This window comes from Cricetulus griseus, chromosome 4 (assembly GCF_003668045.3).
Source record: "Cricetulus griseus strain 17A/GY chromosome 4, alternate assembly CriGri-PICRH-1.0, whole genome shotgun sequence".
In the NCBI taxonomy this organism is placed as follows: domain Eukaryota; kingdom Metazoa; phylum Chordata; class Mammalia; order Rodentia; family Cricetidae; genus Cricetulus; species Cricetulus griseus.
In genome coordinates, this window is record NC_048597.1 from 230,383,340 (window position 1) to 230,444,287 (window position 60,948).

Sequence of the window (60,948 nt, forward strand, 5' to 3'; positions counted from 1 at the left end):
AAACACCATGACCAAAAGCAAGTTGGGAAGGAAAGGATTTATTTGGCTTACACTTTCACATCACAGTCTGTCACTGAAGGAAGTCAGAGGAGGAACTCAAACAGGGCAGGAACCTGGAGGCAGGAGCTGATACAGAAGCCATGAAGTGGTGCTGTCTACTGGCTTACCTAGCATGACTGCTCAGCCTGCTTTATTATAGAACCTAGGACCACCAGTCTAAGAATAACACTATCCACAATAGCTGGGCCCTTCCCTATGCCAACTCTGTCTTGAAAAAACAAAATAAAGGAAGGGAGGGAAGGGAGAAAGAAAAAAGAAAGAAAAAATGTACTACATCTGGGTCTAGCAGAGATATTTTCTCAGTTGAGGTTCCCTCTTTTCAGATGACTTTGGCTTGTGTCAAGTTGACTTAAGACTTGCCAAGACAGCCGGGCGTTGGTGGATGCTGGTGGCACACACCTTTAATCCCAGCACTGGGGAGGCAGAGGCAGGCAGATCTCTGTGAGTTCGAGGACAGCCTGGTGTACAGAGTGAGTTCCAGGACAACCTCCAAAGCAATACAGAGAAACCCTGTCTTGAAAAACAACAACAACAACAACAAACAACAACAACAAAAGACTTGCCAAGACACAGGAAGACCTCATTGTAAATCACCCATCATGTCTATGAAGAAGAGACTGCTGATGGATTCCTGAGTCAACCAAGGAGAGAAATACCAACTGCACATGGGGCAATATGAGATTTCTAAAATTATTGTACACTGCAAAATGCCAGAATTACCAGGCATTGGTGGCACATGCCTTTAATCCCAGCACTCGGGAGGCAGGCAGATCTCTGTGAGTTCGAGACCATCCTGGTCTACAAGAGTTAGTTCCAGGACAGCCTCCAAAGCCACAGAGAAACCCTGTCTCAAAAAAACAAAAAAGAGCCTCTCCGGCCTTGGGCTTAGGTTCCGGTGACATGGCCAAACGCACCAAGAAGGTCGGGATCGTCGGGAAATACGGGACCCGCTATTGTGCCTCCCTCCGGAAAATAGTGAAGAAAATTGAAATTAGCCAGCACGCCAAGTATACTTGCTCCTTCTGTGGCAAGACCAAGATGAAGAGACGAGCTGTTGGCATCTGGCACTGTGGTTCCTGCATGAAAACAGTGGCTGGTGGGGCCTGGACCTACAACACTACATCTGCTGTCACAGTGAAGTCTGCCATCAGAAGACTGAAGGAACTGAAAGACCAGTAGAAGTGTGACTGCCTGAGACCTGCCTAGCCGATAGAAATAAATGGGTTAATTTACATAAAAAAACCAAAAAAGAAAAAATGCCAGAAGCAGGGAATGTATAAAACTTTTCTTTTGGTCTTCACATACCTTGGGAATGTATTTGTGCCTGGTTCTGCAGAGGGCACTGTTAACTTGGCTTGGAGTAGAAAGGATATCTTTGCTACTGTGTGCTCATTTGTACCTTTTGAATTTGAAGTCATACTGGCGTATTACTATTTTGTGTGTTCATAAGTGCACGTCATATGGAGGCCAGAGTCCGACTTTATGAGCCATCTACCTAGCTTTTTGAGTCAGTCCCTCATTGAACTGGAGCTCACTGAGTATGCTAGCCTGGCTGGCCATAGCCTCAGGGATCTGCTGCTTCATAGTTGGGACCACAAGTATGCACCACCATGCCTGGCTTTTTAATATGGGTTTGGGGTTGAAAACTCAGGTCCTCATGGCAACTGAGTCAACTCTCCAACCATGGTGGCTGTTATTCTAAAAAAGAAGGAGAAAGCCTGAGACTAGGGCAACTCAGAGCCAGCTCACTGTGTCTTATTTAATACCTGCTGTTGTTCTTCAATAGGGCTGATGGATGTTAGGCATTCTCACCCCTGTGAACATGTGACCAGGTGCATGGCTTCAGCCAGGCTGTCTGTGTGCTGCAGTACTGGGGCAGAAGGACTAGGTAGGAGTAGAGTTTTGCTGGCCTGGCGTGGGCCACACACAGAGAGAGAATAAGGTCACAATCCTAGATTCTGGGTCTGACCTGGCAGTGTTCCAGGGCAGAGAATGATGAAACAAAGGCTCATTACAGGCAGCAGGAAAGGGCCTTCAAGGCAGCTGCTTCTCTCCATTCATGGGGCTGTTCCTCAGGGAGGCTTGGGGCCAGAGAGGCCTGAGGTTCAGGAAGCAGATTTGGAGCAGCCAGCACTTCCTGGCCTACTCTGGGCAGCAGTAGGATGGAAAGAGCTCAAAGGAACCTCACTGGCTAATTCTTTATCCATCTCCTCAGCTGAAATATAAAGATTCCATTCAGAGCTGCCCCTGCAGTGGAACATACTTTGGGACACATACAACATTGTGCACAGGGACATTTTCTATGGCCAAGCAAAAGCCATAGAAAGGCCCTTTCAGTTCACTGCAAAGTAAGCAGGACTCTATTCAAGATCAGAGGATCTTTGCCTCATAAGTCTGGTAGCTCCATGGACACAGTGATCTGCCTAGAGGCTGCAAGACAGGAATTTTCAGATGCCCTTGAGTACATCATTATTTACTCATACCTACATTAAAAACATATGTGTTTGCATGTAAATGTTTTTTTCAAGTGTAGGGCTCAAATCAAGAATTGTACATGCCACTGAACTACATCCTAAGTCTCTACATTTTTGAGACAGTGGCTCACTCCATAGTCCTGACTGACCTGAAACTCACTATGCAGCTCAGGCTAGCTTCAAACTCTTACAGATTGTTCTGCTCGGCCTTATAAGTGCTGAAATTACGTATGTGAACTACTATGATCAGTTTGCAAACAGATATTCCTAAGTAGAGTTTATACATTTAAATGCACACACACATACCTATGTGAAACCACATTATTCTTACCCTTTCTTTTTTGTTGTTGCTTTTGTTTTGTAAGACAGTCTCATGTAGCCTAGGTAGGACTAAAATGCTCTTAGTAGTAGGATCCTTCAACTCCCAATCTTCTTGTTCTGCCTCCCAAGTTCTGGTGCTGCAGGCATAGACCATCACATCTGGCTGAAGTCACACTCCTGACTAAACTATGCATCATTAGTATTCACGAAATATGCTTTGGATCAAATATCTGGTTACAAAATAACCAGTTAAGATTTATAGATGGATTGCAGAAACACACATGGTTATAAGGATAACAATGTGGCTTCCATTTGTTTGTTTGTTTCTAAAGATTGAGTTACCAATTAACTTTTCCTACCTGTAAGTGCTAACGCCTTTGATCCCTTTGCTATTATGAATAGCTATTTTTTTCCGCCTTTCTTGAGTAACTCTGTCATTTGTCAGGTACTATTCTGAGGTCCTGGGTGACAGCAATGATGCAAATAGTCAAAGGCCCATGGTTTGGCAAGGTTTGCACTTTAGTGAGACTGATGGAAAAAAAATCAACAAGGAAGAAGTTCCCTGTGTGTCTTGGAGAAATGGTGTTGGGAAGGGCTTCCCCAGGAATGGGCTTGAGTGGGACCTGGGAATTGTGTATTTTGGGGAGGGATTTCTAGGTAGAGCAAATGCCTACTCTTGGTACCCTGTTTCTAACTGGCCAAAGCTGGCACTGATTAGACCCAGCTCTCTCTCTCTCTCTCTCTCTCTCTCTCTCTCTCTCTCTCTCTTTCTTTCTCTCTCACAGACTTGAACTCGAAAAACATAAGCTACCATAGTGAACTCACTGTCTTAGTTGTAGTTTTTATATTGCTGTGAAGAGACACCATGACCACAGCCACTCTTACAAAGAAAACATTTAATTGGAGTGGCTCGCTTACAATTTCAGAGGTTCAGTCCATTTTTATCATGATGGGAGCATGACAGCATGCAGGCAGACGTATTGCTGGAGGAATATCTGAGAGTTCTACATCTTGCAGGCAACTGAAGTCAATTGGACACTGAGCGATATCCTGAGCATGGAAATCCTCAAAGCCCACCTCCACAATGACACACTTCTTCAACAAAGCCACACCTCCTAATAGTGCCACTCCCAGTGAGCTTATGGGGGCCAATTACATTCAAACTGCCTCACTTACTTTGGTGAACTTTATGCCAGAGACTCCAGGTGGGGCTGGGCAGCTCCTAGGACTTTCCTGTCTCCTGTGTCACCCATACTCTTACTCCACAAAGTGGCCAGTTTCCAACAGGCACTTCACTGATTTCAGCTACCCACTCACTTCCTATTTCATTGAAAAAAATGCAGGCCATTAGAATAGCTTCCATTCTATTAATAAGATCTCAGTATCATTGTCCTTACTGATCCACCGATTACTCAAACCCTTCCTCTTTGTTACCTCGCATACGAGTGCATTGAATGCCAGGTCCCATCTCTGCAGACGTCACTCCACACACCCTTCTTCCTCCTGCATTGACAGTGCTCTCTCCACAGGTCCTACTCATACCCACAATATGTTTTCTGTTTCTAATTTTTGTAGTTCTGAGAAACAAACTCAGGGCCTTTCTTATGCGAGGCAAATGATCTCCCATTAAGATATATCTCCAGCCCTCTTTTTATTTTTAATTTTGAGATAGGGTCTCATTAAGTTGCCCATACTAGCCTTGAACTTATCTTGTAGCCCAGGCAGGCCTTGGACTTATGAATCTCCTGACTTACTCTCTTGAGTATCTGGGGTTATACCACCAGATCTAACAATGTTCTGCTTTTTGAACAACTGATAGGCAAGAATGAACACATCCTTTTTTTTTTCTAACATATCTTTTTAAAAATTTTTCTTTTTTTAACCTTTATTTTATATGCATTGTCGCTTTGACTATGGATGACAGATCCCCTGGAACTGGAATTACATACAGTTGTGAGCTGCCTTGTGGGTGCTGGGAATTGAACCTGGGTCCTCTGGAAAAGCAGCCAGTCCTCTTAACCACTAAGTCATCTCTCTAGCCCCTTGAACACATCTTTTAAGAATATCCACTTATGACCAGGCGTTGGTGGCTCATGCCTTTAATCTCAGCACTTCGGAGGCAGAAGCAAGCAGATCTCTGTGAGTTTGAAGCCAGCCTGGTCTATAGAGCAAGCTCCAGGACAGGCTCCAAAGCAGTACAGAGAAACCCTGTCTAGGAAAGACCAATAAGTAAATAAATAAAAGAATATTCACTTCTCATCATCCATTTATTCATCCCTTCACTTAAACTGTATGTGTTGTAGGAGTTGGATCTACCATACAGTTTCTGGAAATCAAACCCAAGTCATCAGGCTGGGCAGCAAGTGCCTGTACTCACTGAACCACCTCACCAGCCCTGAACACATCCTTTGAGAGACTAGTCAACAGATGTTTTCAAACACATAAAACAGACTAAACTGGCCTCCATTAAGTAACTGTGGCTGGTATTCTAAATGTTGTGGGCAGAACTGGAATAATCTTGGTCTCTTCAGCATTGAACAGCAACAGTAAAACATTCATAGCTTCCTGACCATATGGGGCATTGTTCATGGGTGTTTTGCTTACAGTATGTCTGCGCACGGCATGCATGCAGTGTGTAGAGAGGCCAGAAGAGGGTGTTGGAGACAGTTGTGAGCCACCATGTGGGCAGTGGGAATAAAACCCAGGTCCTCTTAACTACTGACCTACCTCTCCAGCCTGTTTGCTTTAGATTGCTGTGGCTACTGTAATGTAAAAAATGTAAACTATCCCGGGTCATCTGGGAGCTGTGTAGGGAGTGTATCCTGGACCATGGGGGCGGGGAGGGGGTGCAGAAAAGCAAGACCTGGCACCCTGGACCATCTTGAGGTTCAAGTGTCTCCAAATGGACGACAAGCCTCTCTGGACACGTGTAGCATAGAGTGTCTAACACAAGTGTGTTCCAAGGCATCACTTTAACAACAACCACCCCCCCTCTTTCTTTCCACCCCCCCACCGCCTCTGTCTCTCCTCTCTCTGTCTCTCATCGCTCTGTCTCTCTCTGTCTCTGTCTCTGTCTCTCTCCCTCTCCCTCCCCCCCCCCGCCCGTCTCTGAGCCTCCTGTGCTTTGCTGATTATGCAGATCATGGGGGGACACTCTTGTCCTTATCTGCTTCGGCCTCTCCGTCAAAGAGGAAAAGAGGACCGGCCACAGCAACATCCTAGGATTGCAGCCGTGTTCCTGAGACAAGTCTTGTCGGGCTCTCTGGACACCGAGCTCCAGGCACCGGCGACTCCAGCACACTTGTCTCCTCCCTGGATACTCCCCCAGCGCTGCCAGGGGTGGGGAGCCCATGGGGCACACGCGAGAGGACCGAGGGAGGCTGGGCTCGTCCCGACTCTCAGGCGAGCTCTAAACAGTTTGCACGAAAGCACGGTGCGAACGTCCGGTTCCTCCCGGTGCCCAGCGCGGGACGCCAAGGCTCGGCGTACGCTCCGCAGGCCTGCAGGGGGCGCCCGCGCCCCGCGCCCCGCGTCCCCGCGCTCCGCGCCCCGCGCCCCGCGCCGTCCCCTCCGAGCCTCCGCCAGCACCCTTGCGCGTCCCGGGGCGGGCGCAGAGGGCCAGCTAGCTCCGGGGATTGACTCCCCGCGCTCACTTCCGCGTCCCGCCGCCGGCCGCCGCCATCGGACAATGGGCCGCGCGCCGCGGCTGCAGTGAGCTCTGCCGGCCCCGCCCGCCGGCCCCGGGCCAGCCGCTGCCCCGTGGGTTTGCAAGTTCGCTTGCCCGGCCTGGATGTGGGTTTGCTTTTTTCTGTTTACGTTCTCCGTCTTCTTTCGTCTTGTTTTTGGTTTTATGTCTTAGAAAACAGAACTTTTCAAAGCAGGCCTGGCACAGCCCAAGGCTACTCTGCCCCCACGTGGACGCTCCCCAGGGGAAAGAAGTCTGGAAGTAAACTTAGCCCCGCTGGCCTGAAGGCCTCAACTCTGGCTGGACTGTAAGTTTTGGAGTCATGACCTTCTCGCTTGGCAGGTGGGATTCTTTATCTGCTTTGGGCTGGACCTGAACCTCAGCTGGCACCCAAATCTCCCCGCTCCAATCACACCTTGTACCGGAGCTAGGCCCTGGACACTGATCTGCAACATGGATAAATATGACGACCTGGGCCTGGAGGCCAGTAAGTTCATCGAGGACCTGAACATGTACGAGGCCTCCAAGGATGGACTCTTCCGTGTGGACAAGGGTGTCGGCAACAACCCTGAATTTGAGGAAACTCGCAGGGTGTTTGCGACCAAGATGGCTAAAATCCACCTCCAGCAGCAGCAGCAACAGCAGCAGCAGCTCTTACAGGAGGAGGCCCTGTCTAGGGCTGCCAGAAGCCCTGTCAACGGTGGGAGCCGTCCGGGTGTGAGCAGCAAGCTGACAACAGATGGTGCCGCCAAGCCCCCTCTGGCTGCGCCAACAGTGGCACCTGGATTAGCAGCCACCACTGTGGCTGTGCAGCCCTCATACCCATCTCAGGAGCAGAGGGCCAGGCCATCTGCCCATGGTGCAAGGCCTGGCAATCAGAACTGTGGTTCTAGGGAGGCGCCTGTGAGTTCCCAGAGGCCTGCTTTACACGGTCTGGGTCCCTGTGAAGACCCTTCCTGCCTCACTCATGGAGACTATTACGACAATTTCTCTTTGGCAAGCCCACAGTGGGGTGATAAGCCAGAAGTGTCCCCCAGCTTGAATCCGAGTGTAAGGAGTGGGTGGCCAGGTTGCCCAGGGAATGATTCCCCATTGCCCAGATCCTGCGGGGACCATTACTCTTACCAGCCACAAATCCCCGTGTGCTCTGGCAGGCCTTTTGAGAGTGGCATCAGTGGCCAGGATGGTGGCATTAGTGGCCCTAGCAATGTGAAGCCAACAGGCCTTTGGTCTACTGCCTCCTCTCAGCGGGTGAACCTCGGCTTTTCCTCTCCGGGCTTGGAGAATGGGGCCCCAGCTCAACCCAGGAGCACAGCTGTTTCTGCACCTCTGGTCCCTGACAGCACGAGCCAAGGAGCTTGTCTAAGAGATTCAGGTCTGGGATGTGAGGCTCCAGGCAAGGTCCTCAAACCTACTGTGGACGCTCAGCCTTGGCTCCAGGATGGGCCCAAGTCTTACCTCTCTGTTTCTGCTCCATTATCCTCAACAACTGACAAGGACAGTACCCAACCAGGTATGACCCCCGGGCTGGGTCCTAAGCCTGGATGCATGGACTCTGGCATTGGTCCCAAGCCCAGCCCCACCAGCCTTGTCCATCCGGTGATGTCCACTCCATCTGAGTTAACTTGTAAAGAGAGTCCTCCCAGCTGGTCCACTGACAGTAGCCTGGGACCTGTGCTCCCAGAGAGCTCCACCCCCACCAAGGTGAGGTTGCCTTGCCAGACCCTGGCACCAGGTCCTGAGCTTGGACCCTCTACTGCGGAGTTGAAATTAGAAGCCCTTACCCAGCGTCTGGAGCAAGAAATGGACGCTCACCCTAAAGCTGATTACTTTGGTAAGTGAGATACTTGTGGAGTTGCCTGTGGTGGGGTGATGGTCCCCACCAGAATGCTGTAGCTGGTCTTGAATTGGTCTGCTGTTATTTTTTTTCTTCCTCTTTCAACTGCTTCTGCTGCTTTAGAAACTTGAAAGTAGCAGCTCTCATGCGTGGGAGTTACCCATGTGTGCAGGGGGAAGCAGGGTGGATTGCTCACAACTGCTCTCACAAAAAGGAAATGCTGTGACTTTGGGTTTCAGGGGTTTGAGGTGACACTTCAAACCTCTTGCAGTGAAAGGCAAGAGGACTGGACTTGAATGGGAGTGTTTTTCCCAGGGCCAGATATGTGGTTGTTCTACTCACAGTCACGGTATGTGGAATGTGTGGCTTTTGGTACTAGTCTGCTGTTCAGTATGGTGGTTCTGCAGGTAGACCTGGACCAGCATCATCTCTTTGCCTAGATGCTGGTTAGAAGTGGAATTCTGTAGCTCCTCCTTGGACCTGCTGCAGCAGGAACCCAGGGTAGGACTCTGCAGGGTCACTAGAGCCACTGTGCCAGGTGCCTCTTGACTCAGACCACACCCAGGTGCCTGCCAGCAGCAGGTGATCCTGATGGGCAGAGACAGGGGAGCCAAGTTTGTAAGGTGCCAGCAGCCAGGTGATACCCACAGGTGTGGCTTGAACTAGGATGAAGATGATTCTTGAGGCTTTTACTCAAGCTTTGCCGATTTTATTCTCTCTTCTAAAAAAAATAAAACAGACTCTTTTGAGACTGCTGCCTTCAACTGTTTTCTCTGCATGGGGTTTGGAGGCAGCAACAAACTATCTGTATTCCTCTCTTGAAGACAATTGCCCATCTCAAGGGAGAGCGACTTGGGAAGGCAGCCTGTGCTTAGGAGTCTGTGGCTTTTTTCATCTTTTTAATTTTTTCTCTTTCCATTTTTGGCCTCTGAGTAATGGGCTCATGATTTCTCCATAGTCCAAGTCCTGCTAAGTAGCAGCTTTCCCAGATAGAGGAATGCTGGGACAGGGAATGCCCTTGGAGGGAAAGGTGCTGGGTTTCTCCTACTCTCTGAATGAACAGATTTGTCCTGAGGCCCCAGGAGGGTCCCAGGAGCTGGGCCATGGGCATATATGCAGTCTATAGTAGCACTGGAGTTTGCTCATCATAAGCAGCTCTGGAAGCTCGTGCTCAGGACAGTCAGCACTCAGAGGTAATGGTTGCTGTCAACTGTTTCTTCTTAGATTTGTTTTATTATTTGCTGTATTTGGGTGTTTTGTCTGTGCATATGTCTGTGCACCACACGCTGGCTGGCAGAAGTCAGAAGAGGACATCACATTGCCTGGGACTAGAGTTACAAATGGTTTTGAGCCCCCATGGGGGTGCTCCCCCATGGGGAGCCCCCGTGGTGGCTGTCTGCAAGAGCAACAAGTGATCTTAACTGCTGAGCTAACTCTCCAGCTCCTGGTTTATTTTTATTTTTTTAAAGCACACAGTACTGTACTATCCTGCTGTGAACTACCCTATTTTGTTTTGCAAAGCATGGCTATTTATCAGGAGATGCTGTGGGTCTTTTAATTTAAACTTAACTTAGTTCTTAATTTGAAGCCCATGGAACAAAAAGCATCTTATTTTTTAAGGTTGCTAGTTTACTGCTTATCATCAGAGCAATGATATTGACTCATACTGTTTATTCATTCGGCCTCCAACCACTGACCACCTGTCTGGGGTTGTGCCCTGGGCTAGGCCTTGGGAACGAACAGTAGGTCAACAGTCAATACAGTACAAGCAGAAGGAAATGGTCAAGTACTAGGGAGCGGGTGGGGATGAAGCCTCCTTCTGAGGGTGAAATTGCTTGTTTTGAATTGGTCATAAACTGAAAAGTCTCAACTGGCATTTAGGCACAAGCCCGAAAGAGTCAAGGGATTCAGGACCGCTATGTACCTTTGTAGGGAAAGGGCTGCAGCTCTGAGTCTGCCTTGTGCAACTTTGATGATGGAGTGTCTTTCTAATTTCCCTTGGGCTGATCATGTGGCAGAAAAATTCCTGCCTTTAAGGACTCAGCCGGCAAGTCTTAACAGACCATGTGCTCTCCTAGGCAGTTCCTCCCTTGCCTATAAGACCAGTGGAGTAGGCCCTATCCCCTTCCCTACGTCTCATAGCTCTTGCAAGATTTGGTATTTATTAAATCATGGTTAACTTTTACTTCCAGGTAGAATATTATTTCAAGGCACAGCAGTTTTGCCAGAGGGAGCTGAAGTATTCTCTATCAGTCAGGAGGACTCCAGTTAGAAGCAAAAAATACTGATGTCTGGTTTGTTATCCTAGATACCTTCCTGAGACAGACTGAAGGTGTCTCTTGGGTATCTGACTCTGGGCAGAATGTATACCTCTCCTCTTCACTTCCTCTGAATGCTGTTGGATTCTGAACATGCCTGGTTTCTGGTTATCTAATGGTTTTTAAAATTTGTATTAATGGGGGAGGGAGTAGGTGGGTTCCTGAGTGTCGTGTGTGTGTGTGGGGGGGGTTGTTTTTAATTAATTAATTTTTTTTTTTGAGACAAGGTCTCACTCTATAGCTTAGGTTGTAGCTCTCAATTACAGTCCTGAGTGCGGGGATTATGGATATCTGCTCCGCACCTGGCTCCTTTATGTGTCTAGACAGGACATATTTCTCCCCACTCTTCCTATTTTTCATTTTGATTTCACTCCCAAATGATTGTGTGTTTTTATGAGGCAACGAGCATACCATTTCAGCACAAAGTATAGGGAGCAGGTGAGGGCACTTGGAGTTGCTAACCTCAGACCCTTCTCATTTCTTTTTTATTTTATTTTACTATTTTTTATTTGAATTAGAAAGATTGTTTACGTCAATCCCAGTTCCCTCTCCCTCCCCTCCTCCTCTTCCCTCCCAACTAACACCCTACCTATCTCATACCCTTTCTGCTCCCCAGGAAGGGTGAGGCCTTCTGTGGGGGGTCTTCAGAGTCTGTCATATCCTTTGGGATAGGGCCTAGGCCCTCCCCCATGTGTCTAGGCTCAGGGAGTATCCCTCCATGTGGGATGGGCTCTCAAAGTCCATTCCTATGCTAGGGATAAGTACTGATCCACTACAAGAGGCCCCATAGATTTCCTCACTGACACCCACATTCAGGGGGTCTGGATCAATTCCATGCTGGTTTCCCAGCTATCAGTCTGGGGACCAAGAGCTCTCCCTTGTTCAGGTCAGCTGCTTCTGTGGGTTTCACCAGCCTGGTGTGGACCCCTTTGCTCATCAGTCCTCCTTCTCTTCAACTGGATTTCAGGTCAGTTCAAGGTTTAGCTGAGGGTGTCTGCTTCTGCTTCCACCAGCTGCTGGATGAAGGCTCTAGGATGGCTTATAAGTCAGTCTTGTCATTTCTTTGTGTTTCACATTCCTCTGTTATTCAGTCACTTCTCCTCAGCTATCGTCACCATCCCCCTGTGTGGCAGACACGGGACACTGTCCCTCCTGTGCAGCCCTGGCCCCATCCTCCCTCCACCTGCCCAGGCCCTGCTCTGTTCCAATAACACTGGCCTGTTCTCTGCTTCTTTGAGATCAACCCATAAACTTTTGTGCCTGGATGAGGATGTGGTGTTCACTTTTCCCTGCCTGATTTACTTCCTTTCTCATGGTGAAAGAAGCTATCAATGCTGTCAGAGGTGCTTTGGGCTCCCAGCCTCCCTCATGAGAATTCTGTTCTCATGAAGCTGCTCATGGGGCCGGGAGGAGGTGAAGGCGGTGCCGTGGACTTGTGTAGTGGGCCCCAACTTTTCCTCCTCACTCTGGTTCTCTCCTCCCTTACTAAGGGAAAAAGACACAAAGACCCATCTCAGCCTAGCTTTCTTGGAAGCTAACTCTGAAACTTTATCTTGGAGGGTGCTCACTAAGTGGTTCTCTTGGGGTCCTCATCTTGGGGGGAGGTGGCAAAGTCCAATGTCATCAGACCTGACTTTCACACATTTCCCCCAGGCATCAGCTACTGTGTGTGGGCCACTCTGGGAATAGGTGACCTTGGGCGGAGTGTCCTCCAAGGGGATGATGACAGGTGCCAGTCTCACCCTAGCATAAACAGTGAAGCAATTACCACAGCCCTTCTGGTGCTGGAATGAACATGTGACCTTGGGTACCCTGACTCTGATAATAGCTGCTGTTCGTTGAAGGTCAGGCATTGGGTTAAGTGCTTGGGATACATTATCTCCAGCTAATCTTCATAGTCAGTGGTGGTGCAGGCACCATTGTCCTCTGTCATAAACAAGGAACCGGTGGTGAGAAGGTTCAGTGACTTGCGGGCGATCACCCTAGCCACTGTCTTTTCTTCTGGAGTGGGACTAGTTAGTCTCCCAGTTCCGGCTTTGATATCCTCTATTCGTCTACCCAGGAGAATGCATATGCTGCCCCCTCTGCCAGGAACCTGACTGAGGGTCTAAAGGAGAGAAAACAAAGGTCGTAGGGTCTCTTTCTCTATTAGTAGAGAATGGACCACTCCCCACCTACAAAGATCCAGAGAGACTAACTCTGTCTTCAGCTTTTCAGTGCTTGAACCAGAGTCAGTAGGAGTGCGGGCACCTGGACACAGGATGTGATTTCCCCTGGGAATGGCTGTCCCTGCCTGGGCCCAGCAAACCTCACTGGTTTCATTTTAGTGGCTGTGGAGGATGTGAATTGAGCAGCCTAAACAAGAAGCCAGCACAAGCTGTCCTGTCAGTTCCTCTGTGTGCCATTTTTCTGGTCTTTTACTTTTTTGAGACAGGGTCTTATGTAGCCCAGGCTAACCTTGAGCTCTTTATGTAGCTGAGGATGACCTGGGACTGCTGACCCTCCTGTCTCCACCTCCTGAGTGCTGAAGTTACTGGCACCTAGTCCAACCACTGTGTCTTTTAGCAAATCTTATCTGGCTTTGTAGCGGTATGAAGTGAGGGGCTGAATTCCAGCCTGGGTGGAAATAACAGGCAAGGACATGATGTGGACTAGATCTGTAACAGAGGCGCACCTCCAGATGCTTGAACAGGGCAGCTGTTCACTACTAGCACAGCCTATCCTTAGCACCAGATGACTATAGACCATAGCATCACCCCAAAAACCTCTGAAGCCCTTACAGTCATTATTGTCCTCTGGAATTCACAGCAGAAAATGTGATTTGAAGTAGACTATCATGACATGGAAATAAGTGAAAACATACCATGATGTGTTTGGGAGTGAATGGACGTTCCATGGGTTATCTGAGGGAAGTGGTCTGGGAATGGCCAGGGGTTGGTGACATTGGCACAAAGAAAACCCTATTGCAGGCTCTTACAAGAAGAAGTGGCAGAGGTGCCTTCTGTTTGGTCAATGGTCAGGACTCAGACAACATTTTGGTCCTCTGTGTCTTCTGGAAGGATGTGACTTCTCACCCAAGCTTCAGCCCTTTGCCTGCCCAGCAGCTCTTTCATGGCATCTTCCTTCAGAGATGTCAGGGGCACATAACCAGGCAGCTCCAGGCTTCTTTCAGAGCTGCAGGCTCCTTCAGTCAACCCATAGATGCACTGGGCATCTGGGGCCATCCCTCCTGGGCCCTCAGCACTTGGCTGAGTTGATAGGGAAGCACACAGGGACCAAGGTCTGACACCTGCCTAAAATGTGTGCTTTCCCTAAGGCCCTTGAATACTTTGGCTTTGCTCACTCTGCCCTCGCTGGTGTCCCCAAGCTGCCCTGAATGTTCTCAACAGATACCTGCCCACTGATCTCCCCACAGGTGTCCTGATTTTCTGGAGATAGAGCTCTAACTGACCTGAGTCCCCCACCAGCAGTTGCCTGTCCCATCATGCCTTCTCTCTGAGATCCTCCCTTCCTTGGGAGGGTGTGTTCCTACTCTCTTTTCCTTTGTGGCCAGGAAACCCTCCCCACCCCCATCCCACCTTTCAGAGCAAGAAGCTGATATTTTGACATGACCATTCTTGCCAGAGCTCCCAGAAAATTTTGTTCCTTTCTGTTTGCTGCATACTTGCTGCTACCTAGGAGGCAGGACTGTGTAAGAAAGGCCTCATTTGGAAGTCAGGAAGCCAGGTGTTCTGGGCTTAATGCTACCAGAAGCCCCAGGGTTGATGCTGGGCAAGTCCCTGTCTCTGCTGAGCCAACATAGCTTCCATATCTTGTCAGGCTCAGAGGTCTTAAGGTGTGGCACTGGGGATGATTTAACATCTGGATTTTGTCTTGTCAGTCAGTGGTGTGTGAGCAACATCACTGGTCACTGTTGACAGTGGCAGCTACCAGCAGAGACCCGTTGCCTAGACCCATCTCCTTTCCAAATTGCTACAGATTTAGTGAAAGCTTTGTTTTTAGTTCGGTTTTCAATGACAAGTAGTAGCCATTTTTACTGTGATATTCTGGAAAGCATAATCGGGTTTGGTCTTCTTTTGTAACAGGTCTCACTCTGTAGCTCTGACTGTCCTGGAACTCACTCTGTAGACCAGGCTGGCCTCAAATTCACAGAGATCCACCCGCCTCTGCGTCCGGAGTGCTGGGACTAAAGCAGTGATTCTCAGCCTTCCGAATGCTGCATGTTGTGGTGACCCCCAACGTAAAATTATTTTGTTGCTACTTTATAACTGTAATTTTGCTGCTGTTATGAATCATAGTGTAAATATGTGATATGTGACCCCCTGTGGGGGTTGTTACCCACAGGTTGAGAACACTGGATTAAAAGAATTTGAACCACTACACCTGGCTGGAAAACATAATTAAAAAGAGAAAGTGGGGGTGTCACACACCTATAATTACAATATTTTGTAGGAGGATTACTCTAAATTCAAGGCCAGCCTGGGCTACATCAAGAGACATTGTCTCAAAAAAAATTAAACAAAACACAATTAAAAGTGCATTAAAGGGCCAGGGAGATGGCTTAGTGTGAATATAGATGTTTGGTGCCGTGCCTAATGACCTGAGTTCAATTCCTGGGATCTACACAGTGGAAATGGAGAACTGACTTTGATAAATTGTTCTTGAACCTCCAGATGACATGAGCAAATGTGCATGCATGTGTGTCTGTGTATGTATACATATTAATTAAACAATTATAAAAAACAAAAAAATAATTGCTTTAGAAAGGACTCAGGGTTTACCTAAGAATAATCCTTGGTTCGGGAACAGCTGGGGCCACCAGACTGTGGTGCTTGCTGTCCTTGTTTTTACTGTCATGTCCCTGTATGCCCACACACTCTAGACAATGCTGGGCCTTGGCCTGATCATCTGACACAAGATAATGACCTGAGGCCTCAACACTGTTCTCTGGTCTTTCCTTCTGTGTCCCGTGCCTCACATCAAGTAGATTCACTGGATTTGACTGAAAAACATGGAGGGATGCTCTTTAGGGTAAGAAGGGAGAGGACTGGGCTTTTTACCAGAGTTACCACACTTAATAGTTGGGCAAAATTTGTCAGGAAGTTACTTTTCATAGCTCCCCACATGTGTTGCTGTTTAATCCTCTCTAGAACCCCATTACCTCTCCTTTTACAGATGGGGACAGTGGGGTACACAGGTGATCTGTCTAACACGATGACCACACAGCTCTGCTGGGCTTCCATGCTGAGCTTCAGAACTTGACCTCCATCCAGTTCTGAAAGAACAAGGGGTCCCTGACCAAGGAGCTTACTGGAGCCTCCTCCATCTCTGTTACTCACACTGTCTACAGCAGCTTTGTCCTTGTCTTGCACCCCTGCCCAGCATTCTTGTCCTCTCCTGCCCAGGAGCCTGTTCCCCCAGGAGTGCTTCCCTGCAGTGCTGTGATAGGGCCCCCGGCCAGGGAACATGGCTTCCTCATGGTCAGCCTCTGACTGCTCATGTTCTACTAAGCATATGGGTGGTGATGAGCAGGCCACACCACTGGGAGTGCTTACGTGACTTCCCAGTGTGCTGTAGGCGTGGCTGGAGTGTTCTAGCCCACACTTTTCTTGGAAGCATTCTGTGTACTTGTCCCAGGCAGTGTCCAGAGAGACATGAACCAAACTTAGATGAAACTATGCGGAGTATATCTGGCAAGCTGAACAGAAGCTTTACCCTCAAACGAAACAGGTCACCAAAATTTCCAAAGCAGGGAGTGTTGGCCAGAAAGTATTTATATCTACTCCAGAGTTTGTGGGTTTTTTTTTTTTATGCCTCATGGGGAAACCAGCTGGACATGGGATCTGAGAACTATGCTGGGGAGACCTTCTGTTTGACCATTTCAAGTAGATGACTTTAAGATCTACAGCTGGGTTATTTGTAAGTTTTATAAACTGTGAGTGTAGACTTGGTCAAGTTCCTTCCTCATCTTTCCTGCTCTGTGTGACTTATCTCTGTGTCTCAGAAGAGGGAGAACAGGTAACTCTTGGTTACTGGAGGTTTGTAGAAAACACATCAGGAGCCTGTTGCTCTTAGAAAGTCCTGGAAGCCTGACATGATGATGCTTGTCTTTTAAATTTTGGGAGGTATAATGACCAAGGTCCTTGGAGGAGCTAGTGGACAGGTTCCCCACCCCCATCATGCGGGTCCTGAGTCAGTGGTGATTGTTTTACAGCAGCCCTGCACTGGACAACAGGTGGTTGCCATTTTAAATGATGTCAGTGGTAGATTTGCTTCTGTTGCCTTCTGACCTGAGCTGCAGCTCCCACATTCTCTCGAGCCTCCAAGCTCTCCTTTCAGCAGGGTGGGACCACGTTGGCTCATGAGATGGTCAGGCCACACCCTGAGGTTTTTGAATCTGCTGAAGTGTGCCCTGCTCTCCTTCCACCACAGTGAGCAATACTCCCTGATGACTCAGTACAATGGCGATTTTAGAAAGAGCTGGACCTCAGGGGCAGCTGTGGCTGGCTCCAGAAGTTCACTGATAGAGCTGTCCCTGGTATTAACCAACTACTTGGGGAGCAGGACCTAACTAAGTGTGCTGCTTTTGGACTGTGTGAGCTTGAACATTTTGCTACAGCTTTTGCTCTTAGGTTTTTCATCTTATGGGGACTGGATGACGTGGGCGTTTTGATCCGGTTTCTTTTCCTAGGCTGTGAGCTTCATATTCCTGCTGTTGACTAGGAGGACATTTCCATCTCTGAGAATGGCAGTGGTTCAGGAAGAATCTTCAGATGGTGTGTGTGTGTGTGTGTGTGTGTGTGTGTGTGTGTGTGTGTGTACATTACATAGAAAAGAGAAGTGAGTTTGTATGTTGGTGTGCTTCAGAGTTTCTCCCCTTCTGCTTTCAGAGAAGCTCACTGGAGCAGCCTGGTAGGGAAGGTGTGAAACACATGTGTGCCCAGTGCCCTGACAAATTTCCTAACATCCATGAAATTGCACGTGGTGTGGGGTTCCCTTCAAGGTTTGTGCTGTGTTTGTTTTGGCCTGCTGTGGACCAGGTTCAGTTCACTGGATGGCTGAAACTTCTCTGAAGTAATAGAAGCCACCTCTCTAACTTCTAGTTCCTTGGAGTATCCTTAGGATGGTTGACATCTCATAGTGAGGTATTGTGTTCCCAAGAGTCTGACAGTGAAACTAGGAGGCAGAGATCGGGTGAAGTGGAGAGCAATTGAAGCCTCCACCCCATGCTACTCTAAGATTCTCTTCCCATCACCTACAAAGTCTCCCAACAGTCCAGGCCAGGTTCCTGAGACCATGTGTATAGGTTGGCTATCCAGAAATAGATGTGTGACAGAGAGTAATTTCTGAGGACTTGGGGAAAGAGTGGCTCAAGATGTGGGGTAACTGGACAGAGAAGGAAGAAGTCAAGGAAGCTGCAGGCAGCTTAGGCACTCACACAGAGTGGGGGTAAGGTAGTTCTCAATTGCCTGGTCCCTTAGAGAGCTCCGAAGAGCCCCAGAGACAAATCCTATGCAGGTTGGAATGAAGCAGTGCTACGTGCTGGCCAGCACATGTGGTCCTCTCTGAGGAGACATTCCTACTGCACCAAGTCAGGCTTGGAGCTGCTTGTGGGAATGCAGAGTCTCACTAGCATGTGGGCCTTACGTCTGCCTGCTCTGTGCCTCTGATTTCCCATAAGCAAAAGGAGCATCTGGTTGTAGTGAAAACTAAGTTGGCTAGTGTAGGTCTGAGCTCTCTAGTATGGGAGACCGGGGACCTGTGGCTGTTAAGCACATCACAACGTAGCTTGTCTGAGCCAAGATGTGCTTTAAGCATGAAATGTTAGAGATTTGGTGGATTTTGAAGATTTGGTGGGAAGAAAGAAAAGTTGTTAGCATTTCTATATGAGCTGGGTATGGTGGCTCATACTCTGATTCCAGAACTTTGGAGACAGAAGCAGGAAGATACCAGAGTTCAAGGTCAATTTAGGCTGTTGTAAGATTGTTACAATAAATCTTTCCACCAAAAGCTGCCTGAGCCCCACAGCCACGTGTGTGCTTTATGCAAGCCGCCTGCCCGAGTCAGGGCCCAAATGAATACACAGAAACTTGTATTAGGTTCAGTGCTGCTTGGTCAATGACTAGGACTTCTCATCTGCTAGCTCAGTCTCAAATATCATACATCTATATATTTTATAAGACTTGACTTATCGGACGCCTTATGGCGTCCATCCTTGCTGGTGGATCACATTGTGCCACTGGAGCAGGAGCAGAGGGGAAAAGAGAGGCCCTTCCTGTTTCTCCTTCGCTTAAATATGAGTCTCCTTGCTATGTCACTTCCTGCCTGGATCACACTTCTCTACTACATTTCTCAGAATCCTCTTTGACTCCTAGGCCCGACTACTTGCTGTCTCATTGGCCAAACAGTATTTTACTTAACAATCAATAAGATAAACATACACAGTACATTCCCCATCATAAGATCACATATGTTCTGTTAAAATGAGACTCCTGAACATGACAGGCTAAGCAAAATGTTATTCAAAATAGTTTCATTTGGTTTTATTCTTTAACGTAATGTGAGCTCATGTTTGCAAATGTCAGCTCATACCTGGCTTTTCTCACTTTCTTGGAAGCATTCAGGACAGATTATGGCAGATGGGGGGATGGTCTCTTGCTCTTTAAGATGCATTACTGTGTTCTCAAAAGTACCAAACCATCATTAGTTATCCCATCTCAAAGATGGTGCCAACTGATGTGTGGAGACACAGACTCTTAAAGATCTGGGGGTTGCCACCCACCTGAGGCAAGGATGGGAGGAGTTCAGCTGCTTCCTTGTGGTGTGTTCCCTGGGAAAAGGTATAGGGGGTCTGAAGCTGCTGCCTGCACAGAGCAGGATGGAGCAGGTAGTGATTACAGCTGAGATACTGTGCTGGTTCTTTAAATGGTGTCTTCTGTTTCATGAGTGAAGGCCGAGCACCTAAGACTGCTCTTCCCACAGTCAGGTATGTCAAAGCTAGCACTTCCTGTCCAGAAAAGAGGATGATTTGGGAATTGGCTCAATAGAGGCTTGGGGCAAGCAGTCTGCTTGTGTGCCTGTGACCTGTTGTCTGGCTCTGTATCTTTGCCTAGGCTTAAGTCTCCCTAGAAGCTTGTGGGGAAGGAACGTGGCAGGTAGCTAGATTGGGGCACAGGCTGGGAGGTGTTGTTCCACGCAGCTTCCACAGGCCCGACAGAGCTGGGGCTGTACTCTCAGGTGGCAAGGGTTTAACATAGGCCCCTTGTTGGCTAGCCAGAGGTCAGTGTGAGACACTGAATTGGCTGGAGCTGTCAGCAACCCCTCTTCTGCTGTGGCCCATGACTGCAGTTCTCTGTCTGAGCCATTCCTGGAGGTGCGTGTGTGTGTGGTGTGTAAAAGACAGCTCTGCCCAAGTTCATAGCCACAGAGCAAATAAATAAAGGTGGGGAAGGAGAAATGGAGATATGCTTCCGGAGGTCTTTGCCCGCATTGGATGCTCCAGGGCAAGCATATACCTTCAGTTCCCTCACGTTCCTGGCCCACCGTGGGCGTTACTTGGTGTGTCAGCTCACTTCTAATATGCTCTGTCCACCCTTAGCAGTCACAGCCTCCCCCACACCCATCTTCCATGGGACGGGAGTCTACGAATTTGTGACTGGTTTTTAAGTGACTTGTTTCCATGCAGCACAATGTGTAGGTTGGTATGTTTTGATACTTGCACACTCCCAACAAGACAGAGCAATTCTGTTTCTCAGAAAGTTGCCTCTTGCCTCTTCCAAGTTAGTGCCTAGTCACAGGCAATCACTCTTCTGGTTTTTTTTTTTTAATTTTAGCATCATGTAAGGGTTACTATCTTAAAAAATTACTTTTAATTACATGTATGTGTGTGTCTGCATGTGGATATCTGCACATGAGTGCAGGTGCTCAAGGAGGCCAGAGGCCAGAAGTGTTGGCTCCCTTGGACCTGGTGCTACAGGCAGTTGTGAGCCACTTGATGTGGGTGCTGGGAGCTGACCTTAGGTCCTGGAAGAGCAGTACATGCTCCTAACCCTTGAGTCATCTCTCCAGCCCCCACTTAACAGTTTTGTTATTATTTATTTATGTATTTGGAAGTACACGTACTACAGCATGCGCTTCCCTCTTTCTATCATAGGGGGATCAAATTCAGGTTGTCAGGTGTATTAGTCAGGGTTCTCTAGAGGAATAGAACTGATAAAATGAGCCTGTCTGTCTATCTCTAATCTATCTATCTATCTATCTATCTATCTATCTATCTATCTATCATCCATCCATCTCTAATATATCATCTATCATCTTATCTCTAATATATCATCTATCTGTCATCTATCTCTAATATATCATCTATCTATCATCTATCTCTAACATATCATCTATCTATCATCTATCTCTAATACATCATTTATCTATCTGTCATTTATTTATCATCTATCTATCTATCTGTCTGGCTCTGGGGATCAAATTCAGGTTGGAAGGTGTATTAATCAGGGTTCTCTAGAGGAACAGAACTGATAAAATGAGTCTGTCTATTATCTATCTATCTATCTATCTATCATCTATCTCTAATACATCATTTATTTATCTATCTATCTATCATCTATCTGTCTATCATTTATCTCTAATATGTCATCTGTCTATCTCCTATCTGTCTATCATCTATGTATCTAGAAAGGGGATTTATTTGTGACTTACAGGCTGTGGTCCAGCTAGTCCAACAATGGCTGTCTACCAATGGAAGGTTCATGAATCCAGTAGCTGTTCAGACCATGAGGCTGGATGTCTCAGCTGGTCTTGGAACTCCCAGGTCGGTAGGCTATAATGCCAGTGAAGTAATGCACTTGCTAGTAGGCAAAGTGAGCATGCTTTCTTTCCACATATTTTTCCTATCAGCTGCCAAGTAGAAGGTGTGGACCAAATTAAAGGTGTATCTTCCCACCTCAAAGAGCTGGATTACAAGTGGGTCTTTCCACTTTAAATGATTTAATTAAGAAAAACTCCCTCACAGGTGTGCCCAGCCATTTGGGTTTTAGTTAATTCCAGATATAGTCAAGTTGACAGTCAAGAATAACCATCACATCAGGCTTAGGCAGCAAGTACTTTACCTCAATGGGCCATCCTACTGGCTCCCATGTAGTAGTTTTGCTTGTTCTAAACCTTACTGCAAATGAATTCATGTAGTGTTTACATGTGGTTCAATGCTAATGAATCAATACTATATATTAGATCAGGTATCGTTGGACAGAAAGCACAAGTCAGAGTGAAGTAAAGCTAGCAGCTTATTAAAGTTTTAGACTGGAGAGGTGACTCAGCAGTTTTGAGTGTTTCTTGCTCTTACCCAGGACCTAGCTTTGGTTCCTAGCATCCACATTAAGGGGCTTACAACTTCCTGTAAGTCCTTTTCTAACCCAGGAGCACCTACACTCATATATCCATATACCCACACAGGTAATTAAAATAACAAATCTTTAAATCAGTGGTTCTCAACCTGTGGGCTGCAGCCCCTCTGGGGCTGAATGACCCTTGCACAGAGGTCACATATCAGACATCCTGCATATAAGATATTCACATTACCATTCATAACAGTAGCAAAATTACAGTTATGAAGTAGCAATGAAAATAATTTCGTGGTCGGGGAACTGTGTTAAGGGTTCACAGCATTAGGAAGGTTTGAGAACCACTGCCTTAGACAAAGAAACATGTAGATAAAGGAGAGTGCATGCTCTCAAAACATGGGTGTCAGCTGCTTGAAAGAGAATCACACTCAGGTGTCTTTACAATGGCTGTATGTGTGGCCCTGAGGCTTTCTAAGTTAGATTGTTCAACGTATCGAATTACAACACAGTTCAGAGATTAAGCAAAGCTTAACATTTGGGTAAAGTTTAAGAAAATAAATAAAGATATATGAACTGGCTTACTTATTTCTCTTAAAGAATTTCCTTTTATAGGACCAGCAAGATAGCTCAGAGGGTAAAAGTGCTTGCTGTCAAACCCAGAGATGCACAAGTTTGATCCCTGAGACCCGCGTGATAGGAGACCACTGTGTTCTGTGCGTTGTCCTTCGGACTCCACATAAGTAAATGTAAAACAGTAATTTCCTTTACAAATAATTGAAAGGTGGCTTTATGAAGTACATTGAAGATAAGGGAGGAGTGCTAACACAGCTAAACTGAGCGGCAAACATGCCTGCCTTAAGCGAAAATAATTCATGTGCTGTTTTTTAACATCCTTGTCTGAGATGTCTTTAGGAAAACATGCAGCATCTCTGTAAGCATTATGAGCACACCATGCCAGAAACATAGATGCATCTGTCTTTCCACAAAGTATGAATAAGTAATAACAAACCCATAAACTCTGTCAGTTTTGTTTGTTACAGTTGGCCAAATGTCCTACTTTCCCTTTCCCTCCATAGCTGGCACTGGCAAACACAGAGTCTTTCATTCCCTTTTTTTTTTTTTTTTTTTTTTTTTTTTTTTTTTTTTGGTTTTTCCAAACAGGGCTTCTCTGTGCAGTGCCAGTTGTCCTGGAACTCACAGCCTCGAACTCAAAAAGATCCTTCTGCCTCTGCCTTCCGAGTGCTGGGATTAAAGGTGCGCCACGACCCCTGACTTGTTGACTCGTTTTTTAAATTACCAATATCAAGTCCCAGATGACACACTTCACGTAGTGATTCTGCCTCTGTCTCTCCCTTCCTTCACCCTCTTTCCCCTATGTGGGGGCACTCGTGGCCGGTATGTGTGGAGGTCAGAAGACAGTTTGTGGAGTTGGTTCTCTTCTTTCACTTTTATGTGGATTCTGCGGATGGAGCTAAGGTCTTCATTCTTCCATTATTAGATTTCAAGTGCCGCTACCCACTGTGCCATGTTGCCAGCACTTTGACAGATTTGTTTTTTTTTTGTTTTGTTACCTTTTTCCAGTTTTAAGCCGGGCAAACTTAATAAGCAAAATTTCCCTAAGAAAAAAAGCTTTAATGATTTACCCTGTATTCTACTCTAGGTTACATATAAAACTGATCTTAAAGTCTCATAATTGGAGGCTGGCTCAGTGGTTAAAGTGATTTGTCCCACAGGCAAGTGTAAGGATTGGAGTTTAGTTCTCCAGAACTCACATAAATCCTGGGTAGGAGTGGTGGTGGTCTGCCTTTAATTCCAGTTTTGGAAGGTGGAGATGGAAGCCCCAGAGCAAGCCTAGCAAACCTCTGGGTTTGATGAGAGACTTTATCTCAATGAACACGGTGGAAGAGAGATGGTGGATGATTCCAAAATCAACCTTGGACCTCCATGTGCACAGAAGCTAGTCCAAACTAGGGTCCAAACAGCAGGATTCTTTGCTCTAAGGAGAAACTTAGGGAGAGACCAATGCTTGTTGTTAGTGCACCCCTACCCAGATTTGCATCCATGAATCTGCTTCTGTCTCTCTCTTGGTTTTTGGTTTGTTGTTGTTGAGACAGGGTTTTTCTGTGTAGCCATGGCGCGGCTGTCCTGGAACTCGCTGTGGAGACCAGTCTGGCTTTCAACTCACAGAGATCTACCTGCTTCTGCCTCCCAAGTGCTGGGATTAAAGGCATGTGCCACCACTGCCCAGCAGTCTCTGTAATTTTTTAAAGGCTTATTTTGTTTTAAATTGTGTGTGTGTGTGTGTGTGTGTGTGTGTGTGTGTGTGTGTGTGTGTGTGTACATGCACATAGAAGGGACTCTAGCCAGCTCAAGTGTGACGAGCATGGCTCTGGCAGGCTTTGCCCTTCTCCCCCATTCCGTCTTCCTTGCTAAAAAACTATTAGATTGCATTTGGTAAAGCCAGCCACTAAGGTCTATTCCCTTATTTGGCCACTTCCTCCTCCTGAGGCTAAGTACCAAGGTCCAGCTATCAACGTATTAAAGTCCAGCAATCAAAAGCCCCTTCTTTAATTGAAATTAACATGTTCAATCAAAATATGCCACTGAATCCTTGCCCATTCTAATACAGCCTTCCAGGCTCCCACCCCTTTTTTTTCTTCTTAAAAATTACACCTGCAAGGTTATTTACTGCTGTTTTTCCACCTGAGTCATAAAGCAGCCACTGTAACTTTTCTTCCCAGGTGTTTTGGTGTGGTTTGTGCCTAATGTGGAGGTCCAGAAGGGAGCCTGGCTGTGTGGGGTGAGGGTGGGTTCTCCTTCACACGTGTGAGTGCAGTGCTCCAGGAGTCCAAAGAGGGCAATGGATCCCCTTGGCACAGGAGTTACAGGCAGCTGCGAATGGCCAGATGTGGGTGCTGGGAATGGAACTCTGGTCACACAAGATCACTGCATGCTCTATAACCTCTGAGCTACCTCTCCAGCCTTGTTGGTATTGCTTTTATGAACATCTGGTATTTCTTTCTTCCTCAGGAAGCTTTCAGTGAAATTATTGGGTCCCATAGAGTAAGTTTAAAAGAAAATAATATATCAAATTGCTCTTTAGAAATGTGATTTATCCTTTTGTTCCCTTAGAAAAGTGTGTGCAGAAGTTCAAGGGGTTGCCCAGCAGTGAGCCACGAGAAGACTTAGCGGAAGAAGTGCGGTGGAGTGTCTTAAACCCCTCTTCCTTTGAGTGCAGGAAAACATGTAGGCCAGTAGCTTGAGAGCAAGGAACAAGTTCACAGTGATTGAGAAGTTGCCACCCAAACTTCTTTTCTCACTGAGTGAAATGAGGCCTTTGCTGGGTTTGAGGCCATGTGTTTGGTGGCATCTGAAGAAGGAAGGCTGGTGCAATGGCTGTAGCCCCAAGTGGCCTTAAGTACTTCCTTTGTGGGTTAGTGATGGCCTCACCAGTTGACTCAAGGACTGAGTGCATGGGAGAGGGTAGAAGCAGGGACGTCCATAGAGTCAAGCAATGTTATATTGTGTTGTCTCCATGTTCAGAGGATCAGCTGGTAAACTTTGATTTTGGACTCTCTGGGGGTGATATTGGACATCCCTGGAACAGCTGGCCTTGAGAGGAGGTGACTGATGTGCTCAGTGTGTTAGGTGTACATCTAACACCAGCTGCCTCTAGGGATGTTTCATAACCTTTAGTGTGGCAGGGATGGAGTGTTGTTAGGATCATTGGTCCAGCTTTGATCCAATAGTGTGGCCCATTTATAGAACCCGCTGATGTCCAGAACTTCCCAGAGCTGCCCAGGACCACAGGCTAGCTACAGCTTTTAGCTGAGAAAGAGTTTTGTGAAAATCCACTCTAGGCTTTGTATCCTCGTCTAGCATTCTCATATCCCATCTGTCTTAGTCAATGTCCTATTGCTGAGAAAAGACACCATGACCACAGCAACTCTTATAGAAGAAAGCATTTAATTGGGCTGGCTTACACTTCAGAGGTTTAGTTCATCATTATCATGATGGGAAGCATGGCGGCACACAAGCAGACATGGTGCTATCTCCAATAACTGAGAATTCAACCGCCAATCAGCGGGCAACAGGAAGAGAGAAAGCCACTGGGCCTGGCTTGAGCATTTGAAACCTCAAAGCTCACCCCTAGTGACACACTTCCTCCAACAAGGCCACACTTCCTAGTTCCCCTCAATTTGTATCACTCCTCAACGACCAAACATTCAAATATATGAACCTATATTCCTATTCAAACCACCACAGCATCCTTGACTGGCTGCCATGACCCTCACATCATTTCCTTTTTAGCATACAGTAGGGTTCATGGCTGTGTGATATCTAGTAGTCGGAGCAGAGAGTACAGTTCCAAGAGACTGCTCTTCCTCAGTGACCAAGAAGCCAAGGTGTGTCAGACTGGTGAGCTGTACTGAGGGCACCTCTGAGCTTTTCTTTTTTTTCTTCTTTTTTTGTTTTGTTGTTGTTTTGTTTTTGCTTGCTTGCTTGCTTGCTTGCTTGCTTGGGAGATGGTCTCACTGTATGGCCCATCCAAGGCTGGCCTTGAGCTCAAGATTCTCTTCCTTAGCGTCTCCCAATGGCATCATCTTATTTAAAGCCTTTCCATGACACGTTTCCATCCAAGTTGGTCCTGGACTGGGCCAAGGGAACTTTTAGGGTCCACTTAAGCCAGTGATGGACAGGGAGGAGGTGGGGATCCTATTCTAGCTGAACTTGCTAAAGCTGCTTTGCATCCTTGCTATAGCTTCCACCTTTACAGAGAGTAGGGGCCATAGTAGGGCCAGAAACCAAATGTGGATTTTGGCTTTGAGAGTGGGGAAAATAACTTAGTATCAGCTTGAAGCAACTGCTTCCACAAGGAATGGTGAAGACCAGGCTAGGTTGAATATGCATTGGATCTGTTATACTGTGTTACTTCTTTTCAGTTATTCTCCCTGGAACTAGTGCATGGGCTGAGACACTATCCTACTATAAGCCATATCTATAACTTTTTTCAGTTATATATTTAAGAAATGTTTGTTGTGCATTTATGTATTTGTGTGTATACCACATGTATGTAGGAGTCCAAGGAGGTCAGAGAGGTGTTAGATCCCTTGGAACTGGATTTACAGATGGTTGTGAGCTGCCATGTAGGTGCTGGGAACCAAACCCAGGTCCTCTGCAAGAGCAGTAAGTGCTCCTAACTGCTGAGCCATCTCTCCAGCCTGTTAAGTATTTTTGAGATTCCGTGTATGTGTGTGTGTGTGTGTGTGTGTGTGTGTGTGTGTGTGTGTGTGTGTATTATTTCAGGAAAAATTTCTGCACATGTAAGCAATCAGGAAAGCTTTGCGTGTATTAAGAGAGTTAAGCTCCAAGGACCTATATATGTCAGTGCTGTTGTATTAGTCTTTACTTGTTGCTGCTGCGACAAATGCCTGACAGAAACAATTTAAGGAAGCAGGGGCTTCTTTCTCTTAGCTTGGTTAGAGGGTACAGTCTATCATGGTGGGGGAGTCACAGCAGTAGGAATGGAGGCAGTGGGTCACATGGCATCCACACTCAGGAAGCAGAGGTGATGGTGCTTAGCTCTCTTCCTTTCTTTTTTAAGACTATGTATACAGCGTTCTGCCTGCATGTATCCTGAACATCAGAAGAGGGCACCAGATATCTCATTATAAATGGTTGTGAGTCACCATGTGGTTCCTGGGAATTGAACTCAGGACCTCTAGAAGAACAGTCAGTGCTCTTAACCTCCAAGCCATCTCTCTTGCCGTCTCTTTCTCCTTTTATTCATCTGGACTCCAGCCTATATGTAGGATGATGCTGTCCACAGTTAGAATGAAGCTTCTCACCTTAATGTACCTAGTCTTCTCATAGACACATTCAGCTGTTTGTCCCCTGGGGGATTCTAGTCTTGTCATATTGACAATATAAATCATCACAACCACTAACGTGGAGCCCGAAAATGTCATCAGCAATTATAACAATAGTTTCCTTAATGGGAGAACTTTCTGTTTACTCCTGGTGAGTCATGGTCTCTCGGAAGCCTGTGACATTGTTTAGTCTCCCAAAAGACATTATGGTATAGGAGTATTGGTGAGGGGCAACCCTCAGGAGTAGAAATGACTCAAAGACAGCTGCATCATCAAAGCCCACCCCAGCACGGTGACAGCTCACAAAGCTGGGAACCTGGAGCTCACACTGCACAAGCCTGCAGCCCCCTCTTCAGCTGCCTCAGTGGGTCTAAACCTCTTCCAGGCACCCTTCCAGACAGCTGGTCTTGTCTAAGAGCCTTCTTTGGAGCTAGCTTGACTTGTTTGAGAGTATTTTTACAGTGTCTGTGGCTTACTCTGACGGAGAGGGGCCTGGTGAATCTGGTCAGTTTCAGGAACTTCCTGACGATATTTTGAGTTGTTTATCTTCCTAATTAAGGAGTTTCTTTACAGAATAGTAAAAGTTTCAATCTTGCAGGAAACTTATACAACCTTTTCTTACCCCTCACTTCCTCAGCCCTTAGGAGGCCTGTACAGTGGACCGGAAAAGTCACCGATGTTGAGTGAGCCTGACTTCGGAGCTTTCTGCTTCATCTTTGAACTTCATTCTTCATTTATCAAGTGATGATTGTAACTGGGTGTCAGATTATTATTGAATGCATACTTAATAATATGTTTAAATATATATTTAATAATAATATTAAAAATAGTGCAGAGCTTGGCACATGTTTAATGGATGCTCATTCAGAGGCTGGAACACCAGAGACCGGATTGATCTTTGGCCTAAAACAGCCCAAAATTTAAAAAAGAAAATAAATAGATAAAGCATTAGGAGTTTTTCATGGGACTCAGGTACAGCAGTAGTTGCTAGAGAAATGCAGCTGGAAGCCACAATGTGGTTGCACCATACGCCTGTTAGAATGGATAGCATTAAAAGTTATCTGTACCAAGTATTGACAAGTATGTGGAGAAACTAAGTCTCCTAAAAAGGCTGGTGGAATGTCAGATGATCTCCCTTCTTCAGAAAACAGTTGGGCAGGGATTGAGGATGTGGTTCAGTTGATAGAGTGCTTGCCTAGCATGCCGGAAGTCCTAAGAGGCCCCAGGCTCCATCCCCAGGAAACATCAATAGGCAATCTCAGTATGTGGGCGACAGAGGAAGCAAGAAGTGTAGAAATTCAAAGTCATTCTTGGGTACATGTGTAGTCTGGGGCTTGCCTGGGCTAAATGAGACCCTGTTTATTTTATTTTAAAGGAAACGGTTTCTTAGGAAGTTAACCATATACCAGCTGTGACACTTGAGCATTCTACTTCTAGGGCTTTATTCCAGAGAAAAAGAAGTTTAGGTCTAGGTTCGTACAGAAATGCTTGCCCAAATGTTGATAGCAGCAGTGTGGGAAAGCCCCCAAGTGGGAACATATCTCCATGATTGGATGAGTGGGCGCAAGTATGGTGTAGTCTCCCCCTACACCTGAATAGTACATGGCAACAAGGAGGAACCAATAGGAACTATTGATATCCACCAGGACAAGAGTAAATCCCAAAATAATTATGCTGTGACAGAAGCCAGATAAAGAGGTACAGTCCAGGTGCCACTTAAATAAACTCTTGACACAAACTAATCTGTGATGATAGTAAACAGATGCATGGTTGCCCAGGGAAGGGAGAGTGGATTACAAAAGTGGGGAGGACATGGGACTCACTGGGGTGGCAGATGGGTTTGCTTTCTTCATTGTGCTGATTCTGTAGGCATTTGTCAGCATCAAGATGTGTCAAATCACACTTTAAATGCAGACAATTAGACTGGCAAGGTGCTCAGTGAGTAACAGCATTTACCACTAAGTCTGGTGACCTGAAGTTCTATCCCTAGAACCCACACAATGAAAATAGAGAAAGACTCCCCAAAGTTCATCACTGACATCCATATGTGTACTATGGTATGTACACACACACACACACACACACACACACACACACACACACACACACACACGGAGTAGCAAATGTGGACAGTTCACTGAATGCCACACCTCACAAAAGCTGTTCTTATGCAGCGCCCGGGAGGCTGAGACAGGAGTATTGATACAAGTTTGGAGACAGGATTAAAGGGCAGTGAGTTTGCAGGGAAAGGCATCCTTTTCCTCTTGTCTCCTAAAAGCCCATGCCTCACTTATTTTCCTCGTGACTCAGTGATAGCTGTTGACATTCATTTCTTTTTGGGTGTTTGTGTAAATCTGGTGGCCTCAGGATTGTGTAAAGTCAGAGGAGAGTCAACAGCTTGCTCTTTTTCTCTTTTGTTGAGCTCCAGCATGGGCCACTTAGTAAGGCCCCATAAAGGACCCCAGGTAAGATGGGGGCCCTTTGCACACTGTGGGAGAACAGTTTCCTCCAGGGTTTGCTGAATCTAGTCACTTTTCTTCCTCATCCCATTGCAGTATCTGGAAAGCCTGCCTCCAATTGATAGAGAAGTATTTATAGCTGAACAAATGCTGTCTAGAATGCTGGGCAAAAGGACTGGGCACAGGGCTGCACTGTACTTGCAGAAGGGTGCATTTTTATGGGAAGGGCCTTGTGGTTGAAGTTTTGGTCAGAGAGACGGCCTTTGGGGTTTGTGTGGGGGCAACAAGGCAAAATGGGGTGGGCCAGGCTGGCAGTGGGAGGCCAGGGGCATGGCTGTTCTTAGGTCTGAACCCTGAGCAGGACAGATGGTCAGTGTGAGGAAGGAGCCCCATCTCTCCTGAGGTGCCACACGCATAGTGTGAATGTCCACACAGAGATAAGATAGGCTCAGATTCCATATTTCACACCTCCAGCATCCTGTCTCCAAACTTGTATCAATACTCCTGTCTCAGCCTCCCGGCTTGTGGGGAGGAGACAGTAGGGCCTTTTAAAATGAAGGTCTGCGTGATAGGCACATGTTTCCCAGAGTGTGAATCGAAACCCACTTGTTTTTTGTTTGTTTGTTTGTTTGTTTGTTTGTTTCCTACCTTTTCTCTCCAAGAGGAACTTTTCTGTCCATTTGACACTCATCATCCACACCAAATATTTGTCCTACTGATGTGGCGTCGCGTGGATGCTCTTTACTCCATGAACAACAGTTTGAACATGGAGTTTCCTTCCTTGTTTTGTGTCTGTGCCTGGCAGTCCACATGGTGATGCTTGCAGCCCAGAGAAATGAAGTCAGGAGAGGTAGACAGGAGGCCGGAGGTAGTAAGTAATAAGCCTCTGATAAGGGAGAATTAGAAGAGAACGTTTTGGGGCAGGGTACAGAGTGGGGAAGGCCTGCTGTCCAGCTAGTCCTGGGAGGCTGGTGGTCCTGAAGGTCACCTTGGAGATGCCCTAAATCTTATGAGCAAGATTTGATGCCTCTGGCCCTTTCGCCCCCTGAGCCTTAATGAGACAAGTTCACTTCTTGGAACTAGGCTGGCTGGTGTATGCAGTATGTAATACCTGTGTGTTTGTGATGTTTTCTCTTTGCTTGAGTAGTTGGTATCGGGACATTTTATAAAGAGTGTAGTAGCTTAGACTTTCTTGGTAGTAATTAGTTTGTCAATTTAAAATAGGAACTCTGGCTGGGCATAGTATCTCATGCCTTTTATCCCACAGCATGTGTAAAGCAAAGGCAGACTGGTTTCTGTGAGTTCAAGGCTAGCCTCATCTACATGGTGAGTTCCAGGACAGCCAAAGCTACATAGTAAGACCCTGTCTTGAGAAAAAGACAGGACTCTGAGGCAGAGGCAAGTGGATTTCTGAGAGTTCAAGGTCAGCCTGGTATACATAGCGAATTCCAGAATAGCCACAGATACATAGAAAGCTTTATCTCAATCAATCAATCAATCAATCAATCAAAATAGGAACTCTGAAATAATACAAGAAGTTGTTTATCTGCTGAGTGCTGGGAGAGCTCTGAAACACATACATATAATTCACATTAAATTAAAATTTCAGCCAATCATGCTGACACATGCCTGTAATTAATCCCAGTACTCAGGAGGCTGGGGTAGGAGGACTGTTAGGAGTTTGAAGCCATTGTGGTTTATATAATGAGTTCTAGGCCAGGCTGGGCTACAGAGTAAGAACCTGTCTCAATATACTTAAACATATTCAAACACTTTTGAGGTTAGATTTTTTTTTTCCTGAGCTATGTTGGTTAGGATTTGGTTTTCTGACTGGTGGGAGCCTTTGAAAGCTTTGGGCTGGTGTGTGACAGTGTGTGTGTATGTATGTTTGTGGAGGGTGTTGATGGTGGCTGTTTTCTGTATTTGTAAGGACTGAGCACTGAGAAATCCATGGATGTGGTGTTGTGGTAAGGGGAGCTATTCTGTTTTGTTCATTGGCTTTTTCATGACTTTGTAATCCAAGTTCTCCCCTGACTTGGTGTTGTCTTTTTCCTTGTAGGAGCCTGTGTGAAATGCAGCAAAGGGGTGTTTGGAGCTGGCCAGGCCTGTCAGGCCATGGGGGACCTCTACCACGATGCATGCTTCACCTGTGCAGCCTGCAGTAAGTGTGCAGCAGTGGGGGTGGAAAGAAGAACACTGGAGAGAGAGTGGGGGGAGGTGAGATTGTGGGGATGGAACCCAGAGCTTCCTACACATACTAGGCAGTTGCTCCATCATAGAGTCACGCTCCAACTGGACAGTACCCTTTAGAGCAAGTATTCTCAACCCCTAATACAAGGCTAATGAAGTAAAGTGTCTTATCTCTTAAGTGTTTAAGATGGTGATGGTAAGTTGGTTGGTTTCGTACTCATCCTTAATAATACTAGGTTTGTGCCGGGCGTTGGTGGCGCACACCTTTAATCCCAGCACTCAGGAGGCAGAGGCAGGCGGAGCTCTGTGAGTTCGAGGCCAGCCTGGTCTCCAGAGCCAGTGCCAGGATAGGCTCCAAAGCTACACAGAGAAACCCTGTCTCGAAAAACCAAAAAAAAAAGAAAAAAAATTACTACGATTGTAATGTACAGTGGCCGCCTCATGAATAGAAGAAAGAGATGCCCAGGGCCATGTCAGTTATCTCCCCAACTTAGGGAGCCACCCAGCTAGCGGGCCGTTAGTCAGCTACTGCACCTAGTGTGACCCTCATTGTTGATTTGAAGAATGTTGCTGTGAATGTGCATATATCACATGAACACACTGGGGCCTTCAATGCACCTGAGGCTGTCATCATTTCCAGTGCGTTGTAAGAACAGACACTGACTAGGGTGAGCTGATTGCAGCTGGTAACTGGGAGTCTGTCAGACAGAATGTTTGCACATCTGACTGAATCATGGTTATATTTGTTTGATTCTGGCCTCTGCTGAAGATTAGAAGATATTTTTGTAAAAGAAGTTCCTGTCCCTTTCTCCTGCCTTTCCTTTCTGTTCTGAAAGTCATCTCTTAACCTGGGCCCTGGTGGTGCATGGCTTTAATCCCAGCATTCAGAAGTTGGGTTCGAGGGGCTGTGGGTATATCTCAGTTCAGCCAGCCTGGTCTACAGAGTTCCAGGATATCCAGGACTACACAGAGAAACCTTGTCTCAGAGAGGGAGAGGGAGGGAGGAAGGAAGAAGGGAAGAGAAAAGAGAAGAAAGAACGTCATCTCTTCACTGGAACAGTTTCTATCATTTCTGTGTCTTGATTCACATATGAACCTTTCTAACAACTCATTCTTTTTTGTGGTTACATCTACCCCATGTGTTTGATCATCATTTCCAAGCAATTTGGTAACGAGAACGAACCCTGTTAAGGTAAAGAGTGGCAAGACACTGGTGTGTCATCATCTTTTACATGTAAGAATGTGAACATCATAGCATAAGTTTTAGGGAAAAGCAAGGAACAGTATATGGACAACATATACATGAAATATGTTAGGCAAAATATCATTGGGGGAGCTGGTGAGATGGCTCAGGAGTTAAGAGCTCCGGCTACTCTTCCAGGGGACCTGAGTTTGATTACCAGCACTACAGAGTAGCTCATAACTGTCTCTAACTCTAGTTTCAGGAGATTTGATGCTTTCCTATTGCCTTCACAGTGCACAGACAGACATGTATGCAAGCAAAGCACGTGTGTGTGTGTGTGTGTGTGTGTGTGTGTGTGTGTGTAGGCGGAGTTTTCCTGTCCCAACCACCCGCTCCCAAATAACCACTCAGAGTCTTAATATTAATTATGAATGCTTGGCCAATAGATCAGGGTTGTTGCTAGGTGACTCTTACATTTTAAATTAACCCATATTTCTTATCTACCCTCTGTCACATGACTCGTGGCTCATTACCCCAATTTCTCTGTGTCCTGCTTCCTCTGTGACTGCTGGTGTCTCCCCTGATTCCGCCCTTCTTCATCCCAGTGTCCTTAGTTTATTTGTTCCATCTATACCTCCTGCCTGACTACAGACATTCAGCTTTTTATTAAACCAATTCCAGTGACAAATCTGCATGGTGTCCACAACAAAATAATAACAACAATAATAACAAATATTTTTAAAAATGTTTTTGATGGCAGAGAGACACAGTCCAGCTCTGTAGCCATAGCCCTGGGGACTTGAATTCAGCTAAAGTCAGACCCTTGACTATACCACCAAAAAAAATTTAAAGATGGATCAAAGTAAAGTTAGTGAATTTATTAAATAGAGATGAAGATTAGTATACATTTCAAGTTTAAGGATGGTAGAGAGAGAGGGAGGGAGAGGTGGTGTAGACAAAAAAGAGGGGAGGGAGGGAGAGGGTGGGAGGGAAGGAGGGAGGGAGAGAGAGAGAGAGGGGGGGGAAGGATAATATACTTGACATATGTGGGCTTCCTAAGGGAAGAGTCACTCTTAGAACACTGGCTGACTCTTTCTCTCCCCCCCCCCCACTGTGTGTGTGTGTGTGTGTGTGTGTGTGTGTGATCTGTGCTCAAAGGATATAATTTATAAGGTTTAAAGATGCAGTTTAAATTTAAAGCACTGATTCAGTACTTTGTTATTTGGTTTTCTAGTTGTTGTAACAAGATACTTGACAAGGCAGCTTCTTAGAAGGAAAGGTTTATCTGGGCATGAAGTTGTAGAGTCTTGTCCATGATGGCAGTGTGTGGGTCAGCTGGTCACATTGCATCTGTACTCAGGAAGCAGAGAAAGGAACACTGATAAGAAGGAAGCTCTCTGTTTTGTTCAGTCCAGGACCCCAGTACATGGAATTCTGGTGCTAACATTTGTCTCCCTACCTCAGTTAACCTCATCTAGGAACTCCCTCATTGGTGTGGTAAGAGATTTGTATCCTAGGTGATTCTATATCTTGTCAAGTTGATAACCAAAATTAATCATAAATACCATGTGTTTCATTTCAGAAGCTTCCTGGTGTGAGGTGGTGCCGGGAGAAGATCCTACTTACCACCACTGTCTAACCTGGCAGGTTTTCCCCAGGTTCCCTGGCTAGTGCTGGTTAACCTGCCTCTATACTGCCATGCCCCAAAGTTCTTACCCTCACACTTCTATTCTACTGCAATTTCCCTTAAAACATGCTTGAGAGCATTCACCATTGTTCAGTTTTTAGGGGGAAAATAGAAAAAAAGTCAGGACGTGTCAGGAAGTCTCCTGCATGTCCTGGATTGTTAGGTCTCTGAGTCTTCCTGCCTTCCTTGTCTCTGGGCTCTGTTACACTGAGATGAGTCAGGGAATTTCCTGTGTTTCTGGAGTCAGGGGTTTTCTTATGTCTGAGCTCTGTTGCACACTGAGGTTGTACATGTGACTTACATACAGCAATGTGAGCTGTGTCTGCTAGAGATGCAGTATTTTGTATTGCTGTGGAGCCTGACCAGTTTTGTATCTATTAGTCAATTTTCTTTTCCTTCAGCATTCCAGATGCCCAGTAGCATCTTACGAGTGTTCCCATTAGTTGATAAATTATCGGACCTGTTTGTGGTTTGTCTATATGGACATTGTAACCAGGCCTCTTTAAACTTTATCTTTGAGGGGCTAGGGCTATATATAGCTCAGTAGGCAGAGTATTTGCCTAGCATGCCCTGGAATGACTTGGCTTCAGTTCCCAGTAGCGCATAAATCAGGCATGACATGAACACCTATAATCAATCCCAGCATTTGGATCAAGAGTTCAACTTCATCCTTAGCTACATAGTGTGTTCAGGGATAACCTGGGCAACATGTTCAAAAGAAAAATTATATTGGGACTTTGGCTCTTCCAAGTGTTTTCCTTTTATTTTTGAGATTATAATATAATCATTTTATATACTTTTACATTTTATATTTATTTATGTCATTTATCCCTTCCTTTTCCTCCTTCCATATACCCCCCTTGCCCTCTTTCAAGTTCATGGCCACATTGTTTTCATTATGTGCTATTACATGCATGTGCGAGTGTAAGTGTGTGTTCCTAAATTATTCCTAAATACAACCTGCTTCAGCCTATATAAGGTTGCTTGTATTTTTGTTTTTAGGACTGACTACTGTTGGGTAACCAATTGGTGTGCTCTCCCAAGGAGACTAATAACTGTTTCTTAATATTTGCTCTGTTTACCATGGGAAAGAAAAATACCAAGTAGAAATTATCCCTCCCCTTTCTTCCTTTTTTTAAAAATTTCAGGCAGTTATTGTTTGAACTAAGAAAGCTGTAAGTAGGAAGAAGCCTACTAATGACTATGGGAGCCTGCTGTAACAAAGCACCGTGGACCAAGTGGCTGATAAACAGCCGCATTGACTGCTCACAGTGGAGGCTGGGAAGCTGAGGTCAGGCACCAGCATATTGAGTGTTTGAGGGGGCCTGCTTCCTGGTTCATAGGTGTCCATCTTGGAGTCCTCGAAGAAGGAATGGAAGGGGGCTTCTCTGTGTCATCTCAGAAGGGGGCTTCTCTGTGTCATCTCAGAGCTCTGGCCTCCTTCTTAACTTTCCATTTCCCAAGGCCTGCCTCCTAGTAGGACACCTTGGAGCTCGGCGTCTAAGCATAAGAAATTTAGGGGACACAGATCAGTCCTATGTAGGTGCATCAGTCATTTTTTCCTGTGGCTGTTTGAATAGCACCTGTTCCTTAATGAACTATTTAGACTGCTTCAAATGGCAGCACACAGATACTTGTGGAGTTAGGTGGACCTAGGCTCTTTTAAGTTTTGAATATAACTTACATTGTATTCTGGCTTGAGTGTCTTGCTCATCCAAAATTCATGTTGACATGCAATGGCCACAGTCATAGTTGATAGTACTTGGAGGTGGGGGCCCTTGGATGGTGATTAGGATTAGTTGAGGTTGTGAGGATGGAGCTCCCCTATCACTTTATAACAAGAGGACAGACCTCTATCATTCTGAAATGCCTTGTGCTACCTTTAACCTCAGCAAAGCCCCTTTAGCAAGAAAACCTTCATTAAATGTGGCCTTTCCATTTGGGACATTTAGAACTGTGAGCTGAATAGACTTTTTTCTTCATAAATTATCCAGACTGTGGTATTCAATTAATAGCATAGAAAACAGACTAAGACAAAATGACAACTGAAAAGAATATGTCAATCTTGCTCTGTGGTCTCGGTGTGCACACTTTATTCTGAGCATTGGTCAGAAGGTCTCATATCTCTGTAGAAGTGAGAGGCTGGCCGAGGCTCCCTCTCACCTATTTAGTGTTTCCGAAGCTAACGTACAAGGTGTTCCACCAAGACTCAGGCAGACTTTTGTCTTTCTAGATATGGGCATGATGGCAGGTTCTCATGCACAGGTTTGCGCATTCACCCACCCCTTGATGAGTAACTGTGTTTAGTTCATATTTAGATATGAGAACCACGTGGAAACCACAGAGAATAATTTAGAGACAGAAGCAGCCTGATGCTTTAGCCTTGCAGCGCATCTGTTTTCACTTTGGTGTTTCCCCTCCAATTTTTATCCAGATTTGCATACTTTTAGAGTTGTGACCAAAATATACCCACAGTTCATACTCTTATTTATCAGCTGTATTTGTGCCAGTACTCACACGGTAACCCACTTAATCATGTCACAGTCTGTGGCACTTAGCTCCTTTTGGCTTATGAGTTATTAGATACTGCTTTTTTCCCCTCCACTGAGCTGTTTCCTTGGAGTTTCTTCCCAGAAGTCATCATTCAGGGAGTGGATGTGTGAGAATCTGTGTGGGTTGTTCAAGTTCTGTTGTTTCTTGGTGAGCTCTTCAGCCCATGGAGTTGCCATGGAGATATGTGCTGCTGTTTTACTTCTCCTTACTCATGCCTTACTCACCCATGGCTGTTGTGGCTCTCTCCCTACATGGCTCCAACAAGAGGCTCTTAGGAAGCTGTTGGTTCACCCTGGGGGTTGGGGGCAGTGAGAGTAGCCTAGTCAGTGCTGGCTCACACAGTCTAGAAACTTGCCTATGGAGATGCTACAACTCATGTCTGGTAATGGTGGGATTGAATGAGAAGAAAGGAGTGTGCTGACTTGTGGGATCATGTGGAGTTCCCTTTAGCACTTTCTGGAGTAGGCTACAAAGGGAGAAAGTGGGCAATCAATCATCCTAGCCAGCTCGGATCAGAAAAAGGAGGGTTTTTGTTGTTGTAGGCGTTGGAGTGTGTGCGCACATTTGTATGATAGATGTAGACGTCAGAGGAGAACTGTGGCTGTTTTGTCAGGAGCTGTCCACCTTGATTTTTTCCCCCTTTTATTACATTTTGTGTGTGTGGGGGGGGGGCTTTCACATGCCACAGTCCACTTGTAGAATAATGTATAGGAGTTGGTTCTCTCTCTTTTTTTTCACCACATGACTTCTGGAGGTCAAACGAGTCATCAAGCTTTGTGGCAGCATTGCTTATCCAGTGAGCCATTTCAATAGCCCATCCATCTTGTCTTTTGAGACAAGGTTTCTCATTAGTCTAGGGATCACCTATTAGTCTAGGCTGCTGGCCAGTGAGTCCCCTGGATTGTCTGTCCACGGTTTGCCAGCATTGGGATTATGACACATACTACAGTGCCTACTTTTTTGTGTGGATTTGGGGATCAGACACAGGTCTTAATGTTTACACAGCAAGTACTTTCCCAACTGAATCATTTCCTTAGTCCAAGAAGGCTCTTGTCAGTCATCTTTTTTTCCTTACAAAGTCTCATACGGCCTCTGGCTTCCAGGTCCCTTTTCTTTGACTTTGTTTTAAGAGCTTGCCAACCCAGCTTTGGAAATGCTCAGATAATCTGAGTTCCTGAGGGTGAACCAACAAATTTGTGGCAAGTCTGCTTTCTCAACAGAGGCACTGTAATATTCCTAGGTAATTCTGAGGTGTCTCTTCTATTTTACCATGGGCATGATGCCCCAAGGGCCTTACCAAGTCCTTGTCATAGTCCAGGGCATTCTGCTGTTGCCCTCATTTTACAGCCCAGCCTGGCTTGTTGATTATATCATCCCAAACATCTTGATTGGCTCTTAATCCAGAACCTCATAGACCCTCTGCCCTTCCTTCTCATTCCTGAGGTTAGTTCCCTTTGCTGAGAGAATATACCAGCCAAAAGAGGAGACTGGCATTGGGTGACTATCTTGCCTTGACTTTTTGGTCAAGCTGCTGACTCAAGCAGGGCCTGGTAACAACAGGTTTGGTATGCAGCCCCTCTCAAGGGGGTGAGGAAAGTGACTTAGACTAGAACTAGGGCAGTGGTACTCAGGAAATGAGAAGCTCTTCCTGTGGGAGAAGAGAGGACTCAGCTCTGATGGCAAATCTGACCTTTGTAGCCTTTGAGTCCCCACTTGTCCCAGTGTTCTTCACTGTGTTCAGCTCTTAAGTGTGAGCTAAGCGAGTCAGATAGATTTTAGAACTCCAAAGGTCAAGAATGTGAGAAAGGAAGAAGAGATGGACAGGGTGAGGAAGCAGTGAGGGAGAGAGTGGGCCAGAAAGAACCCAGACAGGCTGGAGCTGGGCAGAGTGTGCAGAGCAGGAGACACAAGAGGGGTGGCTAGCACCTGGTATGTTTTCAGAGTCCCTATGTTCATCTCAAGGGCACACTAGGCTAGATGACGCTAGGACCAGGCATGGTTTTCCAGGCTGGATTTGGATGGCCCAGAAACCATAAAGTCCTCAACTGTGAGAGATCATCACATTCTTCATGTTTGTTGCGTGTTTAGTCTGGGGGCGGGACTTCTGAAATACATCCAGAAGGTGGCTTTGGTGTAACCTCCACTGACTGCTGCGTCTCCATTTTAATTACCTCATATTAAACAGTTGTATGGAAATTGTCATCTTTTCCCTGTCTGCTCAGACCAAGGATGGGACCTTGGATGCCCCCAGGTGACACCTGCCTCTTTGGCTTTAAGGGGAGTCTGTCATGCCTGAGATGTTACATCAGGTGTTGGAGTTCCACTCTTTGGTATCCTTGGCTCTCAGTTGTCCAAGTGTCCTTCCCACCTCTGTCTCTGAGATGTCCTCTTCAATGTCTGTTATCCCGCTGGCTCTTCTCCTTTCCTGGCCCCCTTATTAATTAGCGTCTCTTCACCTGCTCGTGGTGATGTCTGTCTCATTGCCACTGGTGTACCATGCGTCACCATGAAGCCCCACCCCATATTCTCATGCCTGTCTGTGGCCTCAGCAGCAAGAGGATGTGTAGCCTTGGTGTTAGTGGGAAATGAGCTGGGAAATGCTCAAGTCAAGTGTAGGTGGCCCACAGTTCATGTTGTTACTACTTACTGCGTTTGGGCCCTGACCTTCTGGTGAGTGGCTTACAGCTTCAAGGAGCCTGTAACAACACCGACTCACTGTCTCCCCTGCAGAGATGGTTCTTGACACGTGGCCCAAAGGCTCTCACATCCATGGTCAGCATCCCCAGGGCTCACCACAGACTGCTGGTAACCTGGTCTGTGTGCACAGAGTTGGCCTTATGCATTTCTCTGTCTTGTGGATTTGCAGCCCTCTGGCTCCTCCTCCACTGGAGACCTGCATTGTCCACTGGCCACGTGTGGCTGCTGAGCCCTGAAATAAGGCTGAGGTGACTGAGGTACTGGGTCATCTTCACTGACTAAAGTTCAAACCCAAATTGTTACATGTGGTTAGTGGCTACTGCGTTGAGCAGTATATGTAAAACCTCTGTTTTTTGCATCTTTTTAAAACCAGAGTTCATTTGTTAGTGAGAAATTATCAGTGAAGTTTATTATTACTTTTTGCGTTTTCTACATCACAAATTTAGTATAGTCCCATTATAAAAAGAAAAAGAAATGCACATGGAAAACAGCCTCCCACGTAGTTCAATACCAGAAATAAGCAAAAATGCCTGCACTTGTGGAGAGTTGTTTTTCCCTTGCTGATATGTTGTGTGCTCGCTTTTATACCTGTTTTTTTCCACTTAGAAGGGTGTCCCACATCCTCTCTCTCTCTCTCTCTCTCTCTCTCTCTCTCTCTCTCTCCCTCCCTCCCTCCCTCTCTCTCTCTCTCTCTCTCTCTCTCTCTCTCTCTCTCCATGCTCAGAGCCACCTGCTGCATGTTGACTTGATGACTCAAAATCAACACAGCCTTCTAGCCAGTTAAAAACCAGAGGGGAAGAGACCAATTGGGAGGGCCAGGGCTCAGCCTCCAGGAACCAGATGTGCTTTCAGGGCCTGGAAATCTGGCAAATACAACTACTGGACAGAGGCCATAGTAGTGTCCAAAGTCACTCTACACCAGCAACACTCCCTGCAGTGGTCACCACTCCCTGGCCCAGTACCACATGGACACTGAGAAAGGATTAGAGACATGAAGAGCATAGACAAAGAGGAAAATACGAGTGAATGTAATTATTTTCCTCAGGTAGGTTTCATTTAAAGAAACTGAAGGTCACTAAGTGACCTGGCCTTGATAACTTATGACAGTGGCCTAATAGGAGCTGGCACTGTTCTGGCTTTCCTGTCTGCCAGCATCCCTAGTTTTGTCATTTTCTAGATATCTACTAAGAAGTCCAGAGGCTAGGTAATAGGCTGGAGTCTCTTTCCTGGAAAGAGACAAGGACAAGGGCAAGACAACTCCAGGCAAAGCCTGAATATTTCTATTTTCCGCCTTTCTGCCCTGGACGTTGGCTCACCAGGGCTAGATGAGCCTGTGAAGTGCAAGTGAGACTGCTCATTTGAGCTTAATCAATATGGTTGATTTGCCAGGCTCACACCTGTTATCCCAGCAATCAGAAGGCAGGAAAATTGAAGAGTTCCAGGCTAGCTGAGATGGAATAACGTGCTGTCTCCAACAATAGCAACAAGAAAATGAAGTGTTTTGCCTGTCTTTCTTTGTTATTAGCAGTATCCTTTAAGAGCTAACCTATTCTGGAAAAAGCTGTTTGAAGTAGATCAGTCAGAGTTTTGTGGTGATGCAACACTCCTCTCCCCTTAGGCACAGGTGACCAGCAAGTCCTTGGAATGTACTTGTTCAAAGACCTAGAACTCAACTAACAAGGCTACTTGAAGAAGTAGATCAGGGTACATTTTGTGTGACAATACAGATGGCTGTCCTAAAACCTCGTGGTCTCAATGCCTGCTCATCAAGGGCTTGGAATAGTTTTAACTGTTAAAATGACTTTTATTAAATTCATGTGTAGATAGCCACACATAGCTGCAGCTACCTGCTCCTCCTCCATGCCCCATACTCTTAGAGAGAATCCATACAAAACAGAAACAAGAGAGACTGTGTAGTGTGAAGAGACTGTTATCTTTGTCCTAGGAAGACCTGTATTTGAATCTCAGCTCTAATTAATTTTCAGCTCTAGGCTTTAAGTTTGACTTCTTTAGTGTTTGTTTACCCATCAGCAAAGGAAGACACAGTCAAAATGCAGTAAGTTACTTTCAGATGCCTAAAGTGGAGGGTTGCATTATTGCAAGATTAATGAAATAATCCATGTTACCGCCTAACAAACCCTGCCAGTTTGGGATTATCCTCATTGGGATAATTGCCTCAGTCTGTCCTGCTCCTGCCTGGGTTTAGCACCACCTAGTGGTAGCTCTGTGCCCTAACTGTGAGTGTCTTTGAGTCTGTATCTCTAGGTGGGTTGGTGTCTTTCTGGCCTGATCTGGAGTGACTGAGCCTGGATCAAGCATTCTCTCCTCTTTGCTCTCAAGACTGCCTGCTGCTGTTTCCTGACTTGCCTGCCTCCCTTCTCTAAACAGGTAGTAGTTTTAGCTTGCCTCCAGGTATGAGTTAGAGCCAGTCTTGCTCTGTGCAAGTATGTGTTATTGGAGAATTCTGATTACACTTAACCTGTGACAGAATGGGTAAAGAATGTTGTAAATAGTGAAAGATTCCTTTGCTTTCACCAAGGAAGGGAGAATGTGGAATTGTGTTCTACAAGAATTAGGAGTGTGGGGTGGCCTAAAGCAGCAGCTGATCAGGCACATTCAGAATCAGATGGAGCTGCCCACTTGAGACTTGGATGAGCCTCGAATTCCTGGTTTATGACACAAAGGCCATAGCATTTAACTAAATCATCATTAACTAATGCTTCTGGATGGAAGTATAGCTCAGCACTCACATACAAGGCTATAGGTTCTGTTCATAGCATTACTGGAGGGAAAGTCTGTTTTTATGAGAAGAAAAGGAAACCCCCAAAGTTGAGAGTGATCTTGAGGTATGGTTTCTCGATGCTTCCACAAGTAATCCATTCTGGTATTGCTGCTTTGTTCAGTAATGATAATAGGCATGTGTTTTGTTTCTCTTCACTCTAGTGAATCATTCCCCCAATCTGAAACCTAGAGTAGAAGATGACTTTGAGCAGAGAATGACTATTAGCTCCCTGAAAGGCAGGTGACAAGACAGAGTCGGCAGTGGAAATGTGCAGCATGCCTGAAAATTGTTCCTTAAAATGTACAAAGCTTGGGCTAAAGAGATGTATCAGTGGTTAAGAGCACTCACCGCTCTTACTGAGAACCTGAGTCCAGTCCTAGCACCCATGTTAGGCAGCTCACCAGCTGCCTGTGATATATATATCACACACATACACAAAATTTTTAAAAATAAAAACAAGCCGGGGCAGTGGTGGCACACGTCTTTAATCCCAGCACTCGGGAGGCAGAGACAGGCGGATCTCAGTGAGTTCGAGGCCAGCCTGGTCTACAAGAGCTAGTTCCAGGACAGCCTCCAAAGTCAGAGAGAAACACTGCCTGGAAACCAACCCCCTCAAAAAAAAGAAAGAAAGAAAAGAAAAAGGAAAGAAAGAAACACATAAAGGATACAAAAAAAAATAAAGAAAAAAAATAGAAACAAATCTTTAAAAATTAGAATGACTATACAAAGGCTCCAGACAAGCCTTGACACATAAAAGAAAATAAGCAGGTGGTATTTCTTTTCTCTCACTCTGACAAAATACAAAAAATAAATTTGACACAGACATATTCCTACCCTCTCGGGTCTCTGTGGGTGCTTAACGTTTAAACTGAGAATAGTGAAAAACCAGACACACAGAAAAACTAGCCTCTGAGCTCCTTCCTGTCTGGGCACAAGACTTTTCGGCTCAGGGCTGGAAGGAAGAGCAGTTGTCTAGACAGCTGGTGATTTTTAAGATGATCAGTACTTAATATTCAAGACTACCTAGTGAGTTCAGGACCAACCTGGGCTACATGGCAAGACCTTGTCTTAAAAAAAGAAATCAAAGCAGTGCTTGCTTGTTGTCAAGCATTTGGTGAAACATGGGAAAGAAGAGTTAACACTCCCCCCACCCCCCATTCTGTAGGTGCGCAGGGACTGTCTTCTTCTAGGGGCTGGGGACTGTCTTCTTCACGGGGCTGGGGACTGTCTTCTTCACGGGGCTGGGGACTGTCTCGGGGCTGGGGACTGTCTTCTTCACGGGGCTGGGGACCGTCTTCTTCTCGGGGCTGGGGACCGTCTTCTTCACGGGGGGGCTGGGACCGTCTTCTTCTCGGGGCTGGGGCTGGGACCGTCTTCTTGGGGCTGGGGACCGTCTTCTTCTCGGGGCTGGGGACCGTCTTCTTCTTCACGGGGCTGGGGACCGTCTTCTTCTCGGGGCTGGGGCTGGGGACCGTCTTCTTGGGGCTGGGGACCGTCTTCTTCTCGGGGCTGGGACTGTCTTCTTTCTCGGGGCTGGGGCTGGGGACCGTTTCTTCTCGGGGGCTGGGGCTGGGGACTGTCTTCTTCTTCGGGGCTGGGGCTGGGACCGTCTCTCTCGGGGCTGGGGCTGGACTGGGGGCTTGGGGCTGGGGACTGTCTTCTTCTTGGGACTGGGGCTTGGGGACCGTCTTCTTCTCGGGCTGGGGCTGGAGACGTCTTCTTCTTGGACTGGGGACGGCTTCTCCGGGGGGGCTGGGGACCGTCTTCTTCTGGGGCTGGGGCTGGGGACCGTCTTCTTCTCGGGGCTGGGGGGGCTGGGGACCGTCTTCTTCTCGGGCTGGGGGTTGGGGACCGTCTTCTTCACGGGCTGCCGGTCTTCTTCTCGGGGCTGGGGCTGGGACCGTCTTCTTCTCGGGGCTGGGGGTCTTCTTTCGGGGTTGGGGACCGTCATTCTTCACGGGGCTGGGGACCCGTCTTCTTCTCGGGCTGGGGACCGTGTGGGGCTGGGGACGCGTCTTTTTCTCGGGGCTGGGGCTGGGGCTGGGGACCGTCTTCTTCTCGGGGCTGGGGACCGTCTTCTTCTCGGGGCTGGGGACCGTCTTCTTCACGGGGTTGGGGACCGTCTTCTTCTCGGGGCTGGGGACTGTCTTCTTCTTGGGGCTGGGGCTGGGGACCGTCTTCTTGGGGCTGGGGACCGTCTTCTTCTCGGGGCGGGGCTGGGGACCGTCTTCTTCTCGGGGCTGGGGACCGTCTTCTTCACGGGGTTGGGGACCGTCTTCTTCTCGGGGCTGGGGACTGTCTTCTTCTTGGGGCTGGGGCTGGGGACCGTCTTCTTGGGGCTGGGGACCGTCTTCTTCTCGGGGCTGGGGCTGGGAACCGTCTTCTTCTCGGGGCTGGGGCTGGGGACCGTCTTCTTCTCGGGGCTGGGGACCGTCTTCTTCACGGGGTTGGGGACCGTCTTCTTCTCGGGGCTGGGGACTGTCTTCTTCTTGGGGCTGGGGCTGGGGACCGTCTTCTTGGGGCTGGGGACCGTCTTCTTCTCGGGGCTGGGGACTGTCCGTCTTCTTCTTGGGGCTGGGGCTGGGGACCGTCTTCTTGGGGCTGGGGACCGTCTTCTTCTGGGGTGGGGACGTCTTCTTCTCGGGCTGGGGACCGTCTTCTTCTCGGGCTGGGGACCGTCTTCTTCTCGGGGCTGGGGACCGTCTTCTTCACCGGGGGACCGTCTTCTTCTCGGGGCTGGGGACCGTCTTCTTCTCGGGGCTGGGGACCGTCTTCTTCTCGGGCTGGGACCGTCTTCTTCTCGGGTTGGGGACCGTCTTCTTCTCGGGGCTGGGGACCGTCTTCTTCTCGGGGCTGGGGACCGTCTTCTTCACGGGGTTGGGGACCGTCTTCTTCTCGGGGCTGGGGACTGTCTTCTTCTTGGGGCTGGGGCTGGGGACCGTCTTCTTGGGGCTGGGGACCGTCTTCTTCTCGGGGTGGGGCTGGGGACCGTCTTCTTCTCGGGGCTGGGGACCGTCTTCTTCACGGGGTTGGGGACCGTCTTCTTCTCGGGGCTGGGGACTGTCTTCTTCTTGGGGCTGGGGCTGGGGACCGTCTTCTTGGGGCTGGGGACCGTCTTCTTCTTGGGGCTGGGGCTGGGGACCGTCTTCTTGGGGCTGGGGACCGTCTTCTTCTCGGGGCTGGGGCTGTGGACCGTCTTCTTCTCGGGGCTGGGGCAGGGAACCGTCTTCTTCTCGGGGCTGGGGCTGGGGACCGTCTTCTTCTTCACGGGTCTGGGGACCGTCTTCTTCTTCACGGGTCTGGGGACCGTCTTCTTCTTCACGGGGCTGTGGACCGTCTTCTTCTTCACGGGGCTGTGGACCGTCTTCTTCACGGGGCTGTGGACCGTCTTCTTCTTCACGGGGCTGTGGACCGTCTTCTTCTTCACGGGGCTGTGGACTGTCTTCTTCTTCACGGGGCTGGGGACCGTCTTCTTCTTCACGGGGCTGTGGACTGCCTTCTTCACGGGGCTGGGGACCGTCTTCTTCTTCTCGGGGCTGGGGACTGTCTTCTCGGGGCAGGAGACTGTCTTCTTGGGGCTGGAGACTGTCTTCTCGGGGCTGGGGACTGTCTTCTTCTTCTCGGGGCTGTAGACTGTCTTCTCGGGGCAGGAGACTGTCTTCTTGGGGCTGTAGACTGTCTTCTCGGGGCTGTAGACTGTCTTCTCGGGGCAGGAGACTGTCTTCTTGGGGCTGTAGACTGTCTTCTCGGGGCTGGGGACTGTCTTCTTCTTCACGGGGCTGGGGACCGTCTTCTTCTTCTCGGGGCTGTAGACTGTCTTCTCGGGGCAGGAGACTGTCTTCTTGGGGCTGGAGACTGTCTTCTCGGGTCTGTAGACTGTCTTCTCGGGGCAGGAGACTGTCTTCTTGGGGCTGGAGACTGCCTTCTCGGGTCTGTAGACTGTCTTCTCGGGGCAGGAGACTGTCTTCTCGGGTCTGTAGACTGTCTTCTCGGGGCAGGAGACTGTCTTCTTGGGGCTGTAGACTGTCTTCTCGGGGCTGGGGACTGTCTTCTTCTCGGGGCAGGAGACTGTCTTCTCGGGGCAGGAGACTGTCTTCTCGGGGCTGGAGACTGTCTTCTCGGGCTGCTGTCTTCTTCGGGACTGTCTTCTTCTCGGGGCTGGGGACTGTCTTCTTCTTCACGGGGCTGGGGACCGTCTTCTTCTTCGGGGCTGGGGACCGTCTTCTTCTTCGCGGGGCTGGGGACCGTCTTCTTCTTCGCGGGGCTGTGGACTGTCTTCTTCTTCACGGGGCTGGGGACCGTCTTCTTCTCGGGGCTGGGGACCTTCTTCTTCACAGGGACTGTCTTCATGGGGCTGGGGACTGTGTCTTCTTCATGGGGCTGGGGACTGTGTCTTCTTCACGGGGCTGGGGACTGTGTCTTCTACACGGGGCTGGGGACTGTCTTCTTCGCGGGGCTGGGGCGTTTAGATCTTACTCTTCTTTTTCTTTTTACGTCATAATACGATGGTTTTTTTTTTTAAAAAAAAAAAAAACTAGTAACATGGCCTTTTAAAAATTAATAAGTATTTTCTGTTGTACATAATTCTAAAAAGCAAAACAAAGAATGTACAAAGTGAAAAAATAAAATTTGTAATACCATTTGTCAAGCATTTTAGAAGTATATAAAGTAGCATTTCCATGTTACATTTCCACCACCGCTGGCCACTGTTCCCCTTCTCCCTGCTATGAATTCACATGTCCAGCTTGCTTTCTTCACTCACTAACGCATTCTGACTCTATCTTTTTATAGCACAAACATTTTCTGTCCCATTAAAATACTATTCATGTGGTATTTTCAAAGGCTACATAACAGTTCATCAGTTAGATGTTCTTTGTTTTACGTAATCCTTCCTTTGAGTAAATATTTATCTACATTTTTTTTATTTTGTGCCAAAGCCAAGTCTCAGCCTCATAAGTTAAGATAAACATCTTAAAGTTTCCTTTCCAGGAAGGGTTTGTCATTTTACACTTATTCAGTAGCTTAGGAAAATATGCAGTGACAGGGATCATGAACACTTCACAGCCCTTGGTGAAGTTATACCCCCACCCCTTTCGTGTTTGTTTGCATGCTAGGAAATGCAATACTTTTGCATATTAATGGTCTTTTGTGGTTTTAGAATAGAGCTGTTCTCTCCTCTATTAAGATTTTTTTTTAGTATGGGTGTTTTGCATACATGTGTGTAAGTATGTGCACCACCTTCATGCCTGGTGCACAAGGAGTCCCTGGAACTTTTGTGGTTTTAGAATAGAGTTGTTCTCTCCTCTATTAAGATTTTTTTTAATGTGTATGGGTGTTCTGCATACATGTGTGTAAGTATGTGCACCACCTTCATGCCTGGTGCACAAGGAGTCCCTGGAACTGGAGTTAGTATTAAAACAAAGTATTGGTTTCTAGCTCAGGTTCCTTAGCACTTCTAGCCCCTACTCCTGGAGGCAGAGTCAGTGTTTGAGATGAAGTCCTGTTTCCTGGTGGCACCCTTGCCCCCTCTAGTGCTCCACCTACAACCACAGTCCCTATGACCTTTGGTTCCGTGTGTAACTGGTTCATCCTCTGGGAAGTCTAAGCACAAATCAGGGAAATACGGGTGCTCCATAGATAAGATTGGACCAGGACTTAGTGATCAGTGTGTGACTTGATGGAAGGACAGGTGATGCATGTTTAGTGTCTCATCCATTGAATACAATTCTAGGTTCTTCTTTGGTTTATTCCTTCTTCCATTGCCAGGGCACTGAAAATGCTTCTCTTTTATCTGTAGAGCATATTGTGTCCTTGTGCACATGGATTTCAGGACTTTTGGTTCCTGACAGATGACTCTCAGGGTGACTACTTCCTTGGACACTTCTCCAGTGGTCACCAGATTTGGTAAAATTTCTTTTGTTGCTGGGTATGTTGTCCCACTACTTTAATCTCAGCACCCAGGAGGCAGAGGCTGGAGAATCTTTGTGAGTTGGAGACCAGCCTAGTCTACAAACTGAGTTCTAGACTAGCCAGGGCTATATGGTAAGACCTTGTCTCAATTATTTTTCTTCTTTTGTTGTGATTTTGTTTTTCTAAGATTTTGCTGGGTAGCTTGGGCTGAATTTGAACTCCTGATCTTCCAGCCTCTGCCGCCTGAGTGCTGGGATTACAGGTATGCTTCACCATTCCCAGCCAGATTTATTACTTTACCAATTTTTGAGGTAAAGATAGAATTTTAATGTGGTTCTAATTTATATTCTCTTGATTACAGGTGGAATTGACATCTTTATATTATATGGTAGACATTAGGTTGCTATTAATAACCAAGATTATTGTGAAGGTGATGTAACAGGTTTCTTTGCGGCTGCAGCTGCTCATCCTCCTCCTTTGGACTCACAATGCTTCTCCTTCTCCTGAGTTCTGGGAGGACAGGCCTGTGCCACCATGCTTTGTGACTTTCGTGATTTTGCTGTCAGGCTAGGTCCTTGACTCCAGGATCTTGATTTCATCCAGGGCCAAGCATACATTACACTTTGGGGACTTCCAGGGGCCTGTGGGTTGTCTACACTTGGGCACTAGAAGTACATGGAGCCCCTAGCACTGTAGAGCACCATTTGCATTCCCCATGGAGGTGCTGTGTTTGAACTCACTCCATCATTTGTCCTGGTTCTTCACTCATTTGTAACAAAAGATGCTGGTTGAGGATGTTTTTCTCTTTCTTCCTTCTTTTTTTTTTGTTTGTTTGTTTGTTTTGTTTTTCAAGACAGAGTTGCTCTGTGTAACAGTCCTGGATGTCCTGGAACTCAATCTGTAGACCAGGCTGGCCTCGAACTCAGATCCACTTGCCTTTGCCTCCTGAGTGCTGGGACTAAAGGCGTGCACCACCATGTCCAGCTGAGAGTGTTTTTCTAATCAGTGTCTCTGCCTTATAGAATCGGAAGTCTAAGAACTGATGCTTTGAAGTCCCATACACCAGACCACACCATTCATATCAAGAGAAAACAACACATCCTTCCCTTGTGGCTTTTATAGCTAACCATTTTATAGCACTCTGGTAGGTTGTCATGGGTGACTATCCTTAGTGTGTCAGGAGAGATTGCTGCCAGTGTCCGGTACTGTCATGTGCCTCCTCTATCCTGTCACCAGGATTCCCTGACATTTTTCTAAGCAGAAGGCAAGTCCTAGGAGGAATGTACAGGGAACACCAAGTTGGCTTCAAGTCTTTCTGTTAAACAACACCAGCCAGGAGACCCTTCTTCCTGGACTTGGTCTGTTCTTTGCTGACCACTCACTGTGTAGCATAAGCCGTCCTCAAACTTGTGGTGTTCCTCCTGTCTTTGATTCTCAAATGCTAGGATATAGGTGTCCAGCGCCCAGCTAATACCATCCTTTAATAACAAAACTGTCAGCAACAGTTGGCATCTCTTGTGTGGCTAGAGTTAGGGGCCCTTCCTTTAAAACTGTCTTCATTATGTATTAACCTTTTTCCTTTTACCCCATTTTCCTGTTTTTGCTTCAGGCAGGAAGTTAAGAGGAAAAGCCTTCTATTTTGTCAACGGCAAAGTATTCTGCGAGGAAGACTTTTTGGTGAGTATATCACCCAGACTGCAGAGGGCGAAGGTGGCTTAGGTCAGGAACCTGAGAGGCCCAGGTGGTAGGAGATTGTTTCTCTGTACTCCTGGTGCTACTGGGAGAGGGCCATTCCCTCCTTGTGGATGCCTGGGTAACTCAAGTCCTAAAGCAGAATACAGGCCACAAGGCTTTATGTGTGTACAAATGTGCCCTCCCCACCCCACCCCTGCCTGTGTATGTCCATGCATGTGTGTATGAGAGAGGAAAGAGAGAGGGGGCGGGGAGACAGACAGATGGAGACTGTGTACTGTCTTCAGAGCCCTGTTAGGACACAGATGTCAAGCCCCAGCCCTGTTCCCAGCTTGGTAAATCTTAGGTGAAGTACCTAAACTTAATTTGTTCCAAGTTTCCTAGTGATTCTCAGGATGTTGTATTGGGAATACTTTGAGATGAGGGATTAAAGCCTCTCTGTGTTCATCTGTCATCTAGAGCTTGACACAGTATGGGGCCCAGATACAATAGCTGAGGTGGGTGGCCCAGGACTGCCCATGACTGAACACTCAGCTGCACACTCTCAGGGGACCTATGGGTTTCTCAGAAATCCCTCATCATTCTCTGCTGGTGGGGAGGTGGCTGACTCATCTTTCTCTTCCCTGTAGTACTCTGGCTTTCAGCAGTCTGCCGACAGGTGTTTTCTTTGTGGACATCTGATCATGGACATGGTGAGTATTGTTCAGCAAGATCATAGCCCTTTGGAAGGACACTAAAAAGAAGTTAATAATTGAACACAGTGTTTTCTTTCTGGCTTGTGGTCACTTCTGGTTTTATTTAAAGAAGTCCTTGTATAGCATAGCCACTTCTTCTCTAATAGAACAATAGCTGTTGTTGGCTTGCACCAATGCAATTTTAATCATGCACACTGGAGTGATTCTGCTCACCCTGGCCTCCCTCTGGTTTCTCTGTGATCCTTGGCTTTCCCAGCGAGGTGCTAGGAGCAGCCCGTTTTATTTGCAGAAAGCAGCCACCTGGGAATTGGGTATAGTCAAATGAACGTGTTTTTTCCTTCCGGCACAAGAAAGCTTTTGGCATTCAGATTGACAGGGCCCAGGTTTTCATATCCCATTCTGTGCTTAGGCACTGGATCATGTGGGTCTCAGTCTTTGCTTCAAGTATAAGAATAATTAGGTAGTGAGGTCAACAGATTGTTTACATTGGAAACTGGCCTTTAAGAATTTAGGAGCTGGGGTCTAACTCAGTGTCAGAGTGCTTGCCTACATGCGCATGCTCTGGGAGAAAAGCAAAACCAAAAACCGGTCATCTGTGCTGGTTGCTTAGAGGCCAACATCTGGTTTAAGTCACTCCCTGGGTCCTTGACTTGTGTCTTAAGAACACTGGTGGGTAGGTATCATTTCCCAGGAGCCACTCCCCGTTAGATGAGTTTTGTTTCATTTGCTGTGCTCATCTCCACTTAAAGAGCTTCTGAAGGGGCAGGAAAAGTTAATCCAAAGAGTTTCTGTGTAGAGGATTCCTCTGGGGAGTGTCCATCTTATAGATGGCTTTTTTTTTTTTTTTCCTGGATGGGAAGTAGCACTGTGCTTGTCAAGCATGCCCCAGGCTCTGAGTTCATTCCCAGTGGTAGCAAAAAAAAAAGAAAAAAAAAAGTATTTTTTTTATGCTGGTCATAGCAAATGATTGTCATATAATTTTAGCTGTAAACATTTATTCCATTCTGTGTTTATTCACTTAATTTCATTTTGGTGAAGGGAACTGCCAATCACTGTCAATTTTTTTCTTTCACCTTTTTATTAAGAAATAACTCAGAGGCCTGGCATTGGTGGCACACACCTTTAATCCCAGCATTCGGGAGACAGGGTCAGGTAGATCTCTGTGAGTTCCAGGCCAGCCTGGTCTACAGAGCAAGTGCCACGATAGATAGACTCCAAAGCTACACAGAGAAACCCTGTCTCAAAAAACAAAAAAACAAAAAAAAAAAGGAAGACGAATAAATAACTCAGAATAAGAAGCACAAATCTTTTTTTTTCCTTTTTTTCAAAATGTATTTATTTTATTACATATACAGTGTTCTGCCTGCATATATACCTGCACACCAGAAGAGGGCAGCAGATCTCATTATAGATGGTTGTGAGCCGCCATGTGGTTGCTGGGAATTGAATTTAGGACCTCTGGAAGAGCAGCCAGTTCTCTTAACATCTGGGCCATCTCTCCAGCCCAAAAGGCACAAATATTAAATGTACTGATGAGTGACGTTTTACATATATGCCTACCCATGTAACCTTATCCCAAATTAATTTTCAAGACATTGTCTGAATACCATAAAATACCCATTGCTTCTTCCCACGTAAAACCCTTATCCACAGAGGCCACAGCTGTTCCAGGATCCAATGTCATATGTGTTTGCTGGTTTCAGAGCATCACACAAGTTGAATTTTAGAGCCACTCTAGTATATGCCTTTCCTCACTTAAAAATATGTCATGAACTAGGCAGTGGTGATAAACACCATATTTTTAATCCCAGTCCTTGGGAGGCAGAAGGAAGTGAGTCTCTGAATTTGAGGCCAGCCTGAACAACAGAGTGATTTCCAGATGGCCAAGGCTACAGAGAGAAACCTTCCTCAAAAATCACAACAAAGCAAAACTGTCTCCACGGGATTCATACACATTGTTCCCTATATGAGTAATTTCTTTGCTTTTATTTCTAAGTAGATTTTATGTATGACATATGAACTTGGGTGTTTGCCATTTTTGAGCTACTTGCACACAAAAATTCTGTCATTTCAGAGCACTCTTGTGCATGTGGTTTTTGTTTTTTCCTTTATTTTCTTTGCTTTGTTTTGAGATGGTCTCAGACTTGCTAAATGGCTAGAACCTTAAAGTTCTAGTTTTTCTGCCTCTGCCTCTGAATGGCAGGATTACAGGCATGCCATCACCATCACCACATTGATTATATGTGGTGCTAGGTTTTGTCTCTGTGTGTGTTCTTTTGATTTTTTGAAACAGGGTATCACTATGTAGTCTTGGCCTCAACATATAGACCAGGCTGGTCTCAAACTCAGAGCTCCACCTGCATCAGGTTCCTGAGTGCTGGGATTAAAGGAATGTTCTACAGTATCTGGCCTGGTGCTGGGTATTGAACCCTGGGCCTCATGTATGCTAGGCAAGCACTCTACCAGCTAAGCTATATCCTCAGCCCTTGTGCATGTCTTTGATGTGAGGTGCTTTCTTCCTGGTTCTATAATAACCTTTATAAAGAAACAGTGCACAGAACCTTCCCTATTCATGAGGAGTACCTGTTGCCATCTAGGGCTTGAACACACCAGAGCTTAGCCTTAGACAGCTGTGGCCTTGCTACTAGGCAAAGTCTCCCTGAGCATCTTAATTACTTTTTTATTGTTGTGAAAAGGCACCATGACCAAGCCAATTTATAGGAGAAATAGTTTGCTAGAGCCTTACAGTTCCAGAAGATGAGTTCATGATCATCTTGGCAAGGAGCATTATGGTGCCGGGCAGGCAGGCAGACAGAAGACAGGCAGCAGGCAGGCAGGGTCCTGAAGCAGTAACTAAGAGCTTACATCCTTGTCCAAGGTTGTGCTTTCCAATGTTTCTCCTTTTCCTTTCCCCCTTTTCCTTTCTTCTATTCTCCCCTCTCTCTCAAAGCCTCTCCTCACTCCCATTCTCCCTCTCCCCTCCCCTTTCCCTCAGATTTCCTACCCTCCTTTCCTTTCTTCTCCTTTCCCCTCAATACCTTCTCTCCCATCCTTTCCGCTCCCCTCAACTCCCTCTCTTCTTTCCCTTCCCCTGTCCTGTCCTGTCCTCCCCCCTCCCTCCTCCTTTTCCTCCCTCCCTTCCCCTCCTCCTCTTGTCTCTTCTCAGCTTCTCATCCCTCTGTTGGCTGTCCTCTCCTCCCTCTGTGTCTTAGCTTTTTTGTTTTGGAAAGGCTCTACCAGTTCAAGGTATCACATCCAAATCAAATGATACTGAGAGGAAGGAGGCCTTTGGGGCTTTCCCTTCATTTTGTTTTAAAAACAAGGACAACCATATAGTCTGTTACACTTGTATTTGGATTGATCAGGGCTTCTAGATTGTCGAACTATAAAACCAAAGCGGCATGGAAGGGGTTCCAGGAGTCAATGTGAGGAGGTTTTCCATCTGGAATTTCCTTTCATTTTTTTTTCTCTATGCATTTGCTGCTTTCTATATTGGGCGTAGATTCTTTTAACTGGTTTACCCAGAGGTTCTGGTACCTAGCTTTGCTTTTTAGGCAAGAACATTTTCTGCTATGAGAGAAGGATCAGACAGAAGTCTCTATTTCTCCCAGCCAGCAACTAAGAGTTTGCATAGGTCCCTGTGTGATCCCCTCCTGTCCGCATGTCTGAGCAGACTAGCCTTCTCTTGACCTTCGTTCAGATGAAACGGGGCTAGGTGGAGCCTGTGGCATGTGCAGCTGTGCATGGGCCCCCCCACACCTGTGTGTTCCTCTTTTTTCACTGTCCTTCCTTTCATCTCTGTTTTCCTTTGTGTCCTCAGATCCTACAGGCCCTAGGGAAGTCCTATCACCCTGGCTGTTTCCGCTGTGTCGTCTGTAATGAATGTCTGGATGGGGTGCCTTTCACCGTGGACTCAGAGAACAAGATCTACTGTGTCCGAGATTACCACAAGTAAGGAGAGAGGGAGTGGATGGCAACCTCATGCAGGCTCCACTGAGCTCAGCAGAATGGGAAGTATCTAGAAACTCTTTAAATGTTTGTTTGGTGATAAAGCAGAACACAAAACTGGAATCTAACAAGCCTGTGACTCCAGCTTTACATGGTTTCACCAGGCACCAAATCAGGCTTAGCACCTACCACTCTCTGCTTGTTGGGCCATCCCAGCTAGCTGTGAAGGGAGCAAATGGTCAGCCTCATCTTTATTCTCAGGGGAGCAGGAAGTAGCCAGATGTCCCTGGAGAAGCTGGGAATAATGTTCATATTTCAAAAGTGAGCCCAGATCCACAAAACCCTGAGTGCTGGCTGTGGTGGGCTCCTGGCAGGCCCCGGTTGCCATTCGTAGTCTGGTAACAACACAGTGTGCACCATGTTCCCTTTGTTTCTCCCGCAGGGTGCTGGCCCCAAAGTGTGCAGCCTGTGGGCTTCCCATCCTTCCACCAGAGGTAAGGTGCTTTCTAGATGTACTCATAGATCTTCTAAAGACTGGGCTGTCTCCCTTGAGTCACTCAGAAGCTCTGTAACCTGTTCTTATCCTCTCAACAGAATCTTCCAGTGTCTGCACTAGCTTCCTAGCCCCACGTCCTTCTTGTGCCCGTTTGTCCCAAGAGCCAGACCAAACTGTCAGAGATTGGAGTGACAGAAAGCTTGTCTTTTATTCATCTTCTAAAAATAAATACCCCTGAAACCCTGCCTCAGTTAATAAAATAGTGAAGGAGGAAGACACCAAACATAAACCTCTGCTTTTACATGCATGTGCACACACGTGTGTGTGTGTGCCTATGTACATGCAGTCATCCATACATACACATGCAAAAAAATAAAGAGAAATGTCGCCATTGGTGTTTCTTTCAGTATTGTCTCTGACATCCCAGATCACACTGCCCTAACTACCCTCACACTATTGACTCTGGTCTTTTTCCTACAAGTGTTTAGTATTCACTCTTGATTTATATCCCTCCCCCAAGGTCTCCTACTGTTACCCCACAATCTCCTCCCACCCTACCCCATTGCCGGTGGCATTCCGTGGACTTCTAACTGGCCTCTTGGCATGTCTCGCTTTACTTTCATCCTAGGGCTCAGATGAGACCATCCGTGTTGTGTCCATGGACAGAGACTACCATGTGGAGTGCTACCATTGTGAGGTGGGCCCCTCCCTGTCCAGCCCCCAAACCTACCTTAAAAAGGCCTCCTGGGTTATGGGAACTAGGGTGATTACCAAATTCTCTGTAAGGTCTGTCTCCCAAGAATTGATTGTATGGGGGTAATAACAGATGTTTGGGGCAAAGATCTTTGTCATGTTCTGCAGATTCAAAACTACAAAGTTCTGAAGCTTGCAGATGCTATCCCCGAAGCTACAGAACTCAGAGGATTATGTGTTGTGGGGCTCAGAGCCAGACTGTCACTTTGCTGTATAATGAGGGTGGGGGAGGAGGTGTTCTTCCCTCTTGGGTGCAGATTGTTCTGTCTGTCAGAAGCTTCTGTTTGAACTCAGCCCTGGAAAGCATAGGGAAACCTGGTATAAAAGACTGTGTATGGGGCAGGCTGCTCTTCTCTGCCATGTGTGATATCCTACATTGAAGGAACCAAAAGTGCCTCATGACTGCAAGAAAAGCCAGAGGTCACTCTGCACCAGTCTTTCAGCCATACTGAATGAATCCATCCTTAGAAGTAGACTAGATTCATTTGTGGTCTTGGAGGTAGGGAGAGCAGGGAGTATTGGTAACATGTAGATGGGTTTCACTGCTGGCACTGAAGCAGTAGGTGGAACTCATGGCTGGTGGTACATCATGAGTCTGGAGAAGAGAATGAAGACTTAACAATCTTCTCTGCACATTCATGACCCTGATTGACCATTAAAAATACATGTATCTTGCCCAGCAGTGGTGGTAGGCAAATCTCATGAGGTCAAGACCAGCTTGGTCTACAGACCAGCTTGGTCTACAGAGCAAGTTCCGGGATGGCCAGGACTATATAGAGAAACCTGACGCACCCTTTGCTGAGTGGGTGAACTGTGGTTTCATGTTACTCCTGCAGTCTGTTTTGTTTTCATGGGACACTCTTGCCTCCTTGCAGGACTGTGGTCTAGAGCTCAATGATGAGGACGGTCACCGCTGCTACCCACTGGAGGACCACCTGTTCTGTCACTCCTGCCATGTCAAGAGGCTGGAGAAAGGACCCTCACCTGCAGCCCTCCACCAGCACCATTTCTAGTCAGAGACACAGTGGGATGCAGGGCCAGGGTCGTCCAGGGAGGTGTCTGTAGGGTACTTCTGGGGATCCCCAGAGCTGGAGCTCAGGAAGAGGAGGGACAGGAGGTCAAGTTCCTGTGTGTGAGAAGGGTACCTTTGTTTCAACCACAGCAGTGTGCACTCCCCATCAAGTCCATGTGTTTTCCAAGTGCTCTTTCCCATTGCCATACCCTCACCAAATCACTCAGGAAGATGCTCTAGTTTGCACATGGCACACAACACAAGGTTGGGCCTGTGTAACTGGACACATCCTACTCCATGGAAATAGTTCATGCTTCATGGGGACAGGTTTTCGGATTGTGTTGAGCACATTTCACAATGTTCCTAAAGAGAAGCAGTGATGGAGATGGGCCACACCTCCCTCCTCTAGGAAAATACCTGCACCCAGGTAATCCTCACACATCCTATGGTGTGATTTACAGTTCTTTTCACCTCAGAACTTTAGTTCTTCTGAGAACTGCATTACAACAAGAAAGAAGCACTGTATATGCTTTGTACACTTGGAGTTTGCTTGGTAAACCAGAGCCAAGCTTTGACGTCTGGGAGGCTGGGCCTCCCTGTTGTGCCTCTGCCTCTCCTCTCCTAAGGCAGCTGAGCGGTGGCAGAGGCCTGCCCTGTCCTACACAGCCAGCTCTGAGAGAACTGGTGCAGGCACCAGACGTCTTGTCCACTGCTTGGTGCTGTTGCTTCTTTGCTTCCTCTAGTCTGTGACATTGGAGTTGCTTCCTTAAGGTGAGTCTGAGGATCTCATGTGCTTATTTGGATCCTCTTTCTGCTTATTTGTCCATATGCTGGGAGAGAGCTCCTTTTGAAAGGAGAGTTTTTGTGTGTGAGATCTCAAAGCTAGCACCAGAGGGAGTGCCTGAGGACGTCTCAGAGGTATCTCTCCTGCCCACTTCTCAGCACAGACATTAATTCGGTTTGAAGAAACCAATATAAGGTACACTGCTTTTGACTGTTTTTTTTATTTTCTTCATTATTTCTCTCCACCTTTTTCCACACACAAAACATACCTCACAGATAGTTTTCACTAAATCACCATCAAGGAGGAATCCGCCTATTATATTGGTCTATTAGCAGTGGCTAATTTCCACTCTTGACTGCAGTCACAAGCAAGGTCATCCGAGACCAGATGCAACTGAAATCAGCACACTGGCCCCATGTGCCTCTGGCTCCTGGGGTAGCCTGGCTAAGAGGGAGACCACATGTTGACAAAATGTTAAGATCACTTCTGAGCTGGGTATGTGGGCACCTGCTCTTCCAACATTTGGGAGACTGGTTTGTGAAGTACCTACTCCAAGGCTGTCCTCAACTATATGAGGCTGTGGCCCCACTCAAAAACTAAAAAAAAAAAAAAAAAAAAAAAAAAAAAAAAATTAAAGAGAAGAAACAAAAATCCACCCAGCACTAAAGAACATAATCAACTCTGCCTATCACTTCCTGAGGTCAGAGGTCAGTGTCTCCTTGATAATTCACATGGGAGAATGGGAGAAACTGAAAAAGCATAAACAAAATGGCTTTTCAGTTGCCCTCTTATCTTCAAGGAGTGCCCACAACTTGTGGCAGGGAAGCTGTAGTATCTCACTTCTGCTGGTCTGGCTGGGTACCCAGCAGCTGGCTTGGGTGACGAAGCATGGTCAGGGGAGCCCCACCACATGTGAAGTGGACTCTTGACTGGGCCCCAGCTCTACCTGTAGGCTATTTCAATCCTGCTGGCCTCTGTTGCCTGGGAGAAGTTCAGAACTGGTGCTGGGGACCAGGACCATCTTTTTCATTTTTTAAAGGTTCATTATGCTGGGATCCTTTGGTCAAATGTCACTTCCTTGTTTCTCATTCTAGACAGAGCCCCTTAAAAAAACTGAATATATGGGGCTATGGAGATAGACCCTGAAGCTAGGCCCCTTTCTTCCCTTCAAGTTATCTAACTTGGCTTTGGCAAGGCTGACAGGGAAAGGAAACGAGCCAATATGTCTTTGCCACCCTTGAGGTGCTGGTCTAGTTGACATACCTTACTCCAATTTTGAGTCAAGATAACTGAAGGAAATTGTATTGGAATCAATGTCAGAAGTAGAGGGTGTTTGTTTGCAAATTGGATAATTAGTTTAAAACTCTGTGATTAGTTTTTAAATGAAATTCCTGAATTCCTGATTGAAATGATTTGGATGTGTTTGCAAATATATTTTATATTACTGAAAAAGAATAATAAAGGAATTTGCAGACTTCCTATAATACCTAGGATTGTCTTCTCTGATTGTTTTCTGGAGAAGGTACTGCTAGGGGTCACTTATTCTTTGTTTCTCTCCATCTTAGGCCCTTCACAGAAAACATGAAGAGAGGTTCACTTATCTAGGATTTTAAATGTGCTATAAATTTTGGCCACGTAGAGCTGTAGGGAGGTTGTATTTATAAGCATGTAGGAAGAAAACATGGAGACTTGGGATACTCTGTCTTCAAAGTTAGAGAAATAGCTTGTTCAAGATTCCTGTACAACTCTTGTGCTTTGGGTAAAACTAAGGAGATGGAGGCTGATCCCAGACCCAGGGCTAGTCTCTGCCCCCCTTTCCTCATTCTGCCCCACAGGTTTCAGAAGACCCTTCAGCCCTAACTGATTTATTGGTTACCTGAAAAGCATACCAGTACTTTCCATACCTCTGGCTAGTGTCTACATGAACCCCATTTCAGCTGAGTACTGTGAAGATCCCATGTTGAATCCCAGGTGGCTGACAGAAGAATCAAACATTCTGAACACCTTCAAGTACTGCTATGGCTTGGTTTGCATGGCCTTCAATTGTACAAAATTCAAAACAGGTTTGTTAGGAAGATTTGGAATCTACAGTTCTTTGCATGCATTAAATACTGTTCTGTAGTACACCTTTCCCACTCGGTGAAAGTGTTCTCTACCAGTTCCATTCCTTGCAAAGAACAGTGTGAGACTT

General features: G+C 46.7%; 2 protein-coding genes across 3 annotated transcripts; both read left to right on the top strand.

Moving 5' to 3' along the window:
• Positions 1 to 945: 945 nt before the first annotated feature.
• LOC100759247 (60S ribosomal protein L37a) lies at positions 946 to 1,247 on the top strand. The gene has a single exon (XM_027415517.2). The coding sequence runs from the start codon at positions 961 to 963 to the stop codon at positions 1,237 to 1,239; it is 279 nt and encodes a 92-aa protein (XP_027271318.1). The 5' UTR covers positions 946 to 960; the 3' UTR covers positions 1,240 to 1,247.
• A 5,263-nt stretch (positions 1,248 to 6,510) lies between these two features.
• Positions 6,511 to 60,243, top strand: Limd1 (LIM domains containing 1). 2 transcript variants are annotated; one of them, XM_027415518.2, is made up of 8 exons: positions 6,516 to 8,374; positions 32,435 to 32,536; positions 50,987 to 51,054; positions 51,699 to 51,761; positions 55,585 to 55,715; positions 56,155 to 56,206; positions 56,837 to 56,905; positions 57,837 to 60,243. In XM_027415518.2, exons 1-8 carry the CDS (start codon positions 6,994 to 6,996, stop codon positions 57,972 to 57,974), a joined length of 2,004 nt encoding a protein of 667 aa, XP_027271319.1. In that variant the 5' UTR covers positions 6,516 to 6,993; the 3' UTR covers positions 57,975 to 60,243. The 2 variants fall into 2 exon arrangements, with proteins under 2 accessions (XP_035299984.1, XP_027271319.1); XM_035444093.1 differs by lacking the exon at positions 32,435 to 32,536 and having other exon boundaries at positions 6,511 to 8,374.
• The last annotated feature ends 705 nt before the right edge of the window (positions 60,244 to 60,948 follow it).

Excerpts from the sequence above, each read along its gene's own strand:
- LOC100759247 (XM_027415517.2), top strand. The coding sequence starts at position 961 with ATGGCCAAACGCACCAAGAAGGTCGGGATCGTCGGGAAATACGGGACC.
- Limd1 (XM_027415518.2), top strand. The coding sequence starts at position 6,994 with ATGGATAAATATGACGACCTGGGCCTGGAGGCCAGTAAGTTCATCGAG. Across the intron at positions 8,375-32,434 it reads CCCTAAAGCTGATTACTTTG|GAGCCTGTGTGAAATGCAGC; the intron begins GTAAGTGAGATA and ends TTTTCCTTGTAG. Across the intron at positions 32,537-50,986 it reads CTTCACCTGTGCAGCCTGCA|GCAGGAAGTTAAGAGGAAAA; the intron begins GTAAGTGTGCAG and ends TTTTTGCTTCAG.